The sequence below is a fragment of the Mustela nivalis genome (genome assembly GCF_964662115.1).
Source record: "Mustela nivalis genome assembly, contig: HAP1_SCAFFOLD_1743, whole genome shotgun sequence".
NCBI classification, from domain to species: Eukaryota; Metazoa; Chordata; class Mammalia; order Carnivora; family Mustelidae; genus Mustela; species Mustela nivalis.
The window spans coordinates 29,454-101,542 of record NW_028134921.1 but is presented as its reverse complement, the minus strand read 5'-3'; the positions used below and the strand labels follow the sequence as shown (position 1 = coordinate 101,542).

General features: G+C 45.4%; 1 protein-coding gene and 1 pseudogene across 2 annotated transcripts; one reads left to right on the top strand and one right to left on the bottom strand.

Annotated features, from left to right (window-relative positions):
- Window positions 1-15,802: 15,802 nt before the first annotated feature.
- On the bottom strand, window positions 15,803-50,442 carry LOC309858022 (conserved oligomeric Golgi complex subunit 2-like). The gene is made up of 7 exons (XM_082750703.1): window positions 50,327-50,442; window positions 49,605-49,712; window positions 27,133-27,293; window positions 25,915-25,977; window positions 23,616-23,696; window positions 16,556-16,683; window positions 15,803-16,008 (listed from the first exon to the last, which is right to left on the bottom strand). Exons 3-7 carry the CDS (start codon window positions 27,187-27,189, stop codon window positions 15,966-15,968), a joined length of 372 nt encoding a protein of 123 aa, XP_082606829.1. The 5' UTR covers window positions 27,190-27,293; window positions 49,605-49,712; window positions 50,327-50,442; the 3' UTR covers window positions 15,803-15,965.
- Window positions 42,597-46,184, top strand: LOC309858021 (rRNA-processing protein FCF1 homolog pseudogene; annotated as a pseudogene). The gene has a single exon. The product of its transcript is annotated as an rRNA-processing protein FCF1 homolog pseudogene (transcript).
- Window positions 50,443-72,089: the final 21,647 nt, after the last annotated feature.

Genomic DNA, 72,089 nt, shown 5'->3' with positions numbered 1-72,089 from the left:
GCCCTAGGATGGCTTGGCCCCTCCCAGTAATCAGAAGCTCCCAGGATGGGTCAAAGATTACTTTATTTGCTATAATTCTGCAAGTTGAATGTATCTCTCAGCCATTTCCTGTGAATGCTATTATGGGGCAGGCACAGGGGGATGACTATGGGACAGAAACATATCAGGTGAGAGGGATCCTATGCTTTTGTATGAAGGAGAAGCCCATTCTCCTTGGTGATGGGAGTTTCCCTTCTGCTCTGACTCCTGCCCAGCCGGGATCAGTGGGGAGCCTCCTCCTTTGGGCGACAGGTCTCTTTCTTTCTAAATCCTCTTTTTTTGGGCCAAAAAGCAAGACTACCCTTCTTTTCATCTTTCAGCTTTTTCATCCTGGCCAACGACACTCAAACACCCTCGCCCCCAATTTGGGCTGCTAGACTATGCCAAGAGGCCACATACTGGGTATATTACCTCAGGCCCAGTGTTTGGACTTCACTGAAACTTAATTGTAACATCTGAGAAGGGTTGGGGAGGCGGATGTTGTGAGGATTCATTAAGACAATGTTAAATTTTTATCACGGAGTCAAGGAAGATCTCTTATTAGGAATGTGTTCAATCTTACCAGGATAGAGGGCAAAATAGCATTTTACATATATTTTTTTAATAAAGTATTTATTTTTTAGAAATTATTTATTTGACAGAGAGACAGAGCAGGAATACAAGCAGGGGGAGTGGGAGAGGGAGAAGAAGGCTTCCTGCTGAGCAGGGAGCCCAATGTGGGCCTCCATCCCAAGACCCTAAGATCATGATCTGAGTGGAAAAAAGACGCTTTAAGGACTGAGCCACCCAGGTTCCCTGCAAAACAGCATTTTAAAAAAAATTTTATTTATTAATTTGACAGACAGAGATCACAAGTAGGCAGAGAAGCAGGCAGAGAGAGAGGGAGAAGCAGGCTCCCCGCTGAGCAGGGAGCCCGATGCGGGGCTCCATCCCAGGACCCTGGGATCATGACCTGAGCCGAAGGCAGAGGCTTTAACCACTGAGCCACCCAGGCACCCCGGAAAACAGCCTTTTAAACAATATTTTTATTTTTATTTTATACATATATATGTAAACATAGAATTGAATGTATACATATAAATATAATTTGTAAACACATTTGATATACATTTATGTTTATCCTAGGATGCAACACTGCCCTCCTGAGCAGCGCAAGAGGGTGGGTTTTTACAGAGAATCACCAAACAGCTTGACCCAACTGAAGGGCCAGCCTTGCGCTGCTGCTTAAGAGAAAGCCTTGAGTTGGGAAAGGTTTGACAAATACTGAGAAAAACCAGTCAATTAATATGTTAAAAACACTACCCAACCACAGTATGAACCATTTAGACATATGGCTTTAATTTTGACTTTAGTCTCCAAAGCCTAGGGGTCCCTGGGGAAAGGGGGCAGAGGGAGAGATAGGACCAGCTTCTCTGTGGGCCAGGTTTCTGGGGCTGCTTCCAGCCCTGCCCCCAGAGGGAATGCCCCCACCCAGGGCTTTGCTCCCAGAAGGGCCCCTCCCCCAGAAAGCCCCTTCCCAAAGGGCCCTGCCCTTTGGCCACACCCTCAGAGGTCCCATTATCCACCCCCAACCCGCTCACACCCCCCTAACCGCCAAGCACCACCCTCAGAAGGGTTCTAAGGTGAAGTCAGTGTGCTTCTCTCTCACTGTTTAGGAATTACTCAGTTTTATTTTTTACTTTGTGTTTTTTGAGCGAAGTGGGTGGTGTAAGGACCTATTTTATATTTTTATATTTTAGCCAGAGGCTTCCATTGAGGTTACACAATAACCTTGTTGTTTAACCCTTAAGCTGTCCCTGCTCCCCTTCTCCCAGGGGACTTACTTAAAAACAAGTCCCGGAAATCAACCTCAGGTAACAAAGCCCAAATACAAGGGTGGGTCAGGCCAGGTAAGACATCTGATCAGTGGAGGGTTGCATACTGTCTCCCTAGCTACCAAGGAGTATGTGTCCCGCCCTTTGTGAGTCTTTTGGGCGCCAATCCTAACCAAGGTGATAGGCTAGGTCAAATATCTACTAAAAGGTAAGTGGTCACCTAGCATCACTGTGCAGCTTTCTCTGTGTGTTACAATTTCATTGGCCACCTGTGCATGACCAGGCCCAACCACATGGCCTATGTCCTTAAAAGCTAGTCCGTAAAGGAGAGAGGGGTTGACTTCTCTGTAAGAAAAGCGGCCCTGGCTGGTCAGTTTGATTCTTGATGCTTGGTGCGAAATAAAGCTTTGTTTGACCTTCGCTTTGTGTCAGTCTCGCTCTTTTAATCATGGACCCATTATTGGGGCATAACAGGTGGGACAGTGGAGCACGTACATAGCAGAGGGGACAGCCCACTGTGGGTATCCACCATTCCTTGCCTCCTCATTTGCATGTACTGCTCGCCCTACCCGGTGAGCACAGCATGGAAATGGACACCTCGTGAGTTGTGGTCAACGAGACTCGCCCACCACGTGACGTCTATGACCGAGTCAACTGGAGCTCGCCTTCCCTACAGACCAGAGCTTGCTCTGAGCACCGGCAGGAGGTGGTGGCCTCTTGTGAGCAGCCCAGAACCCTGTCTTGTCCTTTCTCACTCATGTCAACTCCCTGTGTTAGCCAAGCCTTGGAAGTGGTGGCTTAGGAGGGAAGGGAAAGAAAGGCAGCCCCCGGCTCCTGAACTTGTCAAGTTCCTTACTCATCAGGAAGCCGAGGGAGGCAGGGTCGGTGGAACATGTGTGAGTCCCCAGGTGAGGTAAAGATGGCAGAGCTGGTCTTGTTCAGGATTTCCACGGTTCTGATAAGAAGAGGGCACGTGGGTGTGCCCCAGCTGTGGAATCCCTGCGTGAATTATTTAACACTGACATTGCACCCTGCGAAGATGAATGGCAAGAATCATGCCCATAATCACATTTTAAAATTTTTATTTGCTTGGAATGACATTAAATGCAAATAGAAAACAGCAGCCATGCCCCTTCAGAAGACAGACCATGGAGGAAATGAGCTTTCTATTTTAGTACCTTTAACAAACACTTCCTCCCTGTTTTTGCCCAAAGGGCCCTATATCTTCATTTTGCATGGGGCTTGTAAATTATGTAGCCAGCCCTGGGGACAGCTGTGCAGTGTCTCAATGACCCAGTGCAGGGAATGGCAGGAGCCTCCCTCCTTGATACAGTAGTATTACACAAGCCCCTGAAGCTGAAACAGAACTTCAGGATAAAGTCTGGGGGGGAGGTCCTCAAATTTCTGAGTCATGGGCTGTCGTAAACAAAATATCAACAGCCGGGTGGCTTAGGCAACATACAATTTATTTTCTCATGGTTCTGGGCGCTGGAAGTCCAAGATCAAGGTGGCAGTAGGGTTCGATTCTTCAAACGTCTCTCCTTGGCTTGCAGATAGCTGTGTTCTCCACTCTGTCTTCAAACGATTGTCCTTCAGTCTGTACTGTCTGTGTTCTAATCTCTTCTTCCTGTAAGCACACCAGTCCTGTTGGCTTGGTGCCCACCCCCAGTGAGCTCGTTTTCCCTTTATCACCTCTTTAAAAATCCTGTCTCTGAATACTGCCACATTCTGAGATGCTGGGTGTTAGGACGTCAACGTAGGAATCTGGGGGCATCCAACTAAGCCCATAACAATAGTCAAAACTGGATCCGAAACTGAAATTTAGACACATTTTAAAATGCTAAAAGTGTATATATATATATACATATATATGTAATTTTTGTGGTAGGCCTGAGATGGTTGGTAGGCTGAGATGTATTTGCAACCTTTGAGGGAAACATCCTTTGAAATGATCAAAGAGAGCTTCTATGTAATTCCATACATCCACAATTAAACCCCAGAGCTTTCTAATTTGGAATTTGGCTGTCTTGTGCTTGGTGGCAACCAAAACCAGCCTAGGGATTTTCTTTTGTTTTGACAGAAAAGTAGGAGGCAGAGGACTTGAGCATTTAGACATCTTGCTGCTCTTTGGTTTAATCATACTCTACTGAGTTGCCTGAAACTAATTAAGCTCTTGGCTCTGTATAGGAGAGATGATGTTCATTACATGTCATTGGCCACATTGTTCCTTTTTTTAATTGTTGTTAACATTTGTGTTATTTTTCAGTATAAGAGACAAGCTTTATCTTAGTTTGGGCTTATGTAACAAGAGCACCATAAACTAGGTGCTTTAAAGACATACTTATTTCTCTCAGTTCTGGAAGCTGGGAAGTCTACGATCAAGACCCTGGAAGATTCCGTGTCTGTTCAAGTGCCCACTTCCTCTGTCACAGATGACCATCTTCTCCCTATAACCTCCAAGGTGCAGGAGGCGAGGGATCTCTGTGGGGTCTCTCTTATGGAGACACTAATCTCGCCCATGAGGACTCCACCCTCATGACCTAAACATCTCCCAAGGACCCCATCTCCTAGTTATGTCCCTTTGGACATTGAGTTTTCAACTTATGAATCCTGGAGGGATACACTGTCTACAGTGAGCTTCGTCAAACATCTTTTATGTTCAAGGCACTGTTTTTTGGCAAAATTAATCATTTCCTACACATCCTTTGAAGCAAGAGTATTTCTGCACTTTGCCTTCCTTTAGAACCTTTCTCTAGAGAGGTTCAGAAACCTCTAAAGTTCTCTAAAAAGTTCAGAAAAGACGCAGAAGAAACATGCTGGTTAGCTCGTTTTTCACAGTAGAGCAGAATTCATTTTGAAGTAGGTTAATCTTAGAAATCCAGGCAAAGACACTTCGCTTGAAAATCATCTCAAATGATCAGTTTTGTTAGTATGAGTAATAGTAACTATAAGATCAATAGAACAACTTTTTGTTCTACTGTGGGCCTACTGTGTGCTGGGTACCTCAGAGCATCTGAGTCGAACCATCTCGTGATCCTTTCAACAGCCCACTGAGGGTCACACTATCTTCTCCTCCACGTTATGGATAAGCCTTAAGTCTGGGCCAGAAATGACACAACTTTCCCAAAGCCATATTGCTACTGAGGGGCCAGCTGGGATCTACGCCCACTCTGGTGCCAGAGCCTGTGATTGCAAACGTGGGCTGCACTAGCTGTTCAGAACAAAGGACTGTTCATGGAGGTGACACAGCTAACCCGTGAGACCCACCACCCTTTTCCCTAAGGTCATCCCGGTACAGCCTGCAGTGATGGCCCGAGTTAAGCATTCGAACTTGGTGCTGCAGAGGGCGTGTTTTAGGGACAAGATTGGTGTTAAGGGGTTCTAATGAAGCCCAGAGGGAATGGAAGGAAACAGGACTTGGGGAAATATCTGGGTCTCTGGAGCAGTGATCTCCTTTTATTACTGTGCACCTCTCTTTCACAAAAATAAATACGTAAATACATACATACATACATACATACATACATATATACAAAAATATTTGCGTACATACCACCAATTTAAGCAAATTTTTGATAAATTATAGACTCTACTACTCTAAATTATTATGCACATTATAAATGACATGCAAAAGTTAAACAGTTAAGTGGATGACATGAAATATGAATAAAACTTATAATATTTTCTTCCAGCCCCTTACTGGACTATTTCTCAAACTCCCTTTGGAGAAGACTTTTTAAAGATTTGTTTATTTATTTATAGAGAGAGAGAGAGGCAGCACGTGTGTGCACATGTGAGTAGGGGGGTGGGGCAAAGGGAAAAGGAGAGAAGCAGACTCCCCATTGAGCACAGAGGCCTCACTAGGGCTCAATCCCATGACCCTGAGATCATGACTTGAGCCAAAATTTTGAGTCAGACATTTAATCAACTGAGACACCCAGGTGCCCTGGAGAAGACTTTTTAAGAAAGAGATAGGACACTTGGAATTATAGCAATAATTCCTAGAATTAATCTTTAAAAGTGGGAAGATAAAAATGGTTTTTTTAAAATTTTTTAAAAGATTTTCTTTTTTTATTCATAAGAGATGGGAGGCAGAGGCAGAAGCAGGCTTCCCGCAGAGCAGGAAGTCCAGAGTGGGACTTGATCCCAGGACCTGGGATCATGACCCTAGCTGGAGATAGACGCTGGAGATACTGATAAACCAAACTTTAGGGAAAAATACTGAACTTTACTGGGAAGATGAAGCAGAACAACAGCATATGGCAGCAACATGAGTTTTAGATAGCTGTTGGTCACCCAGAAGGCTTAAGGTGGAGAGAAAAACAAAAGGCTGTAGTGACCCAAAATTGTCCGAGTTGTGTAATTTGCCCCAGGAACTTCCGGGTGACATACAGATTTGTTTATTTATTTCGCGGACAGCGCCATGTGGGGAAAGAGCGAGGGGGAATGAGAATTCCATACAAACGTGTGAGTGGCTCTTCTCCCATCTCCAGGGGGGGAAGGAAGAGATTGGGTTTACTCCAGTAAGCATGGTGATGAGTTGGTGAGGTAGGTTGACTAGATGTCTGGACACCTGAAAAAGCCAGCTAAGGCTGGCTTCCTGGCCATCTTGTCAGTGTCTTATTGAAAGCTTTTCATGTGCAAGACTTTCTTTTAACAGGTTGCCAGGTGAATCAGACTACCGGCCGCCATGTGTCATTGCTCAGGTGGTCCATGACACAATGTCCTGCAACTAAGGGGATGCACTTAGCATTACAGACATCGTTCTGTATTTGTTATTTTGAAATTTAGAAAATATCTTATTAATTTGTTCACTCCAAAGAGGCAATTTATTGCTTACTATGACAGTCTTTTGGTAGAGGACACAAAACTGCTTTCTTTGTTATGAAAATCAATGTGTTACACCAATTTTCTGAAAGATGGAAGTAAAGTGCCTCCTTCCAGCTGGGTCAGGACATAAGTGTACCCTATGTATTAGTTTTTCAATAGAGTCCATTTACAGAATGTACATGTCTCTCAATACAGAAGACATTTGCTCACATTTATGTGTAGAACATTCCCGAACCTGGTCCAGGTTGTGGATGAAACCGTCACTCTGACTGGCAAGGCATAACGAAGAAGAGTTTTCCTGTAAACAATATGTGGTCATGGAAGGAATCAGCACTGCAATTCGTGGCTGATTCCAAAAGCTCTAAGAGGTGGTAGATGCACAGGCAAAGTGGTGACTTTTGCAGAGGAAGCAGGCTGGGGAGAGATAGCAAAACAGAAGTTTGAGAGGGCCCTAAAATCTCCTCCTGTGGGATTATTGGCCATTGAGCTTGAGAAAGGCTATGGGGAAAATTTGAAAGAGCATCAGATCAAACCCGTGGCCACTGGAGATTGAAACTGACATGAGCAGCACTATCTCTATTCTTGACCCAAGGCCACAGGATGACAAGCTTTGCTTTTTCAATGTGGTCTCATGTCTCTATACTGCCCTATAAAGAAATTAATACAAATAAATGCTGAGAGTGTAAAGTGTAAGCAGAGCTCCCCTTGGCCATTTCCTAAGTTTTGTCCACTCCGAAGTGAGTATCACTTTGGTGAGTGCATTGCAGGAAATGGCCTTAATGATCAATGGCAGACCTCCACTCCAGAGTGACATAAAAAGCAATCTGCACCTCCTTCCTGATTTGTCTGTAATGAACCTTGCTTTCCTCAGGTCCCAGCATTCGAGGCAGATAAATATGTTCCCTTTCGTTGGCTCTTACTCATACTTCAGCAAGATTTCCCATGTGCTTTCCTTGGCTGGCTGGGAAACTGGACCACAATTTATGGGATCTTAGGGGACAGGCGCGTAGAATTCCAGTGGGATCCCGGAACAGAACCTAATTGGAGATTACAGATGGTCTAATGTAAGTTCACACTGTCTATTGAAATTGTATAGACTCATTATGGTCAAGAAGGCTGGAAGATAAGTAGATTTTGGGAAAGATGCAGGTAAATTCAGGGAGGTGGCAAATTACCCCAGGGAAAGTAGAATGGCTAAAGTGTATGGCCCAAACTTTTAAAAAAGATTTTATTCACTTATTTGACACACAGAGAGCCAGAAAGCACAAGTGGGGGGAATGGCAGAGGGAGAAGGAGAAGCAGGCTCCCCGCTGAGCAGGGAGGCAAATGTGTGGGACTCGATCCCAGGACCCTAGGATCATGACCTGAGCTGAAGGCAGACACTTAACCGACTGAGCCACCCAGGCACCCCCTGGCTCCAACTTCCAAAGATGGTGTATGAGATACCTTTGGTGGGAAGGAATGAAGATCAGCAACTGTCCTTGATTCTGCTTCTCAGGAAGGCATTGTGATCTGATGCCCAGGACTTTGGAGACAGACACACGCTTGGTGCCCTCTGGCTCTGCCGCAAAAGCAACACCTTCCAGAGGGCAGCTGCAGGCACCCGGTGGCATCACACAGGTCAGACCCGGGAGGAACTCAGCCACGTACCCATTCCACCATCCTGCTGGGTTTGGAAGAGCGCTATCAAAGTCCCTGCTGCCGAAGGACCATCCAGAGTGACATGTCCCATGGGGCACGCCGGCATTCCTTTACCCCTTCAGGTTATTGGCAGCAAGGCTGGAAATTTTTTAAATTGCCTGGGAAAATGATAGCAAACGGCTCCAAAAAGGAGTTTCAAAACGCAGACTTCATACTATGTTTTGAGTACATTTCATTCATTTGGCATGTACTGACAGGGTGCTTAAGTGCCAGGTGCTGCTGCATTAGAAACGGACTTGAGAAGTTAACAGGAGGGGGCTTCAGCCCTCAACCAGCACAAAGTCGATCAATGGATGCATGTGACAGACAGAGCACTGTGACGGGGAGTACTATGTGCTCTCATAAGAAGGGTGTGCTAGGAGCTAAGGGAACACTCGGGGGGAGCCAGCACCAACACTTGGGGAGAGCTGTGGGAAATACGATGGATGCAGATGGCTCCAGGGGAAACCAGAGAACTGCTCAGATCCCTGCTTCTTAACAGCTCCAAGTGCCCGCTGCTTCAGAGTGGGGGCTGGGCGAGCAGGGAGCTGAGGTGGGCGCAGGGATGCCTGATTTCCAACCTCCAGCCCCTGCGCTGTTTCACCTGTCCCTTTAGGAGTACAATGACATAGGATTTCACCAACGGAGGATCTACCCCTGCATCCTGGTACTGGAAAAGCACGTGAGGGCTGCGGAGCTGAAAGCAAGAGTTGGTAGTTCCAGTAATGTGTGCAGGGTTTTAGAAAACTATATACGGGAAAATATCCGGTCTTATTTGCATGTGTTTGTATCATGCACAATTTTTAACTGCAATCCTCCTTTTACCTTCTTCCCTGTTGTTAAGACTCTCCTCTCCTCACCGCTGCCTTTGTCCCTATAATACCTGTTGACAGCCTGGTGCTCATCCATGAGCTCATTCGCCTCTATCCACGCACGCATGGGGCTCTGTCACTGTTTAACAAATATGGGCTTATTTTATCTACCTCTTGATCTAGTGCTTCCCAGTTAATAATCCCTCCTGCATAACGTCCTTCTGTTTTTACCTTCATTTTTATAAAGAATGGCTGCTCACCTTTTATCAGGTGCCTTTATTTTTTTATCAAATGCATTTATTGCTATGGTCTTAAGAGTTTTTTTACAGTTAATTTAGTGATGAGGTAAATCTTATTGATTTTCTGGTCTTGAGCTCCCTTTATTTTCCTGGAATGAATCCAAGTTGGTCTCAGGATATAGTCCTTTGATAGATGCCTGACTTCTGTTATTTGCTAACATTAGTTCAGTTTCTGTTAACTAATCTGTCCTAAGCCAGATTTGTTAATAGCTTCCCCGTTCCTCCCTCTCAGGTTTGGGTATTAAAATTGTGCTCAGCTTCATCAAGTGAATTGACTTATTATTGTTTAATTGCCTGTTGCCATTTAAGAGTAGAATGACAGTTATCCAGCTGCAAACCTGTCTGATCTTGGAACTCATCTTCTGAATTTTCCATTCTTGAATCATTTGGAAGATTTTGTTTTCCTAGGAAATCATCGTTTCTTCTAGGTTATCAAATTGATTAGTATAAAGTGCCTTGCAGTTTAGTGATTCTTTTATATTATGCATTTGCTTTTATATCTCTGTTCCCAACCCTTATCTGTTTTGCAACTCTCTCTCTCTCTGTCCCCTCCTCCCTGAAACCCCCCTTTCCCCATCCCCCTTCCCTCTCTCCCCACCTCATTCCACACCCCTTCTTCCCCCTCTCTTATCCTTAATAGGGCATGTGAAGTTTTTTTATTATTATTTCATTAGTCTTTCATAAAAACAACTTTGAGTTTATTTGCCCCTCATATTTTTTATTAGTTTAAAAATTTATCTTTATTATAACTACTTCCTTTCTTTTGATTGAGCTGCCCTTTTCTGATGGGTTTAAATGAGTAGTTTCTTTTATTCAAGAAAATGTTTTAAATTGAAGATATTTGACACTAAAGTCTCCTTAGAGTATAACTTCTGGTGTCTTCTGTAAGTTTTGGTATGAAATAGTCTCCTTTTCATTGATTTCAAGATTTTCTTCAGTTGTCTTATAATTTCTTCTTTGACTGAAGACTGTATTTCTTAACTTGTGTGTAGTTTCAATTTTTTGTTACCAGGTTATCTAATTCTGATTATACTGGATTGTGATCAAAGAACTGTTCTTTAAATCTTTAATTTGGAAGGCTTGTAAAGGTTTCCTTTGTTGCCTAGTATGCAATTAATCTTTACAAATATGGCTTTCCTTATGTGTAAGAAAGAAATGTTTTCTGAGGGAAATAAGGATGTCTATTTTCTTTTTTTTTTAAAGATTTTATTTATTTATTTGACAGACAGAGATCACAAGTAGGCAGAGAGGCAGGCAGAGAGTGAGAGAGAGGAGGAAGCAGGCTCCCCGCGGAGCAGAGAGCCTGATGTGGGGCTCGATCCTAGGACCCTGGGATCATGACCTGAGCCGAACGCAGAGGCTTTAACCCACTGAGCCACCCAGGCGCCCCAGGATGTCTATTTTCTGTGTGTCCTTGTTTTTCCCTCCTTCTAGTAGATACTCCCATTTGAAAAGCTAAAATTTTACCTTGTTATTGCATTTTTAGAGTCTTTAGGTATTATGTTGTTAGATGTATACCTGCTTATACCTTTTACATCTTCTTTCCAAACTCTGCCTTTAAAAATGTCCCTCTTCATCTTAGTACCTATAGCTTTAGACCCAACTTGTCTGCGATGAATTTTGCCATTCCGGCTTTCTCTTTTGCATGGTATCTCCTCACCTGATACATTCTCAATCCCTTTTGCATTTTAAGTATGTTTCTTGAACAGCGTGGATCTGTAACCCCCTGATAGGTGCTTTAATAGAAAAAGTCAGTCTGTACACATTTAAATTAATGATAAACAGTCATGATTTTATTCCTTCCATCTTATTTTGTTTGTTTTTATTTTCCCCATTTTTGATGTTTTTAATCAAGTTCATTCTTTTTCTACTTGATAAATAGAGAAGTTCTTTGCATTTTTTGATGACAGCTTAATTGAGATATAATTCACAGGCCATACCACTCACCATCTAGTGTGGACAATTTAATGGCTTTCACTATATTTAACTATACTATACTGAACTACCTACACATTTTCATCATCCTCAAAAGAAAACTTTAGCCATCACCACCAGTCTTAGGCAACCGCTAATCTACTTTCAGTCTCTGTAGATTTAGCTATTCTGGAAATTCCATATAAATCAAATTATGCAATATGTGGTCTTCTGTGACTGACTTCTCTCAATCAGCAGAATGTTTTCAAGGCTCCTCTGTGTCGTGGCACATATCAAAATTCTATTCCTTTTCAAGGCTGAATAATATTCCACTGGTTGGATGGATCACATTTTAGTTATCTCTTCATCAGTTGATGAACATCTGGGTTGTTCTCACCTTTTCGCTATTACGAATAAAGCCTAAACTTTCATGCACAAGTTTTTGTGTGGGCATAGTTTTTTTCTTGGCTCTATACACAGGAGTGATATTGGTGTGTCATATGGCAACTCTGTGTTCTGCATTTTGAGGAGCTACTAAACCATTTCTAATGTGGCTGCGCTATTTTCCAAGCCCACCAGCAATTTACAGGTTCCAGCTCTTCACATCCTTCCAACACCTGCTTTTGGTTTTTTTGATAGAAGCCATCCACGAGGGTGGGAGGTGGTATCTCACCATGGTTTTGATTTGAATTTCCCGAATGATTAGTGATGTTGAGCATATTTTCACGTGCTTATTGTCCCATATATTTTATATATACCTTATATGTATCTTTAATAATATATATTTCATATTTTATTTATATTTAAATACATATTTAAGAATGTAAATATATTTACATAAATATGTTTATATAAATATATGATAATGTAAAATATATTTATATATACATTTATATATTAATGTATACATTTGAATATTGGAGAAATGTATATTCAAGTTCTTTGCTCATTTTTTTTAAAGATTTTATTTATTTATTTGAGAGAGATTTATTGAGAGAGATCACAAGCAGGCAGAGAGGCAGGCAGAGAGAAAGAAGCAGGCTCCCTGCTGAGCAGAGAGCCTGATACGGGGCTCGATCCCAGGACTCCGAGTTCATGACCTGAGCCGAAGGCAGCAGCTTAACCCGCTGAGCCACCCAGGCGCCCCTCTTTGCTCCTTTCTTAACTTGGTTGTCTTTTTATTTGAGTTATAAGAATTCTTCACACAGTCTGAAGGCATGTTCCTTATATATGACCTGCAAATATTTTCTCCCATTTAGTGGCTTGTCTTTTGACTTTGTCAATGGGGTCCTTGGAAGCACAAAACTGGGATATTTTGGTTGAGTCCCATTTATTTGTTTATTATTTTTTTTAAGTTGCTTGACTTTGGTGTTTGGCTGAGGAGCCGTTGTTAGATTCAAGACCACTAACATTTACCTTTGTGTTTTCTTCTGAAAACTTTATCATTTTACTTTATTTTTATTTTTTAAAAGATTTTATTTATTTGAGAAAGAGACAATGAGAGAGAGCATGAGCGAGGAGAAGGTCAGAGGGAGAAGCAGACTCCCTGTGGAGCTTGGAGCCTGATGCAGGACTCGATCCGGGAACTCCGGGATCATGACCTGAGCAGAAGGCAGCCGTCCAAACAACTGAGCTACCCAGGCATCCCGAACTTTATCATTTTAATGCTTACATTTATGTCTTTGATGCATTTTGGGTTATTTTCTCTGTATGGAGTGAGGCAGGACTCCTGTTTTATTATTTGCATGTGGCTGCTTGGGAGTAAAATACTGTTCTTACCCCCATTGAATTGTTTGGGAGTCTTGTCAAACATTAGTTGACTGTAATTTATTTTCCTTTTTTTTTTTCCCATTGAGGAATTTCACGTGCCATGTATATTATATTTCTAGGAAAAAGGAATCCCAGGATTTTTCCTCCTGCCTGGATTCTTCCTTCTTCATGGTGCATGATGCCAGAAGAATTTTTCCATGCAGTGAAACCAAACTGAGGGGATGGAAATATTCTGCCACTTTTCTAGATCTTTCAGTTATACAAGTCTAGGGCTGGTCATGCCACACTTGTTTAACTTGCCCGTGAGGTTCACAGCAGTTTTCCCAGCTCTGTGGTCATCAATAATTTCAAATTTGCCAATGTACTCATGCTTCGTCATCACAGTGAGGAAACGGGACGATGACTTTGGTGCAGGGCCTCCTAAGAATCTGGCCTTCGCCTCCCCTTTCAGCAGTGTTAATGTTTTTGAGGGCCTTCATATTTTATTAAAAATTTTAGGTGTCCGAATTCAAAAGGTTAACAATATAGTACAATAATAATAATAATAATAATATCATCTAATAATAATATAATAATAATTTCTCCTGCATAGTCACTGCTGCACACTAGTAAAATGAGATGTTTCTTTTCTTTCCTTTTTAAAGATTTTATTTATTTTATTTATTTGACAGACAGAGATCACAAGTAGGCAGAGAGGCAGGCAGAGAGAGAAGGAGGGAAGTGGGCTCCCTGCTGAGCAAAGAGCCCGACGTGGGGCTCCATCCCAGCCAAAGGCAGAAGCTTAACCCACCCAGGCGCCCCAAGATGTTTATTTTCATTTGGGATTATGGAGGGGAAAGGTGTTCTTGGCTCTCCTGCTGAAGGAGGGACTCAGTCAGTATTGTCTCCACCTTTTTCCCTAATAGTAGCTCTGGAAGATGAAGATGTCCCTCCATCTCCCAGACATGAGGGTTTGACCAGGACATGGGATGGTATAAACTCATTGACATAGTCTCATGAACTAAGCCCTGGTTTATTGGTCACAGTCGTTCTCCAAGTATTTTCAGGAGTAAACTTCGGGTGTTGCCCTTACTCTAATTTTTCTTTCTGAGACTTCAGACTGCAATCCCTACTTCCTGCAGTCACTTGAGGAGAAACGAGGCATGTGGCAACGCAACAGTGTGTTTTTCTTTCAAGATGAAAGAATCACTCTTGATTTCTGTACACATCTCGGATTTTTATATACAAACATGGATTTTGGTGTCTACCCTGAGGAGGTGATACGTACGGTGTGAGGCACACTTGTATTCTCATGACACGTCACCTGGGTTACACAGAACTTTCTGGGCCCGGCAGAAAGGCAGAAACCCGGGTGAATTCCTCATTGTTCCAGCAGGCTGTCAGCCCTCAAAGGCCTTCTGGATGTGTTTGTGCATCGCAGTGTCTGCTGTGTAAGATACAGAAAGAGCACAGTAGTTCAAGGGGAAAATATTTAGGAACACATTTTCCAGGAGGAACCAGGATTCAGTTTGGGTGACTCTTGACCATTTTTCATCTTCTGATGACTGAAAGTGGTAGTTAGTCTACAGTCATGCTTTTAACATGCATTTCGAATGTAATGTTAGTTTCCATCAACATAAAACTATAAGAACTGTCTTCCTTAAGGGCATTCGTGTAAGGCCCGTTATTTTCCAGCTTGATTAATGGAAACAAAATTTTTCTGTAATGATTTCTTCCTACTCTGTATTAGTTTTCAGGACTGGATTGAAAGTGATTTATTGTGGATAGGGTTATACCTGGTCGTGGAATTTTTTTTTGTTCCTGGGTTTTTAAAGGTGGCAGAGTTGACTTTCTGATTTTAATTCATCTTCACTAGATGAAGAATTCACAAATAGGACTTTTTCTTGAAATAACCATAGCCTGGGGGCGCTTGGGTGGCTCAGTTCATGATCTCAGGGTCCTGGGATCGAGTCCCACATTGGGCTCCCTGCTCAGTGGGGAGCCTGCTTCACTCTTTGCCTCCCCCTCTGCTTATGCTTTCTCTAATAAGTAAATAAATAAATAACTTAAAAAAAAAGAAGTTGTATTTGACTGGAGCTTCATGTGGAGTGACAGATCAACAGAAAGACAAAGGGATATGAGACAGGAAACAATGAAGGAAAACACAGAGGCGCACAGTATAGACAGATGTTCCTCGGCTTATGACGGCCTCGGCTTCTAATAAACCCATTGTTCAGCTGGAAATCTCTTTAGTTGAAAATGCATGGAAAACACCTAAGCGACTGAACATCAGAGCTTAGCCCTGCCTAACTTAAATGTGTTGAGAAACTTACATTATTGCACAATTGGGCAAAATCCTCTAACACAAAGCCTATTTCACAATAAAATGTCTGGTATCTCATGTAACTTACTGAACAGTGCACTGAAAGCCAGAACAGGACGGTTCAAGTGTGTTGGTTGCTGACCCTCGTGATCACATGGTTTGCCTGGGGGCTGTGCTCGCTGCCCCTGCCCAGCATTACAAAAGAGGACCCTACTGTAGATCGCCAGCCTGGGAAAAGATCCAAACTAAATGCATATCATTTCTGCACTATTATAAAAAGTCAAAAAACCATAAACTGAACCAAGGTGAAGTCAGGGATCTTCTGTATCAGGTGTTTAGGGAAGGTCAAGCGCTCCTGTCTGGCCAGGAACCATAGTGGTATGGGGGAAAGTTCCACAGTAAAAAGTTCTACAGTGGAGAACCAGTAGGACTCAAGCACCAAGGGTCACAGGTTGCGCAGGAAGACTGGATGCTCCTCTGTGGGCGATGAGAAGCCACGAGCAACTCAGGAAGGCTGCAGAGCTCTGGGCAGGTGGGACAGCTGAGGGCTGCAATGAAGAGGGACAGGTGGAGCTGGGAGACCAGGTGGGGAGAGCCCGCTACCCTCGAACAAAAGGCGACAAAGGTCTGGACTGGGATGATGGAGATGGTGGAAGGTAATGGGATATTCATGAAGCAGAACTGGAAAGCCATGGAAATGAAATAAGAGAGGGAGGAAAATCCGAACATGATTTTAATTGCCATCAGTATAAAACGTGTTGAATTAAAATGAATTGGTATTTCTAGACTGATGATGACATCACAATAATGGAAGGAAACCAATTCTGATTTTGAACCTGGTTAAGGAGAAAGTATAGACAAGAGAAAAGCAGAGGCTCTGGAGTCACACAAATGTCACCGTTGAGATTCGTCCCCACTCTTCATTTCCTTCCCTGTAAACCCAGGCAAGCGACACCTGCCTCACAGCACTGGTAACAAATAGGGAAGAGCACACGTTCCCGGGTCAGACAGGACAGCCAGGGATCAACGGCACATGAGGAGGTGACAGGTGGTCACTAAACTGAGCTCAGGTGCATACACAGCATTTTACGACACCTTGAGATGGCTCCTCCTGTGACCTCTCGAAGAAGGCGGCAGTGGTGAGGAACGAACTCCAGGAGCTTATTAGCATACATGATCTTCAGGCCGTCCGGATGAGACTCAACGATCTGCTCTACAATCACCTAGCAGAAGGAAGAGCGTTTTTTTTTTTAAGATTTTATTTATTTATTTGACAGAGAGAAATCACAAGTAGATGGAGAGGCAGGCAGAGAGAGAGAGAGAGGGAAGCAGGCTCCCTGCTTAGCAGAGAGCCCGATGTGGGACTCGATCCCAGGACCCTGAGATCATGACCTGAGCCGAAAGCAGCGGCTTAACCCACTGAGCCACCCAGGCGCCCGGAAGAGCGTTTTATTTTTATTTATTTGTTTGTTTGTTTGTGTTTTTGTTTGTTTTTAAAGCACCTAAAAGAGAAGTATGAACTATACACTACAGAGAAAAGAATCGAGTAAACCTTACAAATGCACTTCGTCCTTCCTCCTCCCCACTCAGTATGCTTTCTAAACAGGAAGTAAGTAACAACGGCATGAAAATCTAGGTCCCGGGATTTGGGAATACTGCTCCAACCCTGGGGGACACAGAGGCTGAGGGACAGAGACTGGCCTGAAGCTAAAACATCACACACACTTATCTGCTTCTGAGCTTAAAAGCGAAATACTGTATCTGCAGACAACAGCTCTGTACCATCTTCACCCTGGCCTTATCCTCTACCGTCTCCAGAACAGGGAAAGGGCTGAAATGGAAAGTGATGGAAGAAAACACATCTTATTTTGCTTTAGTATTTTATTTTTTTTTGGTGAGGCTGAGTTGCAGGAGGTGAATGACAATCATAAAAACTTAAAATACAAATGTGGCCACAGTTCACTTAACGACACGGAAACGTAAAGTACTTCCCTAATTTAGCATATTAGATTCAGTTCAATGAAAAGGGCATAAATTAAATAACTAAAATATTTTCATTTAGTGACAAAGAATAATGTGATCTTTTTCACCCCCACAGAGAGAGCTATGAACTATAATAGGATACATACAAAGAACTGACAGATCATTTACTTTTAGTAGTCTTAATGAAGCTGAGAAGATTACTGAAATTAATCCTTCAATTTCACTTCTATCACTGGGATACTGTCTCGTTTTAAAACTGGAAGCCTTTCATCCTGAAGTCATGGTGGGTAGCTTTATACTTACTGGACAGAAAGAGCACTCGCACTGGCAGGTGACTGGAAGAAAGCCCTCAAACGCTGAGACTGGCTTCATGACTTCTGTAAGCCTGAACTAGATGAAACCAACACTCTCTAAGTTGGAAGCTGCTGATTGCTGGCGGTCTCACATGGTGCAGCCCATACTCCGGCCGCTCAGAGGCAGGATACACTGACTCCCTGTATTTAACTGTATCCTTATAGGTCAAGAACACTGGGTAACCAAGTTCCGGACTTAAGGTACTACCCCATTAACTTGCCCTTCAAAGCCCTTTATCTTTGAATATTCCCTCCCTCCCACCTTCCTAGCCTGGCAAACTCCCCCATGGTCTTCAAGACTTAAGCCACATCAATTCTGCGAAGACGCCTCCCCTCACAGACTTTCCCTGCGCACAGAGCTGTCTTCCATCTCCTCCAGTGGGCACGGGCGCCTTGGTGGGGTCACGCTTTTCGGCAACTTCATTAACGTATAACTTATGGAAATGGAAATTGACCTGAAAATGTTCTGATCCGTACCTTCTTCCTAGGCAAGTCCCTCACCCCTACTAAATTAAGATGATCCCTGAGTTATGGCATCACTGGAAGAGACAAGAGCGCATGTCTGATTCCTGCCATGCTGATGGGCTCCAAGCGGGACCAACCTTTTCTTACATCCAGAAGAGCAGGAACTAAGAGCATCTTCAAGGAAGAGCCCTGAGCTCTCTCGCACCCAGTCAAGAAACGAAGCCAGATTAGATGCTCTGTGTTTGTGGAATGAGGTGCATGGGGGCACAAACCTCATCCATGTACGGTTTCACCAGTACTTGACCAACTAACGCCTCTGCATCCCGTGTCTTGTCAAATGTAGCTTAAGTCCAGAGGCAGTGCCGTATGATGTCCACATTGGAAGTCTGAAGCCCTTCTAGCAACAGGCCTCCCAGGGACTGCTGCAGCATGGCCGTAATGTGGGCTATACGCTGCAAGAACAGAGAGACCAGGAAAGAAGGTCCAGGCACAACAGTTCTAAAAGCTCAAATATATGTGTATAATTTATATACATATGTGTTATATATATATAAATCGAGCCTCTAATTCTACCAGAATATATGTAAGATTAAAATCCCAACATTTCCTAGAGAATAACAATGAATCTCTTTCTCCCCATGATTGCTTTCTTTCTTTCTTTCTTTTTTAAAGGTTTTTATTTATTTATTTGTCGAGAGAGAGCACAAGCACATAAGGAGGCATAGGCAGAAAGAGAAGCAGGCTTCCTGCCAAGCAAGGAGCCCAAGGTGGGACTCGATCCCAGGACCCTGGGATCATGACCTAAGCCAGAGGCAGTGGCTTAACTGACTGAGCCACTGAGGCGTCCCCTCCCTATGATTTCTTTGAAAGCAAGTCGGCTTCATCAAAGTGAAGTTTAGACAATTATGGAACGACAAAAAGTTATTTGCCTCTTAAGCTACGGAGTAAATCTGACAAACGTGCATTTAAACCCAGTCAAGGGCTTTGGATAAATAAAGTCTGACTACATCATATGATGTGTCAAGTTACATGAAATTCAGAATTAATTTTACTTGCATAGTTTGGAGACTACGCTTGTGTCTTTACACAAAATCTATCTAGTGTGACATAATGGAAGAAGGGTCCCAAGCAGGAGATACTGAAAAAAAAAAATTCAAAGCTAGCTTCAAAATCCTGTAGAGTAGCAATTATCAGGGGCAATGCTAGGTCAAAGCAAAATCATCCAGGAAATTCGCAAACAGCAAATTGAAAATCGAAACCAACACTTACTGGTCTTACTTTGTCCAGAAGAGGCATGCCTTTGCTCTGAACAGCATGAAAGTGTAACTGGTTAAATTCTGTGGCAATTCTCTCCAAAATCTGTCTAGTCCAGAGAGGGCTAGTAGAGACAATTAGAGAAGTGTAATTCCCAAAGTTAAAACCTGCCACCCCCACCGCCCCCCATGCCTTACAGCCCTCAGGCACCTGCACCTGCACGCCATCAATTTTCAGGACAAACTGTCTGTGCAGCAGGCCCCAGGTGCGAGGGGTGAGGAGCAGGGAGGTCATAGAAGCCACTGACACAGTTTGGCCGGGGCCACAGGGACCAGGCAAGGGGATGGAGCTATTTTAGGTCAGTGTGGGTACAGCTGCATGTTTCCACCACGTTCCTTGGGCTCTCCCATTCGTGCCCTTCTTCTCCCATTCTCTAACCCCCTCCTCTCTTCCCTGTCCTACCGTTCATACACGAATCCCCCTCTTCTCTGCCTGCCTCATTCTCCCTCCCAAGTACCTCCCCAGTACCAACTACTGCTGTCTCCTCAATCAGCTAAAACTGACCGCCTAGCAGCAACCTGGGAAATCGCTCAGAGCAGCGGACTCCAAGTTTTACATTTACCCAACGGCAGAAAGAGCAAGCTCGGTGCTCTGGGAGCTGGTGAGAAATCACTCACAGTGCATCTGCCATCAAGTGGACTGGATACACTTCCCTCTTGCCCCCCACATTAGAAAGCGTCAACCCCATTCAAAAGGAAGCCGAACAGTGAAATAAAAAAAAAAAAACCACACAACAAAGGCCCCAAAGCCCCTGCTGGGCTCTATGAGGCATCCCACATCTGAGGATGGGCAGTCAGGTAGTGAGGAAACACACTGTAAGGAAACCCAAAAATGTCTGGAGACCTGCCACGGTGTGCCCCGTCCCAGAGCATCAGAACTGGTGTGGAGGGAAGGCAGGCGCTGGGCATGACCAATGCAGAAGCCTAATCCCAACCTCTACTGACTGATCCCATGCGCATTTCCTATTTATCCTTATCTCCGCATTTCTGGGCCTAGCAGAGCAAGATGGATTTACCATGCACTGATGCTGCTCTGGCTTTCCTGACTCCAGAGCTCAGAGCTGCTCTTCTGGAGAAAAAAGTCCTCCAAGGTAATTCTGAGCAAGAAAGTGCACAATGGCTGTTTATCAAGGACAGTGCTGCAAAGGGACAGGATTGTAGACACAGAGCTCACTGAGGTGTTTCTATCCGAGGAGCACAGCAGCAACAGCAAAGACGAGAAAAACACTGGAGGGCCAGCTCCCCAGGGGCCGAATGTGGACATGGCTGGAGGGGCTGTAGGTGCTGCCAAGGGCCGCAGCAAAGCAGAGCCGCTGGAGACACACGGGCAGCAGAAGGGCCGCGTACAGACTGTCTGCTAAGTGTGGACAAACCGGGGCAGAAGCACGAGTGCAACGAGCTAGAGACACAAGCACAGTGGAGGCTGACCACTTAGTTGAATGCCTTGATGTGAAGGTCCTAGAGACCTAGAGACCTAGGACCAGAGAATCGCTTCCTTTGGGATGTGTCCGTTCTTAATCTCCATCATGAGACATGTGGAGCATATGGTCTCTCAAGTTCCTTCCAAATCTAAAACCTTAATTCCTAAAATTTAGAAACCTAACTCCGCCTGCAGGGGGAGGGACTGTTAGCCTCACACAACAGAGCACGCAGGGCATGCAGGGCAACAGGCGACCTTGACGCAGGCAGCCCAGCTGGTATGTGCAGAACCAGCCCGGGCTACTCCCACTGCACCACTGTGTGTCTCACGGTGCTGACAGGACCTAACTACTCATTTTCTGAGTCACTCATCTACCCTGGCTGATTGAAAATTCACACCAGGAAGGGAACAAGACAATCACAGTATAACAAAGAGAGCCATCATCTTTTTCCTATTTCATAAGCTTTTTCTTTCCTGTTTGTAAATTTCAACTGGATGTGCCCTATACTGTTTCATAATAATATAATGCTGGTGCAAAATACATCAATGGTAATACTCTGGGCATGTCTAGGAAAAAAAATGAGATGGAGAAAAACCAAGATAAATGGTAGGTATGCCTTAAAGATCAACAGGACTTTGCTAGTCCTCAGGGAAGGTGGTTCCAAATATACTTTTCCACTGCAAGCATAATGACGTGTTGGAACTGTGGTCTATAACCAAAGGGTTTATAGGAACGTGTTATAGATTTCACCATTTCATGCTCTCCACTCTCCTGGAGCTACATTCTAGCCACAAACCTGGATTTTCTTCTTGTTCAGAAATGAATTCTAACTAAGCCGTCCCCGCCTAATTAGACTGGATGTGAAGTATTAATTCATGTGCTACTTAGTTAAAAAAAAAATGCTTACCTGCTTGCTTCTAGTGCAGAGTTTTCTTTAGAACTTTGTGAATTTAAGATTTTTTCAATCTTTTCAACTGATCAAATAACTTGTATAAGCCTCAACTAACACATCTATAAAAATAAAAATTAAGCAAACAAAAACTTCACCATCTTTACTCTTAATCATCTTTATTTCCCATGCTAAATGCAGGAAAATATAAGACCAAAAGTTAACTTCAAATATATAGGGCATGCTATATTTTGAATATTTCTATGAAACACAGAATTCTCAAGAATGCAAATCTTAGTTCTAGAATAAGCATACTTCCATATTCTATTGCAAGTTTATAGAGAAAAAAAAAAACCCTAGACTTTGCTTTATCATATTCTATACTCTTATTTCTTCTTTTCCCCATCCTGAATCTTTCTATGGGCATTTCTTTCCTATTTCTTTAAAAAGATTTGTTTATTTGAGAGAGAGAGAGACTGCATGTGCGCGTGCAGGGGAAGGGCAGAGGGAGAGAGAGAATCTCGAGTAGACATCCTGCTGAGCATAGAGCTCAATGCGGGGCTCAATCTCATGACCCTGAGATCATGACCTGAGCCAAAATCAAGAGTCGGACGTTTAACCAACTGAGCCACCAGGCGCCCCTCCATTTGTTTTCTTATGGCCCTTTATTCATGTTTTAACTTTGGCTTCCGATCGTACTGACCCTCTCAGTTTACATGTGCATATACCTATATGGCCAAGCACCAAATCATTAAAGACCTTTTACACTACAAATATTATCAAAGAGGTTGAGGGACATTATGAAAACTCTCATCCTTAAAGAACAAAAAAATACAAAGTCATCCATTCAATAAATAGTTACTGAACACCCCTGGGAGCTCGACATTCATTCCGACGGGGGGTGGGGGGGGAGGGGGACACAAGAAAATAAAGCAAGAAATACACCCTGCTCTCATAAAGCTTACTGTTTTGTCTGGAAGCGCATGACAAGCATTCTTTGGACAAAAGCTGTGAGGAGATCCAGAGGCGAATTAAACAGAAGGTCCCTCAAACAGGCTTTCTCCCCACTGAGATTTTAACAATATCCTAATAATACACATAGAAAACATAGTACAGAGCAGCAGGCGAGAGTCAGAAGCCCAGACTCTCAATGCCCGCTGTGCCCCTACATCATTATGATCATGAATGACATCGGGGACACTTGAAACTGGAGATAGCACTAAGGGGCACACTCCCGGGGTGAGCCCTCAGATGTACAGAGCCGTTGCCTGTCTCACACACCTGAAACTAAGCCAACACCGCATGCTAACTACTGGGAATCGAAAAAATTAAAGTGAACACCAGATCTTAAAGAACACAGGATCAGAAAATAACAACAAACCTACGGCAGAATCCTGAGTTTGCTTTGGAAAGCCCACTTCTCCCCTAGTCTCTAATATAGGCCTATTTTCTTTACAGGGCCGCTGACAATTTATACAGTCGTTAACTGTCAAGCGCTGCACCGACAACAGTTATCACGGTTTCTTGTTCTGGAAAGAGTGGGTGATTTTGAGATTGTGTGGGTACCTCTGAAATTCTGTCTTCTTATTTCAGGTAGATAACGTGACGTAATGCATAAAATGCACATGCATGAGAGCTTTGAAAAAAAGCTGAATAGTGCTGACAAGTTCGTGGAGAAAAGAGGAGAGGGCTTCAACAGGCATGCAGCATAAGAAATCTACTGGAGGGTACCTTTTTCTTCCTTATGTCCTGTTGTTTACACATTAGTTCATCTACTGCCCGAATTCCTTCACTGACTGATGACCTGAGAGTCTTTAAAAGAATAAAAAATAAAACGTATTACAGACATTGTTTTGTCACATTATCAAGTTCCTACATCTCATTCAATTCCACAGAACTTAATACCTGTGCACCAGTACTATGCAGATATTGACCAAAACAAACAGACAAAAAAAACATGATATACCAGACATAGTTACTGTTGAGGGGACTCATGATCTGGGGGCATAATGACACGAAGGCAGGGTCGCACGGCCAGAAGAAGAATGACACATATACAGTGAAAGTTATGGGGATGAGGGGGCTTAGAATGGAGAACAGATAATATGAAGCAAAGTACAGGAGAGTCTGGAAATGCGACGGGGCTCGAATCGGACTCTGAAAGCCATGTGTACACAGCTGCCGAGGTGGGGAGGGGATGGGGGGCAGATGTAAGTGCAGACATACTCAGGGGCAGGGGCAGACAGGCACACAGCCATGTGCACTGCAGGCTTCCTTCTGGAGAGAAGCAAAAATAGGAATGGAGGGCCAACTTCACTGAGATGAGGTCTTTAGATTCTGCATATTTTGGAGAACGAGAGAATGTCAAAGCACTGATGCATGATGATGAAATGTGGGTATGGAAATACCAGGAATCAAGAATGAAGAACAGAAGACCAGAAAAAGGCAGAGCACAGAGGTAGAGAAACATGTCCAGAAGCTAATGAATAAAGAGATAATTGGGAATTAGGGCCAAAACAAAGGTTAACAGAAACAACTAGAATGAAGTAAGCATATCACAAAAATTCCACAGGAAGGTGAATTAATTCACTCCATCAACATTATGAAACACCTCCTGGACGTCAGTATTGTGGCAGCCCACAGGGATACAATGAAGACAGATATAGTCGTATCCATCAGAGGTCTGAGAATCTCACAGAACAGCTTCAGAGTTGGGACCAGAAAGGCAGGTCAGGCCTGTGGCTGAGCAGGACCAAAGTGGCCATAAAAACAGGCCATGGAAAAGGGAGGGGATATGGTGATGGTAGGGGGTGAGGTGGGACGGGAGCCTGTGTGAGTAGAGCAAATCTGCCTCCAGGGAGAGAAGAGTGGGAGGCCAAAGGAAGGCTAGGCTTGGGAAACAACACCACTATGAGGCCCCGGGAGGAAGAGGCACACCAAGGAGGCAGTGGGAGAGCCCCACAGCGGCTGGTGTGGAATCCAGCAGCGGACCACGAAAATCCCTTCCATTCCAAGGAAAAGTACCTTTAACAAGATTTTGTAAAATTCAAATGAGACATAAACCATGGAAAGTATTGGCTACCTCAAGGCACAACTCAAGATTTTTACCTGTTTCACGAAGTCTTTCCTGCCTGCCCCTCCCCTAGGCTTCTCAGCACTGATATTTCCATTACTCCGCATTTTTCTTGGTTCTAACCATGTACTGTGTCTTCCCTTAAATTATGTTCTCCTTATATTCTCTCTAGGATGCAGGCACTGTCTTAGGGGAGGGATGCACGAGGCCACTCAAGCTAGAGGAGACAGACAAGGAAGGATGGTGTCGTTTATGACAAGTTTATGACAGGGCATCAGAACGGACAGAGGCCGTAAGTCAGGGCACCAGACACAGACGGGGGGGGCGGGGGGGGAGACAGGGCAGCACAGTTTTCTGTTAGAAGTGATGCCACAACTGCCCCTCCACTGTTCACCCAGGTGGAGTTCCTATTCCCAATGGCTTAGAGGTGGGGAGTCCCATTCCCACAACAGAGAGTTTTCTGAGAGAACATGCAAATGTAACATTTATTAAGTATTACATTTTATTTATATTATCCTTCAGTTCCATTAGGGATTACACAGTTTTTGTAGATCAGCCCAGGAACCTAAACACATGTAGATTATGTGGGGTGGGGGATATATTTACAAGATTACAAACTGTTAAAATACAAGTCATTCGTAAGTTAGAAACCACTTACATATGACCAAAATGGCATTAATAAGTTGAATTTGGAAATATGCTTGCTCTCCCCTGACATTTTAAGGTTGTCTACTCTTAGAATATGTCTTCTTCAAATCGAACATGTTTTTTTTAGGTTTTTAGCATATGCAAAAACAAAATCATTTACAACTCTTCTGAAGGTGAATATTATAATCATGAACCGTTAAAATACAACCACCAGTACCACCAAACTAACAGATGAAAAGAATTCTTAGAGAAAAGCCGACGAGGACAACAGGCGTGAGAGCAGACTGTTTTCATTAATTGGGGACTTACCAGAACTTCTCGTAACTGTCCCAAAGGCACAGAAAGTTCATTGAGGGCTTTGTCCATGCCAACCTAAAGGCAAAACCAGGTTGGCACAAACACATCACGATAAGGAGTAATAGTGACGTATCTATTTAACGATCAAAGCAGTACCAGATTTAAGTTATTTTTTTGGCACAACCGTATTTTGCTACATAACTAGCTAAACAACAGAAGTGGTATTTGGCCATTAATGTTGTTCATAGAATATGAAAAAAATCTGTTGAAATACATGGAACTATAAAAATAAGGGAAGTCATGAGAAACAAAAGTTTCCTTAAGAACAATTTGCCTTTAGATGACATTCTAAATGAATGTGAAAAATTTTCACAGAAGGTGAACAGTTCTCTGTCTGTAATTGATGATACTCAGCCAGCTGATGTGAAAGTCTGACGGGCTACGTCTCTCTTAAACATTATTATAAGCCTTGAGAAAAATAGAAATTAAACAGAAGTAAAATTTTCTAGGTTTTTAATCCTATTGGGATATTTATCTTAGTGGTATATTTCCCAAAAGCAAATGTGCATCATTAATTTTAATGCTTCTTGAAATTCCCACGGAGCTGCAACTTTCTGTGCTTCTCTGGACAAACAGATTTAAAACAAAATGAAGCATCAACAAGGAGACTTTTCTGCCAAGTAACAAAATTCAACATTTCTAAACAGCTTTTACAAACAATTGATAAGCTCCCTGCAAATCATTCTTATATTTTTATAAAACCAAACTTTTTAAATATCAATATTGGCCAATGTTCCCTCAACCTAGCTCTGGCTAACAGATATACCTGGGAGTAAATTAAACATTGTAAGAGTGGTGGACATTTACTCCTACAAATTAGTCTAAATCAAGGAATACTTCAGGGTAATCACTTAGGAACTAATAAAACAACCCCTTGGGTATTATTATCCTTTACTTTTCACTGTTGACTAATGAATTTGAAACATAATCAAACTAGAGCAACCTTAAATGAATAAAAACTAAAACAAACAAAAAAAATGTATTCCAAAAAGTTTAGTTCTTTTATTAATGAAATTGGTAATTTCTTCAAGTTTCTGGTGGGGTTGGTGGGGTAATCAACTGAAAGGTTTCTAAAAAATATGCCCTTTTAATAAATATGAAGGAGAGAGAAAATGTGTGTGTGTGTGTGTGTGTGTGTGTGTGTGTAGGACTTGTGAATTTCAGGTTTACCAAGTTTGTGGAAAGGTTGACAAAATCTGCATAATCCTTGTTGATGAGCTCGACCATGGCTGTTTTAAAAGTTTATAGTAGAGTTCCAGATCTCCTCTTAGTTCCTCCAGCTGGACACGCTTCCTACAGTCAGACACAAAGTGATCGACGTCGAAATCTTCCTGAAAATCAAACCAGAAAGAAAAAATGATTGCACTGATACCACATTTTACATAGAAAAATAAGATCAGAGAAAGAATAAGAGGCCGTATTACTGCAGGGGAACACACACAGGGACATCACGGGGTCTGCTCACTTCCTAAGATTATGGGAAAGGGGGCCCCCTCACCAAGACCATTCTCTCCAGTTGCCTAACGCTACAGGCATTTTATTTCTTTTAATTATACATTTCAAAGAGGCTCTTCTCAAAATAGAAACAGCTTTTTCTTCTTAATTTTATAAGTAACAAATGTTCCTCAATTTCTTTCATGAGTACTTTATAGTTTTCTGAGTATAGATTCTGTGTCTCTTTGGTTAGGTTTATTCCTAGGTATCTTATGGTTTTGGATGCAATTGTAAATGGGATTGACTCCTTAATTTCTCTTTCTTCTGTCTTGCTGTTGGTGTAGAGAAATGCAACTGATTCCTGTGCATTGATTTTATATCCTGAAACTTTACTGAATTCCTGTATAAGGTTCTAGCAGTTTTGGAGTGGAGTCTTTTGGGTTTTCCACATATAGTATCATATCATCTGTGAAGAGTGATAATTTGACTTCTTCTTTGCCGATTTGGATGCCTTTAATTTCCTTTTGTTGTTTGATTGCTGAGGCTAGGACCTCTAGTACTATGTTGAATAGCAGTGGTGATAATGGACATCCCTGCCGTGTTCCTGACCTTAGCGGAAAAGCTTTCAGTTTTTCTCCATTGAGAATGATATTTGCGGTGGGTTTTTCATAGATGGCTTTGATGATATTGAGGTATGTGCCCTCTATCCGTACACTTTGAAGAGTTTTGATCAGAAAGGGATGCTGTACTTTGTCAAATGCTTTTTCAGCATCTATTGAGAGTATCATATGGTTCTTGTTCTTTCTTTTATTGATGTGTTGTATCACATTGATTGATTTGCGGATGTTGACCCAACCTTGCAGCCCTGGAATAAATCCCACTTGGTCGTGGTGAATAATCCTTTTAATGTACTGTTGAATCCTATTGGCTAGTATTTTGTTGAGTATTTTCGCATCTGTGTTCATCAAGGATATTGGTCTATAGCTCCAGCCTCTTCAATAAATGGTGCTGGGAAAATTGGACAGCCACATGCAGAAAAATGAAATTGGACCATTTCCTTACACCACACACAAAAATAGACTCAAAATGGATGAAGGACCTCAATGTGCGAAAGGAATCCATCAAAATCCTTGAGGAGAACATAGGCAGCAACCTCTTCGACCTCTGCCGCAGCAACATCTTCCTAGGAACAACGCAAAAGGCAATGGAAGCAAGGGCAAAAATGAACTATTGGGATTTCATCAAGATCAAAAGCTTTTGCACAGCAAAGGAAACAGTTAACAAAATCAAAAGACAACTGAAAGAATGGGAGAAGATATTTGCAAACGACATATCAGATAAAGGACTAGTGTCCAGAATCTATAAAGAACTTAGCAAACTCAACACCCAAAGAACAAATAATCCAATCAAGAAATGGGCAGAGGACATGAACAGACATTTCTGCAAAGAAGACATCCAGATGGCCAACAGACACATGAAAAAGTGCTCCATATCACTCGGCATCAGGGAAATACAAATCAAAACCACAATGCGATATCACCTCACACCAGTCAGAATGGCTAAAATCAACAATTCAGGAAATGACAGATGCTGGCGAGGATGCGGAGAAAGGGGAACTCTCCTACACTGTTGGTGGGAATGCAAGCTGGTGCAGCCACTCTGGAAAACAGCATGGAGGTTCCTCAAAATGTTGAAAATAGAACTGCCCTATGACCCAGCAATTGCACTATTGGGTATTTACCCTAAAGATACAAACGTAGTGATCCAGAGGGGCACGTGCACCCGAATGTTTATAGCAGCTATGTCCACAATAGCCAAACTATGGAAAGAACCTAAATTTCCATCAACAGATGAATGGATCAAGAAGATGTGGTATATATACACAACGGAATACTATGCAGCCATCAAAAGAAATGAAATCTTGCCATTTGCGACAATATGGATGGAACTAGAGCGTATCATGCTTAGCGAAATAAGTCAAGCAGAGAAAGACAACAATCATATGATCTCCCTGATATGAGGAAGTGGTGATGCAACATGGGGGCTTAAGTGGGTAGGAGAAGAATAAATGAAACAAGATGGGATTGGGAGGGAGACAAACCATAAGTGACTCTTAATCTCACAAAACAAACTAAGGGTTGATGGGGGGAGGGGGTTTGGGAGAAGGGGATGGGATTATGGACATTGGGGAGGGTATGTGCTTTGGTGAGTGCTGTGAAGTGTGTAAACCTGGTGATTCACAGACCTGTACCCCTGGGGATAAAAATATATGTTTATAAAAAATTAAAAATTAAAAAAAAAAGTAACAAATGTTCACTGTCAAAATTTCAACCAATCAAGAAATACTTATGTAAGAGAGAGAAAAAAAATCAGCCACTCTCTAATGCTCTGCAGCTAAGCACTGTTAATATCTATTTTTCTTCACTATTTAACACAGCGATTCACATCCTTCCAGACTTTGTTTTGGTCTTTCTCTTTACTTTTCTTTTTTTTAAGATTTTATTTATTTGAGAGAGAGAGATGGAGAGAACAAGTGGGAGGAGGGGCAGAGGGAGAAGCTGGCTCTCTGCTGAGCTGGGAGCCTGATGCCAGGGTTCATTCCAAGACCCTGAAATCAAGATCTCAACCGAAGGCAGACGCTTAACTGACTGAGACACCCAGGTGCCCTAGTCTTTCTCTTTAAAATATAAATTACTTTTGGGGTGCCTGGCTGGTTCAGTGGGTTAAGGCCTCTGTCGTTAGCTAAGGTCATGATCCCAGGGTTATGGGTTCAAGCCCCACATTGGGCTTTCTGCTCAGCAGGGAGCCTGCTTCTCTGTTTCTCTCTCTGCCTGCCTCTCTGCCTACTTGTGATCTCTGTCTAATAAATAAATAATTTTTTAAAAGATTTTATTTATTTATTTGACAGAGAGAGATCACAAGCAGGCAGAGAGGCAGGCAGAGAAAGAGGAAGGGAAGCAGGCCCCCTGCTGAGCAGAGAGCCCAATGTGGGACTTGATCCCAGGACTCCGAGATCATGACCTGAGCCAAAAGCAGTGGCTTAACCCACTGAGCCACCCAGGCGCCCCTAAATAAATAATTTTTTTAAAAAATAAAATATCAATTACTTTTTAAAGAAACTGACATATAATGGACACATGTTAGTTTCAGGCGTACAACATAAAAATTCCATATTTTTATCTGTTGTGAAATGATCACCTTAAGACTAGTTAACATCCATCACCAAACATACACATTTTTTTCTTGTGCTAAGAACTCTTAAGCTTTAGCAACTTTAAATATATAATAATATACGGCACCTGGGTAGCTCAGTGAGTTAAAGCCTCTGCCTTCGGCTCAGGTCATGATTCCAGGGTCCTGGGAACGAGCCCCACATCAGGCTCTCTCCTCAGCAGGGAGCCTGTTTCCTCCTCTCTCTCTGCCTGCCTCTCTTCCTACTTGTGATCTCTGTCAAATAAATAAAATCTTAAATATATATATATATATATATATATATATATATATATATATATATATATATAAAATATACTACGCAGCCATCAAAAGAGATGAAATCTTGCCATGTGCAATGACGTGGATGGAACTAGAGGGTATGCTGAGTGAAATAATCAGAGAAAGACAATTATCATACAATCTCCCTTATATGAGGAATTTGAGAGGCAAAGTGGGGGGTGTGGGGGTAGGGAAGGAAAAATGAAACAAGATTGGATTCGGAGGGGGGCACCTGGGTGTCTCAGTGGGTTAAAGCCTCTGCCTTCGGCTCAGGTCATGATCACAGGGTCCTGGAATTGAGCCCCACATCGGGCTCTCTGCTCAACAGGGATCCTGCTTCCTCCTCTCTCTCTCTGCCTGCCTCTCTGCCTACTTGTGATTTCTGTCTGTCCAATAAATAAATAAAACTTAAAAAAAAAAAGATTGGATCGGGAGGGAGAAAAACAATAAGAGACTCTTAATCTCACAAAACAAACTGAGGGTTGCTTGGGGGAGGGGTGTAGGGAGAGGGCGGTGGGGTTGTGGACATTGGGGAAGGTATGTACTACGGTGAATGCTGGGAAGTGTGTAAGCCTGACAATTCACAGACCTGTAACCCTGGGGCTAATAATACATATTTCTAATAAAAAAATAATAAAATTAATATACAATAATACACAGTATTATTTACTACAGTCACTATGATGTACATTACATCCCCAAGGCTTATCTTATTAACTGGAAGTTTATACCACTGGACCCCTTCATCTATTTCCTCTACAACCTCACCTCTGGCAACCACCAATCTGTTCTCTATGACTTCATTTTGTTTTGTTTTTTAGATTCCACATGTGAGGGAGATCATACAGTATTTCTCTTTCTTTGTCTGACTTATTTCACTCAGCACAATATCCTCAAGGTCCATCCATGTTGTTGCAAATGGCAAGACTTTCTTCTTTTTATGGTTGAGTAATATTCCATCGCATACACACACATTTTCTTTATCCATTCACCCCGTTGGTGGACACTTTAGTTATTTCCAAGTCTTGGTTGTTGTAAATACTGTGATACTCACTATCGTGAGTGTGAGTCTTGCTGGCCACTAGAGCCAGGTGATCTAGAGGTATACCCTGGGTAGCAACTGCAAACCTCGGGGCATCATACGAGCATTCAAGCTCCTTTCCAGGAGATACCAGAAAGCAGAAGCGAGGTAGAGGGACAGCGCAAAGATGGTACCCATCAGCTCCATCTTTGGAGAATACCTTACTAGGCTCCCAGATCCATGTTAAATTAGATGCCTGCCCCTCAGGGCTTTAAGATAAGCAAATGAGCCTCTTTCACAGAAATCTGAACCCATTTCAGTCTGCTGCTTCTGTGCTGAGTTCCAGGGTGGGTCAGTCTACTCGCACGACTGCTTTAAGAACTGTTTCTCAGTTTGCCTTGTGGGTCTCATGGGTGCAAGCTCTGATGGCTTTCAAAGCTGGATGTTTTGGGGTCTTGTCTCTTAGATGTACGTCTTAGAAGTTGGGGTGCCAGAAGTGGGGCTCAAACCCTTTGCTCCTCAGGGAGAAGCCTGGGGTTTTGAGTACCCTCCCAATCCCAGGTCGCTGTACCAGGGGTGGGGTTTATGGCAAGACTGATTCTTACTTCAACATAGGTTTTTTTCCTTACTCACCTAATGTGTAGGAGTCACTCAGCTAGTTGTAGGGTTTTTTCCACAGGAAATTTTTCCATATGGAGCTATAGATTCAGTGTGTATTTCATAGAAGAGATGAGTTCAAGATCCTCCTATGCCACCATCTTGAATGGAAACCCCAGACCTTCTCTATGAATGTGTGTACACACACATATGTGTACACGCGCGCACACACACACACACACACACACACACACAAATATTCATGCTCTTCTAAACTATTTCCCAGCTAGGGGCACCTGGGTGGCTCAGTGGGTTAAGCCTCTGCCTTTGGCTCAGGTCATATCTCATAGTCCTGAGATCAAGCCTCACATCAGGCTCTCTGCTCAGCTGGGAGCCTACTTTCCCCTCTCTCTCTGCCTGTCTCTCTGCCTCCTTGTGGCCTCTCTGTCTGTCAAATAAATAAAATCTTAAAAAAGAATAAAAAGGGCGCCTGGGTGGCTCAGTTGGTTGGACGACTGCCTTCGGCTCAGGTCATGATCCTGGAGTCCCAGGATCGAGTCCCACATCGGGCTCCCAGCTCCATGGGGAGTCTGCTTCTCCCTCTGACCGTCTCCTCGCTCATGTTCTCTCTCACTGTCTCTCTCTCAAATAAATAAATAAAATCTTAAAAAAAAAGAATAAAAAAATAAAAACCCATTCTATTAAAAAAAAAATTTCCCATCTAAAAATATAACTTGAATGTCTTTACGTAAAACACATACATTTCTATTAATATTTTATGTGCATGCTGAGTGTCCCATTGAACAGATGTTCCAAATCTTTCATAACCTATTTCCAAGTATTGGTCTCACAGGATTAGCTATCCTGTGTTTCCCCTTTACAATTCTGTGATACCCGGGTAGGCTTATATGCTTAGAGGCAATAAATTACTATCTACTTCCCCTGTGACTCTGCTACTCCATGACCTGTTTAGTCAGCAAGAATCAAATGTGATGATTCCCAAACTAGTTAAGGACACCTACACTTACTTCGTAATTATACAGCTTTATTAAACACTATGTAAACCAACAAAATATGACTGCAAAAAAAAAATCACTGTTCTTTTGAAAACTAACACAGCTACTTTGGAAAGGTTTGATACAAAGAAATCAATAAGAAAATTTTTGCTAAGTTAGGTATGGGTGAGATGACCAAGAACCAGGCAGGGAGGGAGTGATCACAGGATTCTCACTCAATTCAGTTAAAGAAACTGAAACTGAATGCAAAAAAAGACAACATAGAAAGCTTTTTTTAAAAAGATTCTTTTTATTTATTTGAGACACAGACAGACAGTATGAGCAGGGACAGGGGCAATGGGAGAAGGAGATTCCCTGCTGAACAGGGAGTCCAATGCGGGACTCCATCCCAGGACTCCAAGGTCATGACCTGAACCGAAGGTAGATGCCTAACCTATTGAGCGACCCAAGTGCTGTGATAACTCAGAAATCTAATCTGCAGGCCACTTTCCAGAGAAAAGACCTGGCACTGTTTCAATGGAGAATAAATGTACATATATTTTTTCCAAATAAAATGCTAAAAACTGTATGTACCATTCCCTAAGAGTACTTGTTTAAGCTGACTTTTTTAGTTAATCAACCAAAGACTGACCCTGCTAGTGTCAGAGAGAAGGACTTCATACCAAACCGTAATTTCACAGTCATCTACAGAAAGCCACCTGCTTCTTACACTGGTGACCAAATTAGCCTGGACCTTTCTCTCCTGAGACCATCTCAGACCTTACATCATAGTTATGTAGTACATCACGGGAGGGGGTCTCGGTTCATAATCCTGGCCATCCTACTCACCAACTGTATACCTATAGGTCAATCACTTTCCCTGCCTCAGTTACACATTGTTGAAGTTCTTGAACTTCATGATGGCATTCTAAATTGTATAACTGGGGTGCCTATGTGGCTCAGTTGGTTAAGCATCTGCCTTTGGCTCAGGTCATGATCCCAGTCTCTTGGGTTTGAGTTCCACATCAGGCGCTCTGCTGAGCAAGGAGCCAGCTTCTCCCTCTGTCCCTTCCTCCTGCTCCCGCACTCTCTCACTCTCAAATAAAATCTTAAATAAATAAATAAATAAATCATGTAACTCAGCCTCAGCGAACAAATGCTATTAGGTAATATTAGTACTCAACTTACCATTTATGCATTTGTTCTCAGATAAACAAAAGTTGCATAACACATGACTAAATAACTTGGAACATCTGTGAATACTGGGTTATGCAGCGTTTGCTGTGAAAAGCACACCCAAACTCACAGTGCCATAATAGGACCCATTTCACTTAACCAAGGATGGTTTTACTACTTTAGGAATGGTTTTACTTTATAGTGTAGATTTCCCAAGTATTCAAAAAGAAAGTATTTACAACCCATACATTTATGGTCAACTGATTTTTCACAAGGATGCCAAGACCATTTAATGGGGGGAAAAGCAGTCTTTTTGAGTGCCTACTACTGGGACAAGTGAATATCTACATGCAAAAGAATGAACTTGGAACAGCAACGTCACACATACACAAAAATATAACTCAAAATGGATCAAAGATTTAAATGTAAGAGTAAAAACTGTAACACTCAGAGAAAACAGGTGAAAATCTGTATGACTTTGGATCGGAAAAAGCTTTCTTAGACATGATACACAAAGCAATAAGAAATATTAGATAAGCTGAACTTGATCAAAATAAAAACTTTCGTGTGTCAAAGGACACTACGGAGAACGTGAAAAGACAACCCACAGAATGGGAGAGAGTATCTGCAAATCATTTGTCTGACAAGGACCTAATAACCAGAATATGCAAATATACTCTTAGAACTCAACAACAAAAAGACAAATAACCTAATTTAAAAACAAGCCAAAGACTTTTGAATAGACATTTCTCCAAAGATGATACACAGACGGTCAAGAGCACATGTCGGGATGTTTGACATCCTTAGTCATTGGGGAAATGCGAATCAAAAGCACATGCAGATGCCACGTCACACCCACTAGGACAACTATGGTAAAATAAGAAAAAGAAAAAGAAAAAAAGAAGAAGAAAAGTGCTGGCAAGAAGGCGGAGAAGCTGGAACCCTCCTGTATTGTCGGTGAGAATGTAAAACAGTGTGGCTAAGGCAGCAAACAGCTCGGTAGCTCCTCAAGAAGTTACACACGTACAATTACCCAGCAGTTCTACGTCTTAGGGGTATGACACCGACAGAACTGACAACAGATGTTCCCGCCACAACCTGTACATGAATGTGCACAGCAGCGCTGCTCATAACAGCCAAAAGAGTATATACCCAACGTCCATCAACTGATGAATGGATACATAAAATGTGGAAGAGCCTCTTACACAACCATAAAAAGGATTAAACTGTTACATGCTACAACACGAGTGAAGTCTGAAAACATTCTACTCTCAGGTTAAAGGAAGCCAGACACAAAAGGTCACGTGTTATACAATTCCACAGATATGAGATATTCCAGAAAAGGCAAATCCATAAAAACAGAAAGTAGATTCATGATTGCCAGGGAATAAGGGGAGGGGAGAATTGGAACTAAGAGGTTTATTTTTCGGGTGATGGAAGCATTCTGGAATTAGAAGTGACGTATGTACCATATACACAGTAAATATACTAAAAACCAGAGAAGAGTACACTTTAAAATGGCAACTATTATGCTTTGTGAATTATATTTTGATGAAAAATGAAACAACTTAAATATCAACAAGTTAAATGCTAGGGTACATTAAAAAAAATCCAAAGTAACACTAATCAGAGGAACAATGGAGTAGGTACATGAATTTCAGACAAAGCAGATTTCAGAGAAGGAAAATTATCAGGCATAAAGAGCAGCATTACATAATGATAAAGAAATCGACTGACCAAGAAGACACAATTATCCTTAACGTATGTGTGCCTGATCAACACAGGTGAGACACAACCTAACAGAACTGCAGGGAGAAATATACAATTCCATTATCACAGCTGGTGACTTCAATACTTCTCCATCATTAATGGGCCGATCCAGCAGCAGAGCAACAAGGATCTGACAGATGTGGACATTCAGTCCAGACATGGCACACTTAACACCACCATCAATTACTGTACAACAGATGTACACAGACAATTTCGCCCAGTAATAGTGCAACACACATTCTTCTTAAGCTCACATGGAACACTCATCAAGACAGAATAATTCTGGGCCACAAAACACAACAAATTTTTAAAAATAAAAACTATACCAAGTATGTTCTCAGACCACAATGGAATTAAATATCAGTAACAGAAGATAGCTGAAGAAGTCCAAAATACATGGAGATTAAATGACAGGAGACCAGTCTCAACAAAATACAATGTAGCAAAATGTGTGGCAAATACAGTACTGAATGCAAATATTAGAAAAAAAAAGATTAAAGTCAATAATCTTAGCTTCCATTTTAGGCAACAACAACAAAATCAAATCTAAAGTAAGGAGGGGCTCCTGGGTGGTTCAGTTGGTTAATCATCTGCATTTGGCTCAGGACATGGTCCTAGGGTCCTGGGACAGCGCCATGCATCAGAGCTTCCTGCTCAGGGAGGCTGCTTCTCTGACTCCCAGTCCTCCTGCCTGTATTCCCTCTCTCACTGACTCTCTCTGTGTCAAATAAAATCATTAAAAAAAAAAACCCTAAAGGAAGTAGAAAAAAATAAAAATTAGAGCAGAAATCAATGTAATTAAAACCAGGAATTTTTTTTTAATCAATAAACCCCAAGTCTGTTTCTTTGAAAACATCAATAAAACAGATACACCCTTAGCCAGGCAAACAAAGAAAAAAGGGTAGAAGACATAAATTACTAATATCAGATGAAAGAAGGGATGGCTACTGCTAACAATCCCAATCACTGTAAATTCAACCAAACATTTATGGAATACTACACAATTCTCTAAAATCTCTTCCAGAAAGTAAAACTAGAAGGAATACTTCGTAAATCATTCTAGGAGATCATTATTACCCTGACACCAAAACCAATACTACAAGAAAAGAAACTACAAACTAGTATCTCTCATAAACACAGACACAAAAATCTTCAACAAAAATTAGCAAATAAAAGCAAACACTATATTAAAAAATTATACACCAGGTTCATGTAGGATTTATTCCAGGTATGCAACATTAGAAAATGTTCAACATTAGAATATCAAAGTGATCCATCATATCAACAGAAAAAAAAATCACATGATCATATCAATGAAGGGAGGAAAAAAAAACATTTAACAAAATCCACACCTCTTCATTATTAACCTTCAGGAAACTAGGATTAGGAGGACTTCCACAACTAGATAAAGAATAACTCCAAAAATCCACAGCTAACATGATATTAATACTGAGAAAATAGAAGACAGGGAATCAAGGCAAGGATGTCCCTCCTACTACTACTATTCAATACTATACTGGAAGGCCAAACTAATGAAATAAGGTAAGAAAAGGAAACAAAAGGTATACAACCTGGGAAAAAATAAAACTTTGTTCACAGATGACATGACTGTCTATAGAAAATACAAAGATTTCATACCCCACACCCACACCCTCCTGAAACTAGTCAAGTGATTATAGCAAGTCTGCACAATACACAGTTAAAATACAGAAGTCAATTGCTTTCCAGTGATGTATCAGACAAAGGGCCAGTATTCAAAATTTATAAAGAATTTATCAAACTCAACATCCAAAAAACAAAAAAATCCAGTCAAGAAATGGACAGAAGACATGAACAGACCAAAGAAGACATCCAAATGGCCAACAGACACATGAAAAAGAGCTCCACATCACTCAGCATCAGGGAAATACAAATCAAAACCACAATGAGACACCACCTAACATCAGTCAAAATGGCTAAAATTAACAAGTCAGGAAACAACAGATGTTGGCGAGGATGTGGAGAAAGGGGAATCCTCCTACACTGTTGGTGGGAATGCAACTCTGGAAAACAGTATGGAGGCTCCTCAAAAAGTTAAAAATGTAACAACCCAACGACTTAGCAATTGCCCTATTAGATGTTTATCCAAAGTACACAAAGTGATTTGAAGGGGCAAAAGCACCCCAATGTTTATAGTCAAACTATTGAAAGAGCCCAGATGTCCATCAACAGATGAATGGATAAAGAAGATGTGGTATACAGACACACATACACACATTACTCAGCCATCAAAAAGAACAAAATCTTGCCATTTGCAAGGACATGGATGGAACTAGAGGAAGACAAATACCATATAGTTTCAGTCACATGTGGAACTTAAGACACAACAGATGAATATAGGAGAAGGGAAGGAAAAATAGAAACAGACAGGGAGGCAAATCGCAAGAGACTTAACTACAGGAAACAAACTGAGGGTTACTGGAGAGGGGAAAGTTGGGGTAACTGGGTGAGGGGTATTAAGGAGGGCACTTGTTGGGATGAGCTCTGGGTGTTGTATGCAACCAGTGAATCACGAAATTCTAACCATGAAACTAAAAGTACACTATATGTTAACGAGATTGAATTTTAATTAAAAAATTTAAAAAGTCAATTGCTTTCGTATATACCAGCAATGTACAAGTGGAATCTGAAGTTAAAAACACAAGACCATTTACATTAGCATACCAAAAAAAATTAATACTTAGGTGCAAATCTAACGAAATATGCACAAGATCTATATGAGAAAAAGTATAAAATTCTGATGAAAGATAACAAGCAAGGTAAGATGTGAAGTGGAAAGAAAGGCCATAATCTTGGGTAAGAACACTCAATACTGTTAAGAGGTCAGTTCTTCCCAAACTGATCGACAGACTCAATGCAATCCCAATCAAAATGCCAGGAAGTTATTCTGTGGATACCAACATGTTGACTCTAAAATTTGGATGGAAAACTGGAAAACCAAGAGTCCCAGAGTAGTCAACAAAATATTAAAGAACGGGGGAAAAAAGGAAATTGAGGATTGCCACCACCCAATCTCAAGACTTACTATTAAAGCTATAGTGATTAAGAAAGAAGGTGCCTGGCAAAAGAGACAGGTGCTTGGAACAGAGTGGAGAGCCCAGAACAACATCCACACACACAGGCAAAGGCAACTCAATGGCAAGGACAGTCTTCAACAAATGGAACCGAACAATGGGACATTGATAAGACAAAACAAACAAATGAAAAGAATAAAAACAAACTTTTCACACCTTTCGCAAAACCTAAATGTAAAATGCAAAACTTCTTAAAGATGACATAAGAAAAAATGTAGGGATCCTTGGATTTGGCAATGACTTTTCAGATATAAAACCAAAAGCATGATCTACGAAAGAAAAAAATGGATGAGAGGGACTTTGTTAAAATTAAACTTCTCTGTAAAAGACACTGTTAAGAGAATGAAAAGACGGGCGCCTGGGTGGCTCAGTGGTTGGGCCGCTGCCTTCGGCTCAGGTCGTGGTCTCAGGGTCCTGGGATCGAGTCCCGCATCGGGCTCTCTGCTCGGCAGGGAGCCTGCTTCCTCCTCTCTCTCTCTCTGCCTGCCTCTCTGCCTACTTGTGATTTCTCTCTGTCAAATAAATAAATAAATAAATCTTTAAAAAAAAAAAAAAAAGAGAATGAAAAGACGGGACGCCTGGGTGGCTCAGTTGGTTAAGCAGCTGCCTTCGGCTCAGGTCATGATACCAGCGTCCTGGGATCGAGTCCCACTTCAGGATCCTTGCTCTGCAGGGAACCAGCTTCACCCTCTGACTCTGCCTTCCACTGTCTGCCTGTGCTCACTCTCGCTCGCTCTCTCTCTGACAAATAAATAAATAAAATCTTAAAAAAAAAAGAGAGAGAATGAAAAGACCAGTCACAGAGTAGAGAAAATATTTGCAAAACACATCCATGGTAAAGGACTTAAAATAAGAAATATAATATAAAGATGTCTTAGTAGCAACAAGAAATCAAACCTAATTTAAAAATGTGAAAAGAGCGGTGGCTAGGAAACCCAGTCAGTTAAGCATCTGCCTTTAGCTCAGGTCCTGGGACTGAACCCCACACTGGGCCCCCGGCAGAGAGGAGCCTGCTTTTTTCCCTCTCCCGCTGCCTGCTGCTACCTCTCCGTGTGCTTGTGCTGTTAATAAATAAATAGAATCTTTAAAAAAGAAAAAAAAGGATCTGAAATGATGCTCAACTTTGTATGTCATTAAGAAATTGCAAATTTAAACAAGGTACTATTACATATCACATAGGATATAAAAAATCCAAAGCACTAGTAATACCAAATGCTAGCAAGGATGTGGGACAACCGAACTCTCATTCACTGTTTGGTCAGAATGCAAAATGGGAGGCACTGTGTGAGACAGCTTGGCAGTTTCTCACAGAACTAAACACATTCTCACTATAAGGTCAGTAATTGTGCTCCTTTGTATTTACCCAAAAGAGCTTCAAACTTGTGTCCACACAAAAACCTGCACACGGATGTTTACAGCAGCTTTATTCTCTGAAGTGCCAAAACTTGGAAGCAATCCAATCTCCTTCAGTAGGTGAACAGGTACACTGTGCCACACCCACACAATGGATTATTCGACAATTAAAAGATGAATTATTAAGCCACAAGACTTCGAAGAACCTTAAATGCATATTGCTAAGTGAAAGACCAGTCTCAAAGGCTAAATACTATATGATTCCAACTCTATGGCATTCGGGAAAAGGTAAAAATTAACCAACATTTTTATTTTTATTTATTTTTTAGGTCATCTCTATACCCAATGTGGTGGCTAGAACTCACAACCCCGAGATCAAGAGTCAGATGCCCTAGCAACTAAGCCAGCCAGGTGCCTCTGAAAAGGTAAAACTCTAGACAGTCCAAAGATCCCGGGCTGAGGGGTGAGCGAGGAGGGTGAAGAGAGAGGAGAAGAAACAAATAGATGAGGTACAGGGGTTTTCAAGGCAATGAAACTAGGCTGTAAGATACCAACAGTAGGTAAATAACATTATACATTTGTCAAAACCCACAGAACTTTAGAAAGAGGTGTGAACCCTAATGTAAACCATGGATTTTAATTAATACTGTATCAATGCTGGTTCATCAGTTGTAACACATGTACCACAACAATGTAATACATTAATAATAGGAGATAGTGAAGTTAGAAGAAAAATATCTTCTCTTTGTACTCAGGGGTATTTCCTATCTGAACCCAGTTCAAGTACAAATCCCCCAAAAGGCCAGAAGTTGGGAGATCACAAGAGGTGTTGGAACACAGGAAAATAAATGAGCAAACCAGACAAGCTGCAGGTAATTAAGAACCATTAACCATGAGAGAAGCACTGACATCACTCAAAATTAAAACCAAGTAGAGTTTAAAAGTTTAGCTACTTTACTAACTAGCTGCAATCAGGGATGGCAAACAAAGACTAATTCAAAGTAACCTGGGAATTAATCATTTAAAACTTACCAATAATCTGAAATTAGTAGCTTTTTTTTTAAGATTTTATTTATTTATTTGACAGAGAGAAATCACAAGTAGATGGAGAGGCAGGCAGAGAGAGAGAGAGGGAAGCAGGCTCCCTGCTGAGCAAAGAGCCCGATGCAGGACTCGATCCCAGGACCCTGAGATCATGACCTGAGCCGAAGGCAGCGGCTTAACCCACTGAGCCACCCAGGCGCCCCTGAAATTAGTAGCTTTAATGCTATGAAAATTACATGGAATTTGGAAAGATTGAAGTTCTCTAAGCTGCCAAGAAGTAAAACACTCCTTCCCAGATACATGGACTTATAAAATCACTATATACTATCTCCACGAGAAGCAGAATCCCCCAGAACCATCACTCTGTAATGATGAGAAGTACTAAGAGGGCATATGAAATTTATGAACTCTGCCCTGAAACATGTCCCATTTCATCGAGACAAAAAACCAAAATAGTTAAGCACTAATCTGCACACTACACAGGGGTTGAAAGGCATAGAAAGATTGTGTGAGCTCACGTATGTGTGTGTTTCCAACCATTCTTGAAAACAATGGACAACAGAGATGAATAAATGTTCCTGTATATGCCATAAATATTCCTCAAATATTTGTCATGCAACTCCAGCTCTGCTCTAAGACCTGGGGACATAGTCATGAAAAGAAAAGACAAGGTCTCTGCTTTTAAGGAGCAGATATTCTAATGCAGAAATGAGAAAATAAATATGTAAACAAACATTATATTAATGAACAGTGATCAAATAGTGATTAATGAATAGTGATCACAGCTAAAAAGAAAACAGGACACAGTAAAGGTCTGAGTGACAAATTGGATGTATTTTAACTTGGATGAACCAGAAAATATAGAACAATGAGTTGAATCCAAATGACACAAAGGAGCTAGCCACAGGAAGTGTGGGAAGAGTGTTCCCACCCAAGGTATCAGCATGTATACAAAAATGTCCTTGGAGCTCTTCCCTCCAGCCCCTGCTCTCAAATCTCTGACCCAGCTAGGTGGGGACATAATCAAGGACTTGTGTCTCCCAAAACTCATTCTAAATCTTTGTTCGGTGACTAAATTATTCAAGCTTGAGAAATTAAAAACATATGCTAACAAGATCTTCCCACCATCTACAGAGAGATCATCTTAAAAGCATCATGAAATAGTAACACTGAAATTCTAAAAAACTTCTGTTCTAACATTTTCATCAATTTTATATCAAACTTTTTTCTTGAATTTATATACCCATTTGACATATTTATGAAGAGACAAAAAAAAAAACTCTACATTCCGTAAATGTATTTATCCATCTAACAAATATTTGAGTACCTAATTACACTCTGTTCCAGCTGATTTCTTCTCTTTATCTCTTTTTTCCCCTCAATTTAACACCAATCATAATCTATGTAGGCTTTTAGTTCGCTTTTCAAAATTAATTTCTTGAGCTATTTAAAGGAATTATCCAGTGCTAGAGTTCTCAACACTGGTCACACATTAGAATCACTTAAGGAACGTTTTTTTTAAGATTTTATTTATTTATTTGACACACAGAGAGATCACAAGTAGGCAGAGAGGGAGGGAATCATGCTCCATGCTGAGCAGAGTGTCCCATGCAGGGCTCGATCCCAGGACCCTGAGACCATGACCTGAGCTGAAGGCAGAAGCTTAACCCTCTGAGCCACTAAGGCAGCCCCTCACCTGAGGAACTTAAAAACAAAAAGCCCAAAGGGCACCTGGCTCATTCAGTCACTGAAGCGTGAAGGTCTTGATCTCAGGGTTGTGAGTTCAAGTCCCATGTTGGGTATAGAGATTACTTAAAAAAAAAAAAAAAAAAGAAAGAAAGAGCCCAAGCCCCAGTTTGTGATTAATTTGTTTAAATGTTTCAAGAAATTTGATGCTAAATGTTGTAAGACTAGTTAAATAACAAAAAGATATATTTACATAATACTTCTTGCTCTCAAATTTTGAACAAAGAACTTACTAATAATCAATAACTTAGTAGGCCAACATTTTATTTAAATAAGTTTTATGGTACTACAAAGAGTGAATTAGAAAATCAAAAGCAAGGAGAAATGGGCATGGTGTGAACATGGGGAAGAAAGAGAAAGCAAGAAAGTATGTGACCGGGAAGCGAATGCTTAGCTCTGAGATCCTTCTCCGAGAGAAGGACAGATTAAAACCTAAAAAGAAAGAAAAGAAGGATCCCATGCACTCAAGGAAAGAGAAGTCCCCCAACATCCCTCCTGCTTTTTCCAATATAAACACACAGCTGGGTTAACTTACCACATCCTGGTTGGTACCGACTTTATCAACTTTTCTATTTAGGCCAAACTTGACCGGTCAATGATGGACGGGCTGTGTGCCAAGTGTACCAGTTGTACAACTGACTGTGTAATGGCTGAAACTGAGAAACCGGGGTGAAAGTATCAAGAGGCTCTAAGGATTGCGAAAGAGCCAAGATTCAAACGATTACCACGTACACACAAGACAAACTATGCAGATGACTGCTCAGTACGGAAATAATTCAGAGTGTTACACTGTGGCATCAGCTGACTCAGACCCAGAAGATTGCTGGAGTTCCCATCATGGACATCTCTAACCATACAGACGACACTGAGCGAATGCCAGATGATGATGGAGCCCCTCACTCCTATGTCTTAATAGAGTTTCTCAGCTCTCCTTTACCAACTTTTCCTGTTGCCAGTTCATACAAGCAATTCTCCTTACCCAGTTCCTCTGTTCTGAGCTATAGCTAAAGACACTCATTTTTTAATGTTTTGAAACTGATTATCTTGTACCATTTTACTTTTTGTTGCATCTTTTTATAAATCAGATGACCGCTCACAAGACAAAAAAAAAAAAAAAAAAAAAAAAAGGAATGGAAAAGATCAAAAGGGAGGACAACAACAACAAAAAAACAGTTCTTTTTTGCCAGGAACCCCACTTACAAGTGCCAATCAGATAAACTATATCTGATGTTACATCGTCACAACTCCTCTATCATCAGGGAAAGTAGTTCACATAAGAAAATTTCTGTATAAAATGAGTTCCAGGCTTACATTCCATATTTGGCTAATTAGAATTTCATTACGATGTCTGTCTCAAACTGATGCGGAAGAGAATGGAATCTTGTCATCAAGACGTGACATCGAACTAAGAACCCACAGGGTAAGCACTCAGCTCCTGTGATACGAAGACAGGTCCTGGGGATGGGTGACCCTGGGCAACAGTGGCTGACCTGCAGGCCTGCGGCTATCTGCCGTCTGTCATTCTTCCCTCTTCCTCCTCTGTCAGCTGCTATCTCCAGCCGCCGTCAACAAAGTCCACCTCAAACAGCCATCACTTCCCTCTGGTCCCATTTACCGTAGCTAAGCTCCAGGCCAGGCATCCAGATCACCAGCCCTGTGGGAACTTCTTCTAAGGTAAGAGGTGGCCCTATTGGTGAAATGCAGGTGCCAAGGCATGCGGACATTGTGCCATCTTCTGCGCTATTCTTAATGTTCTGATTGTCCCACTTCCCTCAGTTCCCACCTGTGGCCTCTGGAAAGGAACATATTACAGTAGTATTTCCAAGGACTGATGCGTGGGGGTCAGGAGATCTGGCCTGTGATTGGCCCCAACAAGCTGTGTGGCTTTAAAGGAAGTCATCACACCTCAGGCCTCAGTTTCCTTATCTGCAAGCCAGAATGGACTGGAGTCTTTTCAGAGGAGCCGGCAAAGATCACATAGATAAGCACCACCTCATTATACTAACAAGCAAACAGAAGGCCGGAGGCGAGTGATTTGCCCCAAGTCAGACATAAGCAGGCAGAGAGCAGAGCCGAGGATGGGACCCACATCTGCAGGTCACAGCTAATCAGCCAGCACAGTACAAACAGATCTGAGCAGCTGCTCATTCTTCCCCTTTTCCGTTTTTGTCCATCAGAATGCATGCTCCCTGCAAACAAGGACACACAGGACCTGCTGCCTGTCTCAAAATTCCCAGTTCACCCAATTAGAACAGGGAGGAGCCTCAAGGACTTACCCCCCACCCCCACACACGGTTCTTTTACCTATGGAACATGAGGGTACATACATCCACCGTCCAGAGGGCTCCTGCCTTCACTTCTCATGGAAAAGGTCTTCATGTGCCTACCCGGGGTGCCAACGAAGCCACAAGTTCCAGAGAGGAACTGACACAGAGAAGTTCGAAGGAGGCAGACTGGCTCAGCACAGAAACAAACTGTCTACCAAGGGAAACTACCCCATGGGGTACTGATTCTCTTTGAAATACGTTTGAGTGCATGGGAAAATAGTTTTCCAAGAGCTGGTGGACTGACCAGTCACCTGGTACATACTAGATCACATCCGCAATCTGACAAGAGTGGCTTGCCTGCAGTGTAGACCAGGGGCCAGAAAGACAAGGAAGGCACATGGAGACTGGGTGAGAAGCCTCTATGGTGTGATGGCAAGGGTGCACTGCAAAGGTACGAGAAGAGATAAAAAGATGTATATGGACTCAAGAGGTTTAGGAAGCGAAATCCACAGGACTTGGTGTGACAGACTAGATTTTGGAAAGGTGACAGAGTAGGAGTTGACTTCTGGTTTCCCGACTCCAGGCTAAAGGGATGAAGTGTTTACTGAGAGAGGCAATAGAATAAGAAAGGTGGTTTTCAGTGGAGGAGGTGCTCATGAATTCCGTCTTGAACCTGATGAGTCTGAGGGGCCACAGACACATCCGAGAAGAAAGGTCAGCAAGTCCGATACACAGAACTGGTGCTCAGGAGGCGTGTGGGCCAGAGACAGGAATCTGCCTTACCTGCTGATAGGTGGTCATGAAGCTGCACAAAAGGTCATCTAGGGAAAGAAAGGAACACGGGGCTGAGCCCATAATTAGCATTCAGTGGCTACCAGGAGCATGACTTTGCACAGGAGACACATCAGAGAGGTAGAAGAAAGACAGGAAGCAATGCAGAGCATTTGGTCTACTGCGATGTCGAGTAAGGAGACAGAGAAAGGTCGGGTGCGCTGACTTAGAAACAGTTTTGGTAAGAACTCTTTAGTAGAACGACAGGGCCTGAAGGGTGGAAGGTGGGAAAGTCAAGTCAACCCCTGAGCACTGGCTGTGATGTGCGACAGTGACAGGGCAATACCTAGAGGTGGGGCAGTCAAGTGGGAGAGAATCAAACAGGAGCGCATGATGGGAAGGAGTGCAGGGAAGAGGAACCTCGCAGGCTCCTGGAAGGGCGGGAGGGCATGGACTCCGAGCCAGAGTGGAGACTGAACCCGAGGAAAAAGGAGAGCCCCTCCCCGTACCAGGCGAGGAGGAGAAGGGGACAAATACAAGAATGGGATCATGATCAGCAGGATGGAGGAGGTCCCGTGGGATGGCTGCTAATTTTTCTGTACGACTGGAGATGAAGTCATATGTTGAGATGGAAGAGGAAGGCTACATGTGATGTCAATAGCACACCCATGTAAATGGTCTAATTTATCTGTTATGCCACTTTCTCCCCCTACTACCAATACCTTATGTCCTGCTCATCTCTTAGTTGGCTGTCAACCCAAAGGATTTTCGTATTTCTAAGCCGACAAAGTATGATGTTGCCAGTGCCTCTGCCCCAGGTGACCCTTCCCCATCTGCCATTCCTGCACTTTGATCACCTACCTCTTTTGCATACCTTTCCCCTTCTATTTCTCATTAGATCTCATAAACATGACTTTTTAAGTAGTCTCCTGCCACCAGTCAGCTCGAACTCAACAGATATGACCATGCAACTTCCTGCTGTAAACCTGACTGCAGCTCTACCGTGAAGACTGCATCAACGTGGACCCCTCAAAGTATGCAGTGTCCAAGGTGCAACCCGCAGCCCCACCCCATCTCCCTTTCTACCATCCCAGTCTCATTCCAAAATGTGCCAAACAAGACACCTATGTAGAAAAACAACCCCGACAGCAAGCTCTCCACTCATTTCTGCCTCGGAACTGTAACTTAACAAAACATCTCTCTGACGGAAACACAAATTGCATATAACCTTTATCTCCAGCTCCCACATAGAAGATCAATACCACTTTACACAGAACAGCTGTTCCATGTATTTTCCTTCTATGTATGAAGGGGTCACGTTCATTAACACTACAAATTGTGCATTATATTCAGAAATGTCAGAGCCTTGAAAGAATATGGAATTGCTGGCATTCTAGCCACTTTCCCAGTTTGCTCTCTTCCTACCTCTAAGTCCTACTTTAGAACTGCTATTTTGAGATTTCTATTTTCCGAAGCTGCTTTGGCCAAAGGCATTCTGTCAGCTCAGAGTGAGAAAGATGGCGGGGCGAGCAAGTGCGAGAAAATGCTAGTGTTAGGCCCAAAGAAAGCCTGACGAAGTCCAGACAGACAAGCTAAAGAGACTTCCGTGCTTTGACATTCTTTAAGTCTGTGTCTGTGCCTTTTCTTCTTCCAATGACCTCTCTCCTCCTCACGTGTCCTTCGTTAACAAAAGGTTTCTGGATCCGAGAATTCACTCTGTGCTCTCCTTCAGACACTCCATTCAATTTACACCTTTTATTACAGTGGCTTAACATCACCATACAAGAACAAGAGTACAATATACCTTCGTCTAGGCATCCCTACATATTAAAAATGATATGGCCACACCACAGAGGATCCAGACATAAGCACTTTTAAAGCCAGAGTTTGGGAGATGTGATCTGAATGCAAGTATCAAAAAGGAACTAGCTGGTTAACCCAAAAAAGAAAAAAACATATTATGACTTGAAGCCATAAAAAAGTAAGAAATTCAAACTCTTTTCAGAATTTTAGGTACCTACAGAGCCAAAACTTTTTAACACTGAAACCAGCTACTAAATCCCAATCCTTAGAAATTAAACATATACGTTTTGATAGTTTAAGTACAGATCCAGAGGGATACAGAAAACAGATAAAGCTCCTCCTGGCTCTGATTCAAACCTTGGGACATTTTCAAGGCTATGTCTGATGAACCTTTCCTGTCAGTAAAGTCTTTTCAGTTTAAATTTCTATTCTGTAAGTTTATGTCCTACAGTTATCTGCTGCCAGCTTCAGGCTGACCTCACCAAGAGAAGTAGGGCAACTTTCGAAAAGGAGCTTGGTATGCTTTGTAGTACTGGACCAGAACCAGTAAGGACAGTACAGTCTTTCAGATTTCTCATTCCGGGAGCTTAAGACGAAAGTCAGGCATAAACGTTAGGTTACGTGCCTTTTTGACCCCATTCCTGGTAAGTACGTGTGTTCAGAGATGTGTTCAACGCACAGTCACTCAGCTTCTAGGCACAAGGCACTGGGAGGCTTCTGTCAGGCCGGGGGAGTGGCGGTCTGACTGTGCCTCATGGTACCAGAGTCGGGTCCTACGGGTCCGGGGCTTTTACGTTTAGCTCAAAACCACTTGCCCTGAACTTTCAGGCCTTTTCATTCAATGTGCACGATTTCACAGGAGTGCTTTCTCCAGGCTGCACCTAGCCCACCCAAGACCAAGAGACTCACTGCGAAGTGCAGTGAGGTCCCCACCGAGGACCCGTCCGGGGCGGGGACAGCCCAAGAAGCCCGCAGGAGAAGCCCGAGGAGAGGCCCCGGAGGGCCAAGGAGGGCAGGCCACCCACGGCCCGGCTCTGGGGAGCAGAGCCCAGGCGTGCACCTTCATGAACTCGTCCTTGTCGAAGCAGAGCGTGTCCGGCCCCTTGGGCAGGTTCATCCTACTTCTCTCCATCCCGCCGGCCGCCGCCTCTCAGCACCGACCCTCGAGCTGATGAGGGAGCAGGAGGCTGGCTGAGGACAAAGAAAAAGCTGGCGCCTTGCACCCCCTCTTCACCCTTTCCCCTCCATAAGTGTAGCATCCCTCAGGCAGCCCTGACTGCCATGAACAATAAGCAAATAGTTAACTTGCAGAGCTCACAATCCTGCTAGACAGGAGTCTCCCTTGGCTTACAAATGTTCTAAATCTCACTAGCAAAGACGATTGATAGCAGGATTGTGACACCCCACCAAAAAGTCTCCCAACTATCTTAATGTTAATGGCTGGTCTAAAGACAACATTGATCCAGCAGCAAGGACAAGGCCTCCGGCAGGCCTGGAACATCCTGGCACCTTGTAGGCCCTCTTTAGCATATGAAAACTCCACTGAAACCTCCCTTCCCCCAACAGCAGGATACATAACCTGCCATCCCTCATAACCCGGGGCAGCAGCTCTTCCTGCCCACGGGTCCTGTCCCCGTGCTTTAATAAACCACCATTTTGCACCAAAGATGTCTCAAGAATTCTTTCTTGGTCATCGGCTCCGGACCTCAGCCCACCAAACCTCACCTAGGTTCTAGAACTTCATCATATGGCGCCCTACGGGTTCTAGAACTTCATCAGAGCGAGGAGGAAAGGTAGGAGGCTGCGCTCCCCCGACGCTACCGGTGAAGCCATGGCGTTTCCACCGCACAGAAGGCACTGCTTCCTCCAACATGGCAACGCCCCCGCCCGGCCAATGAAAGAGGGCCGCAGGCCCGCCTCCGCCTGCCATCGCCAAGAGAGGCGTGAGGGTCGCTACCGTCGAGCCAGCAGGTGATCCTGCCCCCGAGCGGCGGAGGGCGACACTACAACCTCGCCTACGTTTCTGCTGGGCAGCCCCACCGCTGTTGATGCCCCATGAGCCGGAGAAGGGAGGGCGGGGAGGGTCAGAGGCGCTCCCTCCCCACCTCGCCCTTTCCCTTGGAAAATCGACTGCGAACCTCTTCCAGGACCTTCTCCCGAGATTGTCCCTCGGGAAGCATAGCCGGCGGGATGCTGGCCCTTTACTTCTGCGGCCGGTTGTCCAGAGAGGGGGGCGCGTCCGGGTTTCAGGCCTCCAGTCCCGGGCGCCGCCGCTGCAGCCGCCTGGGCGCGGAGGCCTCTGTGGGAACCGAATTCCGCCCTTATCCCGGCACCCACCTGCGAACGTGGCTTCTCCCCCGCTGAGCTTGGCTCCAGCGATCTGTAGGGAGGAAGGTGGTCAGCTGGCAGCCTCGGGTCGTCTGGGCCGCTCCCAGCTCCACTTCAGCTCAGCTGCGGGGCGGCCACAAGTTTGGGTTCTGAGAGCTCTTAAAGAATCACCTCGCTACCGGCCGGCCGACAAAACGCAGCCGACAAGTAGATGTGCGAGCATTTTTATGTCCAGTCCGCTCTAGAATGGGCGGAATCGTGTGTTTGTGGCTAGCGTTGGTTCGATCGCTACACCTGCCCCCAATTTCTGAGACCCCCTCCTCCTCCTGCCTTCCGCCCCACATTTATTTTGAGATTTTTCTTTCCTCTTCCCTTGCTCTTTCTCCCACTGTCCTCCCCTTTAGTGGGAATGTCATGGTCAAATGATGATTCATTTCTCTTTTTTTTCTCCGTGAGACTCTGACAGCTCAAACCACAGATCTCACGCGCGCCCTTCAGGCTGCAGCTTTGCTGTAATAGCCCAGGACTGGGCTGCCCCTCCCAATGCTGTGATCTCCCAGAGATAGCACAAGCAGTCCTTTGAAAGGGATGGGACACAGCAAGACAACGGCTTACAGCGAGACTTGCATTCGAGTCACTCCAAACGGGAAACTGGTCACTTTTTTTTTAAAACGTGAGTACAGGGATGCCTGGGTGGCTCACTTGGTTAAGCAGCTGCCTTCGGCTCAGGCCATGATACCAGCGTCCTCAGATCGAGTCCCACATCGGGCTCCTTGCTCAGCAGGGAACCTGTTTCTCCCTCTGCCTCTGCCTGCCATTCTGTCTGCCTGTGCTCGCTCTCTCTCCCCCTCTCTCTCTCTCTGATAAATAAATTAAAAAAAATCTTTAAAACCTGAGTACAGAATCTGAAACAATACATTCCCTAGCAGTGGGCCTGGCAAGGCCTTGTTGAGGAAAACGTTCCCGGTCAATATGCAGAGACTATGACAGGTAGGATGAGAGCTGGAATCTTATTTGGAGAATCAGAATAAATTGCCAGGGGAGCAACTATGAAAGTGTATTCTATACCCTGTTGTGGTCATTTGGATATAGGGAATGAAAGCCTCATTATTTGGTCTTTGTATGATTACTCTTATTATGAAAATTCTCAAGCATACACCAAAGTGTGTAGAGCAGAAGGATCCCAGCCCTTCTGAGTACTTATCACTCTGCTTCCCCAACTGTTTCATAGGCCCTCCTCCTTCTACTGCCCCCAACGTGCCTGTATTTTTGTTTTTGGGGCAGAGGGGAGGTCTGGAATATATTTTAAAGTAAATCCCAAACATCACATCATTCCCTGCTCCCCAAATACCTTGGTTTACACATCAAAGAAGGAGGAGGAAGAGGTGGAGGAGGGGAAGACTGAGAAGGAGGAGGAATGAAGACGAGAGATTTCCGCACAGGCCCACTATGCCAGAATCAATAGGTCTAATAAGCTATTCCGATTGGCTCTGAGAGGCATGACTTTTAGCCTCTCAGACTTTTAGGGCCACAGTGCTAATAAGCGATAAGGGCAAATTCAGGCAGTGCAAACAGCAAGGCCCACACTCATCACCAAGGCACCGAGGGGGGGGACAAGAGTGCCAGACCGACGGAACAAAGTTGTCTGGGAACCCCACCTGCCCTAGAAGTCCAGATGAGTGAGTAGTTGAACTGTTTTTAACCTTCATTGTCATTTCTTTCTGAAATTATTACCGGCCTTTGGTAAAGACACGAACCTGAGCTAGGCTCAGGTAGGAGTTTCTGTCCATTATGGCCCTTTCTTGAAGGGGGCAGCATCTCGAGGCCATGGAGGTTTACCCAGGAGGGGAGTTGGGATATGCTCCAAGCAACAGGATTTTTTCTGATCAACAATTGAGATCTGTTGGATTGCTCCAGGATGTTTCATACGGAACGACAGCAAAGCAGGGATCGAAGGATGGAACCCTGGGCAGACTGCCTCAATTCTATCTGTCTCCTAGTTAATAGACAGTTTTGATATGCTAGCTCTAGGGGAGCAACGGAGGGGGCTGAGTTGAAATGGACTCTCCTGCGGATGGGTCCTAATGTGGGTTTGTGTGCATGGAGACCTTGGCACGGGGCGGTGGCACACGGACCCTGAATGAACTCCTAACCAGAGGTTTTGCGTCCTCTCCAAAAGACAAGTTTCCCATGTAGAGACTAGATTTGATCTGATTGGTGCTTCAGGAAAGCCCCACATGCTGATATTGGAAACCAGGCCTCTGATGAGAGAGAGCAGGAAACCAAAACAATGGACCCCATTAGGGCCTAGGGCCCTGTCCCGTTCAATCTCCTTCTCTGGGGACATCCATCTACAGTATGAGTGGAGATGGATGGTCAGCTGGTTTCAGGCAGCCCTTGTTTGTCCTGGGCGTTCTATGCTATTGGGATGGCCTTGGGGACTTTGGAGGTTTCTCCTAGTTTGTATGATTGTGGTCAATGGAAGGGGCAGAATTGCCGTGGAGTTGAGAGGCACAGACCTGATGTGTGGCTCCAGGGTCCCCAGGCTGGAGGGTATGGAAGCCAGGAAGGTGGGGATAGAAGTCTGGAAACACACACTCGGCTTGTTTTGGGGACGTAGGTATGGCAGTCCCGATCTACAGATCGTGAGGGGAACTCTTTGGGATATGAAGAAAGAGCGAGTGTGAGGCGTTTATTCAGGCATTTGTCTCTGGATTTTGCATCAATGATGGGCGTGGAATGTCAGGGAGGCCTCATGGGCCATGGATGAGTCTTCCTCTCTGTGGATTTGGCCTGATCCCAATTTGGGGGTCAATCTGTGGGATGGGAGGAGTCCTTTCAGTTTGGTTCCCTCATTCTAAAGCAGAGCACTGGGGACGGGCGAATGGACAACATGAACTATGGTTAAAAATTGGGGCCTAGGGGGATGGCAAGCCCATTATGGCGTCTCTTGGTCCAGCCACTGAGAGACCTTACTTGGGGACTGGGCTCTCGCTGAGGGTCACAATGCGTATTTGTGACCAACGCGGCCCTCAAGCATGGCGGGGTCAAAGGGCCACACTGCTATCAACTACGCAGAACGCCAACCCCAAGATTTCTTGCCATGGGGAAGGATTTCTGATTTCTGCCTCATGTTCAACCCTGGGCAGTGATAGGAGAAAACGTCTAGGTTCTGAAGCCTGAAAACCGAAGTTGGGAAGAGATGACGACCTAAGGCTTTGGCAGGTCCGATGTGTTCAGTGTGAGTCCAGCTGGCTGGGTGTGGGTCGGGACGTCCAGGCTCAGGCTGTGACAGAAAGGGCATGAGTGCCCAGGGCATCCTGGAGAATTGGGGTACAGTCAAGTGGCGAAAAGGTTGATCCTCATTGGGGGTTTCTGGTTAGCCCCAGAGGGCAATGTTTTTTCTTCTGGAGGGCAGGCAGAGGGCTGCATTGTAGTTCTGGAATTGCCAAACTGGAGGGCTTGTGGGCCAGGAGTTGAGGACAGAAGTCTGAGAACACCAGCAACCTTAGGTTTCTGGGCGAGCGCATGGCAGGTACGCTCTGCAGAGCTGAATCGAGATCTCGTGCATCTGAAATCAGGTGAGGATCTGACGAACGCTCAGGTTGGAGTTTCTGTCCCTTATGGCCCTCTTCATGAAGAGGTGGTGGATCACGAAGCCATGGAATTTTTCCAAAGATGGGAGTTGTGAGATTCTCCAAACCGTAAAGATTCTTCTGCAGGACGATTGAGACCTGTTGGTTGGCTCCAGGACTTCCCATACGGATCGATTCCGAATAGTGTTCTAAGGATGGATGGCTGGGAAGCCCGACTCTCCTTCCTCTTGGGTTCTAGTGACAAGACAGGTTAGATCTGCTGGATCTGGGCGAGAAACTGACAGGGTTGAGTTGAAATGGACTCTCTTGTGGATGGGTCCTAATGTGGGCTTGTGTCCATGGAGACCTTGGAATGAGGCAGTGGCACAGGGTCCCTGAAGGGTTCTCCTAACCAGAGGCTTTGACACAGCTCCAACGTGCAAGATTCCCACGTGGAGATGAGATTTGTTCTGATGGGTGCCTCAAGAAACAGCCATATGCTGCTATTGGAATCCAGGCCTCTGAGGAGAGATGCCTGGACAACAAAGCAATGGATCCGATTAGGATCTAGGGGCCTGCTCATTCCAATTTACCTCTGGGGACATCTGTCCACAGGTCTAGGTGCATGTAGATGCGCAACTGGTGTCAGACCGCCGTTGTTTTTCCTGGGCAGTCAACACTATTGGGATGGCCCCGGGCACTTTGGACGTTTATCATCCTATTTCTAGGTTTGTGGCCAATGGAATGGGCAGAATTCCCAGGTACAGTCCTCAGGTTTGGCTCCAAGAACCTGTGCCTGTAGGTTTTGTGGGCCAGGGCTGTGGGGACAGTTGTCTGAAATCACAAACTCGGCTTAGGTTTCGGGTCGTAGGTATTGCAGTACTGATCTACAGACCGTGAGGAGAACTCTTCAGGATAAGAACAAGGGGGCGAGTGTGAGAAGCTTGCTCAAGATTTTGTCTCTGGATATTGTGTCACTGATGGCCGTGGAATGTCCGGGTGGCCTCCTGGGCCATGGACGAGTCTTCCTCTCTGGGCATTTGGCCCGATCCCAAGAGTTTGGGGTTATTCTTTGAGATGGGAGGAGTCGGTTTTGTTTTGTTTTTAACTCAGGTGTCCCACCAAAAGAGAGTTTCCAGAGCAGAGCCCTGGGGAGGGGCGACTGGACAAGCAGAAAGCTGGTTGAAACTTGGGGCCTAGGGGCATGGCAAGCCCATTATGACGTCTAATGGTCCAGCCACTGAGAGGACTTACTAGAGGACAGGACTCACGCCGAGGGTCACAATGCGTGTTTGTGCCCTCTTCGTACTCAAGCATGGGCGGGGCCTCATGGTGAACGCTGGTTTCTCCTACACTGAACGTGGGACAACATGCCAACCACAAGGTTTCTTGCCATAGGGAAGGAGGAGTTCTGATTTCTGCATCATATTCACCCCTTGGCGAAGTGTGGAGTTAAAGTCTATGTTCTGAAGCCTGAGAAGCTAGGTTGGGAATAGATGACGAGCTAAGGCCATGGCGGGTCTGTTGTGCTCAGTGTGCGGTCAGCTGTCTGGGTGTTGTTCAGGAAGTCCGGGCTCCGGCTGTGTCAGACAGTGTATTAGTGTCCAGATTTGTCGATATAATTTGTGTACGGAAGGGTGCCGTGTAGGTCTATCCTCATTTGGGGTGTCTGGGAAGCTCCATAGGGCAACATTTTGTTTTTTTTTTCTGGAGGGCAGGCAGAGTGCTGCCTTGTGGGTCCAGAATTGCCAAACGTGAAGTCTTGGGGGCCAGGAGTGTGAGGACGGACATTGGAGAACAGAAGTTTCACATAGGTTTAAGGGCGAGGGCAAGGCCGGCACACTCTGCAGAGCTGAATCGAGATGTCGTGCATCTGAATTTAGGGCGAGGATCAGTCGTTGGCTCAGGTTGGAGTTCCTGTCCATGATTTCCCCTTCAGGAAGGGGGTGGGGGTTTCAGAAAGCCATCACGGTTTTCCCACGCTGGGAGTTGTGAGATGGTCCAAAACGCAAGGATTCCTTCTGCAGGACATTTGAGACCTGTTGGATGGGTCCAGGACGTTCCATATGGAACGACGCCAGAGCAGGGTTCTAAGGGCGGAGCCCTGGGCAACCCGCCTCGCATCTCAATTGTCTCCTAGCGACAAGACAGGTTCTATCTGCTGGCTCTGGGGGAGCAACCGAGAAGCCAGAGTTGAAATGGACTCTCCTGCGGATGGATCCTAATGTGGGTTTGTGTCCATGGAGACCTTGGAAAGGGGTGGTGGCACCGGGCCCTGAAGGATTCTCCTAACTGGAAGTTTTGACACAGTTCCAGCCTGCTATTTTCCCATGTCGAGACAAGATTTGCCTCCGGAAACCCCCGCATGCTGGTATTTGAAAACATTCCTCTGAGGAGAGAGGCCTGGAAACCAAAGCAATGGATCCGATTACGGCCTAGGGACCTGTGAGGTTCAATCTACTACCCTGGTGACATCCAACTACGGTATGAGTGGAGGTAGATGCTCAGCTGTTGTCAGACGCCCTTGTTTGTCCCGGGCGGCCTACACAATTGGAATGGCTTCAGGGACTGTGGAGGTTTCTCCTAATTTGGAGGCGTGTGGTCAAGTGAATGGGCAGAACTCCAGTGGAGTGGGCAGGCACAGACCTGATGTGTGGCTCCAGGGGCCCCAGCCTGGAGGGTGTGTGGGCCAGGAGTGTGGGGATAGAAGTCTGAAAACACTAACTCGGCTTACCTTTGGGGACATAAGTATGGCAGGCCTGATCTACAGACCGTGAGTGGAACTCTTCGGGATATGAAGAAAGAGTGAGTGCGAGGCATTTATTCAGGCTTTTGTCTCTGGATTTTGTGTCAACAATGGCCATGGAATGTCGAGGAGGCCTCATGGGCCATGGACTAGTCTTCCTCTCTGTGGATTTGGCACGAACCCAATTGTTTTGGGTCCATCTTGGGGATGGAAGGAGCCCATTCAGTTTGGTTACCTCAGGTGTCCCACCAAAAGAGGGATTTCAAAGCAGAGCCCTAAGGAGGGCCGAATGGACAAACCGAACTATGGTTAGTTCCAGCCACTGAGAGGCCTTCCTTGAGGACAGAACTCAAGCTGAGGGTCACAATGTGTGTTTATGCCTTCTAGGCGTTCAAGCATGGACGGGAATCATGGTCCACACTGTTGATCCTACAATGAACGTTGGGCTCCATGCCAACCACATGTATTCTTGCCATGAGGAAATAGTAGTTCTGATTTTTTCATCTCTTTCACCGCTGGGCCGTGATTGGAGTTAAGGTCTAGGTTGTGTAGTCTGAAAACCGAGCTTGGGAAGAGATGACGACTTAAGTCCATGTCAGGTCCGACGTGCTCAGTGTGGAGCCAGCTCGCTGAGTGTTGGTCGGGAGGTTCAGGCCTAGGCTGCGTCAGACCAGGCATTAGTTTTCAGGGTATATTGTATAATTGGGGGAGAGTCGAGTGCCGTGCAGCTTGATCCTCATTTAGCGTTTCTGGGTAGCCCCAAGGGCAACGTTTTTCTTCTGGAGGGCAGGCAGAGTACTGCTTTGTGGCTCCGGAATTCCCAAACTGGATGCCCTTTGGGCAAGGAGTGTGAGGACGGAAGAATAAGAACACAAGTTAGGCGTAGGTTTCGGGACGAGGGCACGGCAGTCACTCTCTGCAGATCTGAATCGGGACTTCGTGCATCTGAAGTCAGTGAGAGGTTCAGACCTAAGCTCAGGTTGGAGTTTCTGTCCATTATGGCCCTGTCTTGAAGGGGGCAGCATCTCGAGGCCATGGAGGTTTACCCAGGAGGGGAGTTGGGATATGCTCCAAGCCACAAGGATTTTTTCTGATCAACAACTGAGATCTGTTGGATCGCTCCAGGATGTTTCATACGGAACGACAGCAAAGCAGGGATCGAAGGATGGAACCCTGGGCAGACTGCCTCGATTCTAACTGTCTCCTAGTTAATAGACAGTTTTGATATGCTAGCTCTAGGGGAGCAACGCAGGGGGCTGAGTTGAAATGGACTCTCCTGCGGATGGGTCCTAATGTGGGTTTGTGTGCATGGAGACCTTGGCACGGGGCGGTGGCACACGGACCCTGAATGCTTCTCCTAACCAGAGGTTTTGCGTCATCTCCAAAAGACAAGTTTCCCATGTAGAGACTAGATTTGATCTGATTGGTGCCTCAGGAAAGCCCCACATGCTGATATTGGAAACCAGGCCTCTGATGAGAGATAGCAGGAAACCAAAACAATGGACCCCATTAGGGCCTAGGGCCCTGTCCCGTTCAATCTCCTTCTCTGGGGACATCCATCTACAGTATGAGTGGAGATGGATGGTCAGCTGGTTTCAGGCACCCCTTGTTTGTCCTGGGCGTTCTATGCTATTGGGATGGCCTTGGGGACTTTGGAGGTTTCTCCTAGTTTGTATGATTGTGGTCAATGGAAGGGGCAGAATTGCCGTGGAGTTGAGAGGCACAGACCTGATGTGTGGCTCCAGGGTCCCCAGGCTGGAGGGTATGGAAGCCAGGAAGGTGGGGATAGAAGTCTGGAAACACACACTCGGCTTGTTTTGGGGACGTAGGTATGGCAGTCCCGATCTACAGATCGTGAGGGGAACTCTTTGGGATATGAAGAAAGAGCGAGTGTGAGGCGTTTATTCAGGCTTTTGTCTCTGGATTTTGCGTCAATGATGGGCGTGGAATGTCAGGGAGGCCTCATGGGCCATGGATGAGTCTTCCTCTCTGTGGATTTGGCCCGATCCCAATTTGGGGGTCAATCTGTGGGATGGGAGGAGTCCTTTCAGTTTGGTTCCCTCATTCTAAAGCAGAGCACTGGGGACGGGCGAATGGACAACACGAACTATGGTTAAAAATTGGGGCCTAGGGGCATGGCAAGCCCAATATGGCATCTCTTGGTCAGGCCACTGAGAGACCTTACTTGGGGACTGGGCTCTCGCTGAGGGTCACAATGCGTATTTGTGACCAACGCGGCCCTCAAGCATGGTGGGGTCAAAGGGCCACACTGCTATCAACTACGCAGAACGCCAACCCCAAGATTTCTTGCCATGGGGAAGGATTTCTGATTTCTGCCTCATGTTCAACCCTGGGCAGTGATTGGAGAAAACGTCTAGGTTCTGAAGCCTGAAAACCGAAGTTGGGAAGAGATGACGACCTAAGGCTTTGGCAGGTCCGATGTGTTCAGTGTGAGGCCAGATGACTGGATGTGGGTCGGGACGTCCAGGCTCAGGCTGTGACAGAAAGGGCATGAGTGCCCAGGGCATCCTGAAGAATTGGGGTACAGTCAAGTGGCGAAAAGGTTGATCCTCATTGGGGGTTTCTGGTTAGCCCCAGAGGGCAATGTTTTTTCTTCTGGAGGGCAGGCAGAGGGCTGCATTGTAGTTCTGGAATTGCCAAACTGGAGGGCTTGTGGGCCAGGAGTTGAGGACAGAAGTCTGAGAACACCAGCAACCTTAGGTTTCTGGGCGAGCGCATGGCAGGTACGCTCTGCAGAGCTGAATCGAGATCTCGTGCATCTGAAATCAGGTGAGGATCTGACGAACGCTCAGGTTGGAGTTTCTGTCCCTTATGGCCCTCTTCATGAAGAGGTGGTGGATCACGAAGCCATGGAATTTTTCCAAAGATGGGAGTTGTGAGATTCTCCAAACCGTAAAGATTCTTCTGCAGGACGATTGAGACCTGTTGGTTGGCTCCAGGACTTCCCATACGGATCGATTCCGAATAGTGTTCTAAGGATGGATGGCTGGGAAGCCCAACTCTCCTTCCTCTTGTGTTCTAGTGACAAGACAGGTTAGATCAGCTGGATCTGGGCGAGAAACTGACAGGGTTGAGTTGAAATGGACTCTCTTGTGGATGGGTCCTAATGTGGGCTTGTGTCCATGGAGACCTTGGAATGAGGCAGTGGCACAGGGTCCCTGAAGGGTTCTCCTAACCAGAGGCTTTGACACAGCTCCAACGTGCAAGATTCCCACGTGGAGACGAGATTTGTTCTGATGGGTGCCTCAAGAAACAGCCATATGCTGCTATTGGAATCCAGGCCTCTGAGGAGAGATGCCTGGACAACAAAGCAATGGATCCGATTAGGATCTAGGGGCCTGCTCATTCCAATTTACCTCTGGGGACATCTGTCCACAGGTCTAGGTGCATGTAGATGCGCAACTGGTGTCAGACCGCCGTTGTTTTTCCTGGGCAGTCAACACTATTGGGATGGCCCCGGGCACTTTGGACGTTTATCATCCTATTTCTAGGTTTGTGGCCAATGGAATGGGCAGAATTCCCAGGTACAGTCCTCAGGTTTGGCTCCAAGAACCTGTGCCTGTAGGTTTTGTGGGCCAGGGCTGTGGGAACAGTTGTCTGAAATCACAAACTCGGCTTAGGTTTCGGGTCGTAGGTATTGCAGTACTGATCTACAGACCGTGAGGAGAACTCTTCAGGATAAGAACAAGGGGGCGAGTGTGAGAAGCTTGCTCAAGATTTTGTCTCTGGATATTGTGTCACTGATGGCCGTGGAATGTCCGGGTGGCCTCCTGGGCCATGGACGAGTCTTCCTCTCTGGGCATTTGGCCCGATCCCAAGAGTTTGGGGTTATTCTTTGAGATGGGAGGAGTCGGTTTTGTTTTGTTTTTAACTCAGGTGTCCCACCAAAAGAGAGTTTCCAGAGCAGAGCCCTGGGGAGGGGCGACTGGACAAGCAGAAAGCTGGTTGAAACTTGGGGCCTAGGGGCATGGCAAGCCCATTATGACGTCTAATGGTCCAGCCACTGAGAGGACTTACTAGAGGACAGGACTCACGCCGAGGGTCACAATGCGTGTTTGTGCCCTCTTCGTACTCAAGCATGGGCGGGGCCTCATGGTGAACGCTGGTTTCTCCTACACTGAACGTGGGACAACATGACAACCACAAGGTTTCTTGCCATAGGGAAGGAGGAGTTCTGATTTCTGCATCATATTCACCCCTTGGCGAAGTGTGGAGTTAAAGTCTATGTTCTGAAGCCTGAGAAGCTAGGTTGGGAATAGATGACGAGCTAAGGCCATGGCGGGTCTGTTGTGCTCAGTGTGCGGTCAGCTGTCTGGGTGTTGGTCAGGAAGTCTGGGCTCAGGCTGTGTCAGACAGTGTATTAGTGTCCAGATTTGTCAATATAATTTGTGTACGGAAGGGTGCCGTGTAGGTCTATCCTCATTTGGGGTATCTGGGAAGCTCCATAGGGCAACATTTTGTTTTTTTTTTCTGGAGGGCAGGCAGAGTGCTGCCTTGTGGGTCCAGAATTGCCAAACGTGAAGTCTTGGGGGCCAGGAGTGTGAGGACGGACATTGGAGAACAGAAGTTTCACATAGGTTTAAGGGCGAGGGCAAGGCCGGCACACTCTGCAGAGCTGAATCGAGATGTCGTGCATCTGAATTTAGGGCGAGGATCAGTCGTTGGCTCAGTTTGGAGTTCCTGTCCATGATTTCCCCTTCAGGAAGGGGGTGGGGGCTTCAGAAAGCCATCACGGTTTTCCCACGCTGGGAGTTGTGAGATGGTCCAAAACGCAAGGATTCCTTCTGCAGGACATTTGAGACCTGTTGGATGGGTCCAGGACGTTCCATATGGAACGACGCCAGAGCAGGGTTCTAAGGGCGGAGCCCTGGGCAACCCGCCTCGCATCTCAATTGTCTCCTAGCGACAAGACAGGTTCTATCTGCTGGCTCTGGGGGAGCAACCGAGAAGCCAGAGTTGAAATGGACTCTCCTGCGGATGGATCCTAATGTGGGTTTGTGTCCATGGAGACCTTGGAAAGGGGTGGTGGCACCGGGCCCTGAAGGATTCTCCTAACCGGAAGTTTTGACACAGTTCCAGCCTGCTATTTTCCCATGTCGAGACAAGATTTGCCTCCGGAAACCCCCGCATGCTGGTATTTGAAAACATTCCTCTGAGGAGAGAGGCCTGGAAACCAAAGCAATGGATCCGATTACGGCCTAGGGACCTGTGAGGTTCAATCTACTACCCTGGTGACATCCAACTACGGTATGAGTGGAGGTAGATGCTCAGCTGTTGTCAGACGCCCTTGTTTGTCCCGGGCGGCCTACACAATTGGAATGGCTTCAGGGACTGTGGAGGTTTCTCCTAATTTGGAGGCGTGTGGTCAAGTGAATGGGCAGAACTCCAGTGGAGTGGGCAGGCACAGACCTGATGTGTGGCTCCAGGGGCCCCAGCCTGGAGGGTGTGTGGGCCAGGAGTGTGGGGATAGAAGTCTGAAAACACTAACTCGGCTTACCTTTGGGGACATAAGTATGGCAGGCCCGATCTACAGACCGTGAGTGGAACTCTTCGGGATATGAAGAAAGAGTGAGTGCGAGGCATTTATTCAGGCTTTTGTCTCTGGATTTTGTGTCAACAATGGCCATGGAATGTCGAGGAGGCCTCATGGGCCATGGACTAGTCTTCCTCTCTGTGGATTTGGCATGAACCCAATTGTTTTGGGTCCATCTTGGGGATGGAAGGAGCCCATTCAGTTTGGTTACCTCAGGTGTCCCACCAAAAGAGGGATTTCAAAGCAGAGCCCTAAGGAGGGCCGAATGGACAAACTGAACTATGGTTAGTTCCAGCCACTGAGAGGCCTTCCTTGAGGACAGAACTCAAGCTGAGGGTCACAATGTGTGTTTATGCCTTCTAGGCGTTCAAGCATGGACGGGAATCATGGTCCACACTGTTGATCCTACAATGAACGTTGGGCTCCATGCCAACCACATGTATTCTTGCCATGGGGAAATAGTAGTTCTGATTTTTTCATCTCTTTCACCGCTGGGCCGTGATTGGAGTTAAGGTCTAGGTTGTGTAGTCTGAAAACCGAGCTTGGGAAGAGATGACGACTTAAGTCCATGTCAGGTCCGACGTGCTCAGTGTGGAGCCAGCTCGCTGAGTGTTGGTCGGGAGGTTCAGGCCTAGGCTGCGTCAGACCAGGCATTAGTTTTCAGGGTATATTGTATAATTGGGGGAGAGTCGAGTGCCGTGCAGCTTGATCCTCATTTAGCGTTTCTGGGTAGCCCCAAGGGCAACGTTTTTCTTCTGGAGGGCAGGCAGAGTACTGCTTTGTGGCTCCGGAATTCCCAAACTGGATGCCCTTTGGGCAAGGAGTGTGAGGACGGAAGAATAAGAACACAAGTTAGGCGTAGGTTTCGGGACGAGGGCACGGCAGTCACTCTCTGCAGATCTGAATCGGGACTTCGTGCATCTGAAGTCAGTGAGAGGTTCAGACCTAAGCTCAGGTTGGAGTTTCTGTCCATTATGGCCCTGTCTTGAAGGGGGCAGCATCTCGAGGCCATGGAGGTTTACCCAGGAGGGGAGTTGGGATATGCTCCAAGCCACAAGGATTTTTTCTGATCAACAACTGAGATCTGTTGGATCGCTCCAGGATGTTTCATACGGAACGACAGCAAAGCAGGGATCGAAGGATGGAACCCTGGGCAGACTGCCTCGATTCTAACTGTCTCCTAGTTAATAGACAGTTTTGATATGCTAGCTCTAGGGGAGCAACGCAGGGGGCTGAGTTGAAATGGACTCTCCTGCGGATGGGTCCTAATGTGGGTTTGTGTGCATGGAGACCTTGGCACGGGGCGGTGGCACACGGACCCTGAATGCTTCTCCTAACCAGAGGTTTTGCGTCATCTCCAAAAGACAAGTTTCCCATGTAGAGACTAGATTTGATCTGATTGGTGCCTCAGGAAAGCCCCACATGCTGATATTGGAAACCAGGCCTCTGATGAGAGATAGCAGGAAACCAAAACAATGGACCCCATTAGGGCCTAGGGCCCTGTCCCGTTCAATCTCCTTCTCTGGGGACATCCATCTACAGTATGAGTGGAGATGGATGGTCAGCTGGTTTCAGGCAGCCCTTGTTTGTCCTGGGCGTTCTATGCTATTGGGATGGCCTTGGGGACTTTGGAGGTTTCTCCTAGTTTGTATGATTGTGGTCAATGGAAGGGGCAGAATTGCCGTGGAGTTGAGAGGCACAGACCTGATGTGTGGCTCCAGGGTCCCCAGGCTGGAGGGTATGGAAGCCAGGAAGGTGGGGATAGAAGTCTGGAAACACACACTCGGCTTGTTTTGGGGACGTAGGTATGGCAGTCCCGATCTACAGATCGTGAGGGGAACTCTTTGGGATATGAAGAAAGAGCGAGTGTGAGGCGTTTATTCAGGCTTTTGTCTCTGGATTTTGCGTCAATGATGGGCGTGGAATGTCAGGGAGGCCTCATGGGCCATGGATGAGGCTTCCTCTCTGTGGATTTGGCCCGATCCCAATTTGGGGGTCAATCTGTGGGATGGGAGGAGTCCTTTCAGTTTGGTTCCCTCATTCTAAAGCAGAGCACTGGGGACGGGCGAATGGACAACACGAACTATGGTTAAAAATTGGGGCCTAGGGGCATGGCAAGCCCAATATGGCATCTCTTGGTCAGGCCACTGAGAGACCTTACTTGGGGACTGGGCTCTCGCTGAGGGTCACAATGCGTATTTGTGACCAACGCGGCCCTCAAGCATGGCGGGGTCAAAGGGCCACACTGCTATCAACTACGCAGAACGCCAACCCCAAGATTTCTTGCCATGGGGAAGGATTTCTGATTTCTGCCTCATGTTCAACCCTGGGCAGTGATTGGAGAAAACGTCTAGGTTCTGAAGCCTGAAAACCGAAGTTGGGAAGAGATGACGACCTAAGGCTTTGGCAGGTCCGATGTGTTCAGTGTGAGGCCAGATGACTGGATGTGGGTCGGGACGTCCAGGCTCAGGCTGTGACAGAAAGGGCATGAGTGCCCAGGGCATCCTGAAGAATTGGGGTACAGTCAAGTGGCGAAAAGGTTGATCCTCATTGGGGGTTTCTGGTTAGCCCCAGAGGGCAATGTTTTTTCTTATGGAGGGCAGGCAGAGGGCTGCATTGTAGTTCTGGAATTGCCAAACTGGAGGGCTTGTGGGCCAGGAGTTGAGGACAGAAGTCTGAGAACACCAGCAACCTTAGGTTTCTGGGCGAGCGCATGGCAGGTACGCTCTGCAGAGCTGAATCGAGATCTCGTGCATCTGAAATCAGGTGAGGATCTGACGAACGCTCAGGTTGGAGTTTCTGTCCCTTATGGCCCTCTTCATGAAGAGGTGGTGGATCACGAAGCCATGGAATTTTTCCAAAGATGGGAGTTGTGAGATTCTCCAAACCGTAAAGATTCTTCTGCAGGACGATTGAGACCTGTTGGTTGGCTCCAGGACTTCCCATACGGATCGATTCCGAATAGTGTTCTAAGGATGGATGGCTGGGAAGCCCGACTCTCCTTCCTCTTGGGTTCTAGTGACAAGACAGGTTAGATCTGCTGGATCTGGGCGAGAAACTGACAGGGTTGAGTTGAAATGGACTCTCTTGTGGATGGGTCCTAATGTGGGCTTGTGTCCATGGAGACCTTGGAATGAGGCAGTGGCACAGGGTCCCTGAAGGGTTCTCCTAACCAGAGGCTTTGACACAGCTCCAACGTGCAAGATTCCCACGTGGAGACGAGATTTGTTCTGATGGGTGCCTCAAGAAACAGCCATATGCTGCTATTGGAATCCAGGCCTCTGAGGAGAGATGCCTGGACAACAAAGCAATGGATCCGATTAGGATCTAGGGGCCTGCTCATTCCAATTTACCTCTGGGGACATCTGTCCACAGGTCTAGGTGCATGTAGATGCGCAACTGGTGTCAGACCGCCGTTGTTTTTCCTGGGCAGTCAACACTATTGGGATGGCCCCGGGCACTTTGGACGTTTATCATCCTATTTCTAGGTTTGTGGCCAATGGAATGGGCAGAATTCCCAGGTACAGTCCTCAGGTTTGGCTCCAAGAACCTGTGCCTGTAGGTTTTGTGGGCCAGGGCTGTGGGGACAGTTGTCTGAAATCACAAACTCGGCTTAGGTTTCGGGTCGTAGGTATTGCAGTACTGATCTACAGACCGTGAGGAGAACTCTTCAGGATAAGAACAAGGGGGCGAGTGTGAGAAGCTTGCTCAAGATTTTGTCACTGGATATTGTGTCACTGATGGCCGTGGAATGTCCGGGTGGCCTCCTGCGCCATGGACGAGTCTTCCTCTCTGGGCATTTGGCCCGATCCCAAGAGTTTGGGGTTATTCTTTGAGATGGGAGGAGTCGGTTTTGTTTTGTTTTTAACTCAGGTGTCCCACCAAAAGAGAGTTTCCAGAGCAGAGCCCTGGGGAGGGGCGACTGGACAAGCAGAAAGCTGGTTAAAACTTGGGGCCTAGGGGCATGGCAAGCCCATTATGACGTCTAATGGTCCAGCCACTGAGAGGACTTACTAGAGGACAGGACTCACGCCGAGGGTCACAATGCGTGTTTGTGCCCTCTTCGTACTCAAGCATGGGCGGGGCCTCATGGTGAACGCTGGTTTCTCCTACACTGAACGTGGGACAACATGCCAACCACAAGGTTTCTTGCCATAGGGAAGGAGGAGTTCTGATTTCTGCATCACATTCACCCCTTGGCGAAGTGTGGAGTTAAAGTCTATGTTCTGAAGCCTGAGAAGCTAGGTTGGGAATAGATGACGAGCTAAGGCCATGGCGGGTCTGTTGTGCTCAGTGTGCGGTCAGCTGTCTGGGTGTTGGTCAGGAAGTCCGGGTTCAGGCTGTGTCAGACAGTGTATTAGTGTCCAGATTTGTCGATATAATTTGTGTACGGAAGGGTGCCGTGTAGGTCTATCCTCATTTGGGGTGTCTGGGAAGCTCCATAGGGCAACATTTTGTTTTTTTTTTCTGGAGGGCAGGCAGAGTGCTGCCTTGTGGGTCCAGAATTGCCAAACGTGAAGTCTTGGGGGCCAGGAGTGTGAGGACGGACATTGGAGAACAGAAGTTTCACATAGGTTTAAGGGCGAGGGCAAGGCCGGCACACTCTGCAGAGCTGAATCGAGATGTCGTGCATCTGAATTTAGGGCGAGGATCAGTCGTTGGCTCAGGTTGGAGTTCCTGTCCATGATTTCCCCTTCAGGAAGGGGGTGGGGGCTTCAGAAAGCCATCACGGTTTTCCCACGCTGGGAGTTGTGAGATGGTCCAAAACGCAAGGATTCCTTCTGCAGGACATTTGAGACCTGTTGGATGGGTCCAGGACGTTCCATATGGAACGACGCCAGAGCAGGGTTCTAAGGGCGGAGCCCTGGGCAACCCGCCTCGCATCTCAATTGTCTCCTAGCGACAAGACAGGTTCTATCTGCTGGCTCTGGGGGAGCAACCGAGAAGCCAGAGTTGAAATGGACTCTCCTGCGGATGGATCCTAATGTGGGTTTGTGTCCATGGAGACCTTGGAAAGGGGTGGTGGCACCGGGCCCTGAAGGATTCTCCTAACCGGAAGTTTTGACACAGTTCCAGCCTGCTATTTTCCCATGTCGAGACAAGATTTGCCTCCGGAAACCCCCGCATGCTGGTATTTGAAAACATTCCTCTGAGGAGAGAGGCCTGGAAACCAAAGCAATGGATCCGATTATGGCCTAGGGACCTGTGAGGTTCAATCTACTACCCTGATGACATCCAACTACGGTATGAGTGGAGGTAGATGCTCAGCTGTTGTCAGACGCCCTTGTTTGTCCCGGGCGGCCTACACAATTGGAATGGCTTCAGGGACTGTGGAGGTTTCTCCTAATTTGGAGGCGTGTGGTCAAGTGAATGGGCAGAACTCCAGTGGAGTGGGCAGGAGTGTGGGGATAGAAGTCTGAAAACACTAACTCGGCTTACCTTTGGGGACATAAGTATGCAGGCCCGATCTACAGACCGTGAGTGGAACTCTTCGGGATATGAAGAAAGAGTGAGTGCGAGGCATTTATTCAGGCTTTTGTCTCTGGATTTTGTGTCAACAATGGCCATGGAATGTCGAGGAGGCCTCATGGGCCATGGACTAGTCTTCCTCTCTGTGGATTTGGCACGAGCCCAATTGTTTTGGGTCCATCTTGGGGATGGAAGGAGCCCATTCAGTTTGGTTACCTCAGGTGTCCCACCAAAAGAGGGATTTCAAAGCAGAGCCCTAAGGAGGGCCGAATGGACAAACCGAACTATGGTTAGTTCCAGCCACTGAGAGGCCTTCCTTGAGGACAGAACTCAAGCTGAGGGTCACAATGTGTGTTTATGCCTTCTAGGCGTTCAAGCATGGACGGGAATCATGGTCCACACTGTTGATCCTACAATGAACGTTGGGCTCCATGCCAACCACATGTATTCTTGCCATGGGGAAATAGTAGTTCTGATTTTTTCATCTCTTTCACCGCTGGGCCGTGATTGGAGTTAAGGTCTAGGTTGTGTAGTCTGAAAACCGAGCTTGGGAAGAGATGACGACTTAAGTCCATGTCAGGTCCGACGTGCTCAGTGTGGAGCCAGCTCGCTGAGTGTTGGTCGGGAGGTTCAGGCCTAGGCTGCGTCAGACCAGGCATTAGTTTTCAGGGTATATTGTATAATTGGGGGAGAGTCGAGTGCCGTGCAGCTTGATCCTCATTTAGCGTTTCTGGGTAGCCCCAAGGGCAACGTTTTTCTTCTGGAGGGCAGGCAGAGTACTGCTTTGTGGCTCCGGAATTCCCAAACTGGATGCCCTTTGGGCAAGGAGTGTGAGGACGGAAGAATAAGAACACAAGTTAGGCGTAGGTTTCGGGACGAGGGCACGGCAGTCACTCTCTGCAGATCTGAATCGGGACTTCGTGCATCTGAAGTCAGTGAGAGGTTCAGACCTAAGCTCAGGTTGGAGTTTCTGTCCATTATGGCCCTGTCTTGAAGGGGGCAGCATCTCGAGGCCATGGAGGTTTACCCAGGAGGGGAGTTGGGATATGCTCCAAGCCACAAGGATTTTTTCTGATCAACAACTGAGATCTGTTGGATCGCTCCAGGATGTTTCATACGGAACGACAGCAAAGCAGGGATCGAAGGATGGAACCCTGGGCAGACTGCCTCGATTCTAACTGTCTCCTAGTTAATAGACAGTTTTGATATGCTAGCTCTAGGGGAGCAACGCAGGGGGCTGAGTTGAAATGGACTCTCCTGCGGATGGGTCCTAATGTGGGTTTGTGTGCATGGAGACCTTGGCACGGGGCGGTGGCACACGGACCCTGAATGCTTCTCCTTACCAGAGGTTTTGCGTCATCTCCAAAAGACAAGTTTCCCATGTAGAGACTAGATTTGATCTGATTGGTGCCTCAGGAAAGCCCCACATGCTGATATTGGAAACCAGGCCTCTGATGAGAGATAGCAGGAAACCAAAACAATGGACCCCATTAGGGCCTAGGGCCCTGTCCCGTTCAATCTCCTTCTCTGGGGACATCCATCTACATTATGAGTGGAGATGGATGCTCAGCTGGTTTCAGGCAGCCCTTGTTTGTCCTGGGCGTTCTATGCTATTGGGATGGCCTTGGGGACTTTGGAGGTTTCTCCTAGTTTGTATGATTGTGGTCAATGGAAGGGGCAGAATTCCCGTGGAGTTGAGAGGCACAGACCTGATGTGTGGCTCCAGGGTCCCCAGGCTGGAGGGTATGGAAGCCAGGAAGGTGGGGATAGAAGTCTGGAAACACACACTCGGCTTGTTTTGGGGACGTAGGTATGGCAGTCCCGATCTACAGATCGTGAGGGGAACTCTTTGGGATATGAAGAAAGAGCGAGTGTGAGGCGTTTATTCAGGCTTTTGTCTCTGGATTTTGCGTCAATGATGGGCGTGGAATGTCAGGGAGGCCTCATGGGCCATGGATGAGTCTTCCTCTCTGTGGATTTGGCCCGATCCCAATTTGGGGGTCAATCTGTGGGATGGGAGGAGTCCTTTCAGTTTGGTTCCCTCATTCTAAAGCAGAGCACTGGGGACGGGCGAATGGACAACACGAACTATGGTTAAAAATTGGGGCCTAGGGGCATGGCAAGCCCAATATGGCATCTCTTGGTCAGGCCACTGAGAGACCTTACTTGGGGACTGGGCTCTCGCTGAGGGTCACAATGCGTATTTGTGACCAACGCGGCCCTCAAGCATGGTGGGGTCAAAGGGCCACACTGCTATCAACTACGCAGAACGCCAACCCCAAGATTTCTTGCCATGGGGAAGGATTTCTGATTTCTGCCTCATGTTCAACCCTGGGCAGTGATTGGAGAAAACGTCTAGGTTCTGAAGCCTGAAAACCGAAGTTGGGAAGAGATGACGACCTAAGGCTTTGGCAGGTCCGATGTGTTCAGTGTGAGGCCAGATGACTGGATGTGGGTCGGGACGTCCAGGCTCAGGCTGTGACAGAAAGGGCATGAGTGCCCAGGGCATCCTGAAGAATTGGGGTACAGTCAAGTGGCGAAAAGGTTGATCCTCATTGGGGGTTTCTGGTTAGCCCCAGGGGGCAAAGTTTTTTCTTCTGGAGGGCAGGCAGAGGGCTGCATTGTAGTTCTGGAATTGCCAAACTGGAGGGCTTGTGGGCCAGGAGTTGAGGACAGAAGTCTGAGAACACCAGCAACCTTAGGTTTCTGGGCGAGCGCATGGCAGGTACGCTCTGCAGAGCTGAATCGAGATCTCGTGCATCTGAAATCAGGTGAGGATCTGACGAACGCTCAGGTTGGAGTTTCTGTCCCTTATGGCCCTCTTCATGAAGAGGTGGTGGATCACGAAGCCATGGAATTTTTCCAAAGATGGGAGTTGTGAGATTCTCCAAACCGTAAAGATTCTTCTGCAGGACGATTGAGACCTGTTGGTTGGCTCCAGGACTTCCCATACGGATCGATTCCGAATAGTGTTCTAAGGATGGATGGCTGGGAAGCCCGACTCTCCTTCCTCTTGGGTTCTAGTGACAAGACAGGTTAGATCTGCTGGATCTGGGCGAGAAACTGACAGGGTTGAGTTGAAATGGACTCTCTTGTGGATGGGTCCTAATGTGGGCTTGTGTCCATGGAGACCTTGGAATGAGGCAGTGGCACAGGGTCCCTGAAGGGTTCTCCTAACCAGAGGCTTTGACACAGCTCCAACGTGCAAGATTCCCACGTGGAGACGAGATTTGTTCTGATGGGTGCCTCAAGAAACAGCCATATGCTGCTATTGGAATCCAGGCCTCTGAGGAGAGATGCCTGGACAACAAAGCAATGGATCCGATTAGGATCTAGGGGCCTGCTCATTCCAATTTACCTCTGGGGACATCTGTCCACAGGTCTAGGTGCATGTAGATGCGCAACTGGTGTCAGACCGCCGTTGTTTTTCCTGGGCAGTCAACACTATTGGGATGGCCCCGGGCACTTTGGACGTTTATCATCCTATTTCTAGGTTTGTGGCCAATGGAATGGGCAGAATTCCCAGGTACAGTCCTCAGGTTTGGCTCCAAGAACCTGTGCCTGTAGGTTTTGTGGGCCAGGGCTGTGGGGACAGTTGTCTGAAATCACAAACTCAGCTTAGGTTTCGGGTCGTAGGTATTGCAGTACTGATCTACAGACCGTGAGGAGAACTCTTCAGGATAAGAACAAGGGGGCGAGTGTGAGAAGCTTGCTCAAGATTTTGTCACTGGATATTGTGTCACTGATGGCCGTGGAATGTCCGGGTGGCCTCCTGCGCCATGGACGAGTCTTCCTCTCTGGGCATTTGGCCCGATCCCAAGAGTTTGGGGTTATTCTTTGAGATGGGAGGAGTCGGTTTTGTTTTGTTTTTAA

What these genes read in the sequence shown, in the direction of transcription:
- LOC309858022 (XM_082750703.1), bottom strand. Translation starts at nt 27,189, where the DNA reads ATGGTCGAGCTCATCAACAAGGATTATGCAGATTTTGTCAACCTTTCC. An exon ending in GACAGTTACGAGAAGTTCTG is followed by an intron (nt 23,697 to 25,914) that starts GTAAGTCCCCAA and finishes ATTCTTTTAAAG; the next exon opens with ACTCTCAGGTCATCAGTCAG. An exon ending in ACAGGAGGAGCCATCTCAAG is followed by an intron (nt 16,009 to 16,555) that starts GTGTCGTAAAAT and finishes TCTTCATTGCAG; the next exon opens with CCCTCAGCTGTCCCACCTGC.